General features: G+C 34.2%; 3 protein-coding genes and 1 non-coding gene across 5 annotated transcripts; 3 read left to right on the forward strand and 1 right to left on the reverse strand.

Annotated features, from left to right (window-relative positions):
* Window positions 1–13389: 13389 nt before the first annotated feature.
* Window positions 13390–23288, forward strand: LOC122314041 (polyadenylate-binding protein-interacting protein 12-like). Its single transcript, XM_043129422.1, has 11 exons — window positions 13390–13708; window positions 13820–14405; window positions 14767–14877; window positions 15174–15218; window positions 15310–15382; window positions 15460–15572; window positions 15728–15787; window positions 15904–15951; window positions 16036–16104; window positions 22716–22777; window positions 22881–23288. Exons 2-11 carry the CDS (start codon window positions 13875–13877, stop codon window positions 22936–22938), a joined length of 1170 nt encoding a protein of 389 aa, XP_042985356.1. The 5' UTR covers window positions 13390–13708; window positions 13820–13874; the 3' UTR covers window positions 22939–23288.
* On the forward strand, window positions 21617–21744 carry LOC122314599. Its single transcript, XR_006243814.1, has one exon. It is a non-coding gene; the product is annotated as a U6atac minor spliceosomal RNA (small nuclear RNA).
* An 8925-nt stretch (window positions 23289–32213) lies between the features above and the next one.
* Window positions 32214–33146, forward strand: LOC122312985. Its single transcript, XM_043127677.1, has one exon. It carries the CDS (start codon window positions 32431–32433, stop codon window positions 32920–32922), a length of 492 nt encoding a protein of 163 aa, XP_042983611.1. The 5' UTR covers window positions 32214–32430; the 3' UTR covers window positions 32923–33146.
* A 7578-nt stretch (window positions 33147–40724) lies between these two features.
* Window positions 40725–43851, reverse strand: LOC122313773 (growth-regulating factor 7-like). 2 transcript variants are annotated; one of them, XM_043128990.1, is made up of 4 exons: window positions 43314–43851; window positions 43000–43167; window positions 42135–42504; window positions 40725–41835 (listed from the first exon to the last, which is right to left on the reverse strand). In XM_043128990.1, exons 1-4 carry the CDS (start codon window positions 43720–43722, stop codon window positions 41037–41039), a joined length of 1746 nt encoding a protein of 581 aa, XP_042984924.1. In that variant the 5' UTR covers window positions 43723–43851; the 3' UTR covers window positions 40725–41036. The 2 variants fall into 2 exon arrangements, with proteins under 2 accessions (XP_042984924.1, XP_042984923.1); XM_043128989.1 differs by having other exon boundaries at window positions 43000–43170.
* Between the last annotated feature and the right edge of the window lie 25662 nt (window positions 43852–69513).

Consider the following 69513-nt stretch of genomic DNA (forward strand, 5'->3'; position numbering starts at 1 on the left):
TAAGATTTCTAACGCAATCCCAAATAGACCCATAGTGTATTTAACATATATTGTTAGAATATTATTAGGTGTAGCTTGGATAGTGAGATGAGATGTGATAGTTTTAGATAAAAGTTGAATAAAATATTTTTAAAATATTATTTTTTAATATTATTATTATTTTAAAATTTAAAAAAATTGAATTGTTTGTTATATTTTATGTAAAAATTTAAAAAAATCGTAATGATAAGATGAGATGGAATGAACCGATTTCTGTATCCTTAACTTATGGGTTTGCTTAGCGAGAAAATCATGTGAGAAAATATGTCTCGAGGGAACATCATATCTTGAAAACCCACTAAAATAAGAGTCCCATATTGGATACAAATATATTAGAAAATGACAATATAATTATATAATATTGAAGAGTCTTTTTTGTATTTATCCTATAATACGTGATAAAGATGAACGTTTACACGTAATACAATATATAAATCTTTATATTGCTGAAAGGGTGGAGTCAATATTGAGGTGTTATAAGCAACCTCCTCCTTTTAATTAATGCATATATATATATATATATATATAATTCATGTATCAAAAAATAAGTAAAAATAATATTTTATTATAATAAATGCTATATCCTAATTATTTATTATTTATTTATTTTAATGAATTATTTGATGTCACCTCAAATAATAATAATAATAAATGATGATAAATTAATTTTTAATTTTTAATAATTTAATCTCAATATCATTTAGATTTGTAAAAGAGATAAACACAAAGGAATAGTAATTTCATACTCAAAAGAAAGATAAAAAGAAAATATATTGTCTAACACATGACGTTTAGCTTTCGATTTCTGTTGCACGATTTCATTTCATGGGAGGAAGAAGAGAGGTTTGACCAACGATTGCGTAATGTTTAACAATTTTGATTGGTTAATCCATCTATAAAAAAAAAAAATTGGCAATCATGTCTCACATTTAACACGCAATTCATGCCCCCCAATTCAACCACTAAAATAATCCCACGTAACACCTGGCATTCAATATCACAGTACTATTAATAAAATAATTTAATTATATATATATATATATATTTTATATATAATTTTTAAGAAAATAATTTAATTAAATAATACGAAGTTAATATACGAACGTCGATGGATTAGCCCCTTTAATATATTAAAAAAAGAGTCAAGTATATCAACCTTCATTTGTAGTTAATTGCTCTATCAAGATTGAAGACTCTTGAGAAACCCACAAAACTTCCACCACAATTTCCTCCTTGATTAGGGTAATGATTGGAGAGTCACTTTAGCATCTATTAAAGAGTAATAAATAAGTAGTAATAGAGTAGTAAGCTTATCATTTTCCTATGCCTAATGGTACAGAGTAAGAAGTCCATGCAATGGGCCCAATGGGTTAGAAAGTTGCAGGTGCACCATGCGCTCATTACTATGGGATCATACCGCCTCCAACTGGATTAATATGGCAACTATTACTTCTTGAAAATATTTACCTTTAAGGAAACGGTGAGATGTTGGAGATATTTATTCTCAATATCTTGATCATTTCCTTCTAAAATCATATCCTGAGAATTTGGCAATAAAAATCCCGACATTTGAGAAGGATTCACCTATCCTTATCAGCAACAATTCGCCTCTATATAAAGGATCAATGCTAACAGTCCCAAGTAATAGGATTAGACCCTGTTACCTAGCAATATGCACATATTTTTCACTTGAGCATTCAAGGTGTACCAAGCACACCAGGCCATCAATGGGTCAATCCACTCTCTTATTAGAGTCTCTCTACATTGAATAGTGTCGTCGGGAGTCTCCAAACTTTCCATCTCAACAAATCTGCACTTTGAGCCTTTTCAACAACTTTGGTTTTTTTCTTATGAACCCATAGCCACACTTCTAAATCAATCGTGGATGTGGAAAATCTGATACAACAAAAAGAGGCCCTTTCTTAAGAAGACCTTAATCTTATTCCAGAAACAAACATTTCAAATGAAAATTCCGAACTGTCTCTTATTGGAAGGATAATAGCATCTCGTTCTCTCAATCGAATATCCATACATTCAACCTTCAAAACAGTTTGTAGCTTTATCAAAAATTTCCACATTGAAGATTTGGACGTCAATCTCTTCTTATTCACCTTCCAATCAACAGGTGATAAACAAAGAGTTTGGAATCAGGCTCCTTGAAATATTAGAGGTCACCTTCTCATACTAAAGCCATGGCCAACAAACTCTACTTGGCAAGAGATAAGCCTTAACACTTTAATCTTTTATGTTCGAGTACATGGATTAACAAGGAATCATATGACTGAAATTTTTTTTGAGAAAATAGGTAATGCATTGGGGATTTTTCTAGATGTGGAGGTAGACCTTAGTTTGGTATTGCATGCAAAAAGTCACTCAAAATCAAGATTGAGATAGACATCACAAAGCCTCCAAAAATAGGCTTTTAGCTCCTTATAGCATTGATACTTGGGTATCTTTAAAATTTGAACGCCTATTAGACTTTTGCCATGCTTGTGGCTGTATATGTCATTCCCAAGTTTTCTACACTTTCTTGAAAAATATTCCTAACCCGCTTCCATACGAAACGTGGCTTATAGTTGAGTTCCAAAACTCATCCCTGTATATTCCACCCCATCAAAACTAAGCTATAATAACCAGTTTTCTACTGTTGGAAAATTTAATAGAGAGTGGAAATCCCCTACATCAATCAAGTCTGAGTGAAAACATGGTATTAGACATTTCAAATCCTATCATGCCAAACCCACTCCTCACGGACCAGAATTGCTCTACGGGCGAAAACATTGAGGAATTTAGCTTAAAACTATGGATAGCTTTGTCATCATCTCAGCCAACAATTACAAGGAAGGAAATGAAGGGGTGAAATCCAACAAAGGAAAAAGGCTGATGGTTGAAGAACAAAGGAAAAACTAAGCCTACACCAAGGGCACAATGCCAAACCATAGTGAACAACTAGAAGGAGAAGCACGCAGTGCTAACGAAACAAACGTCGAGGACACAAAACAAAGAATAAGATGCATGATGAATTGAGCAGTATTGCTAACAAATATGAGGAGATGACCAAGAAAATGGGAGGATCATCCTTAGTCGATAGTTGCTTAATTGCCCAGACTTACCTTATAGCTAGGAGGTGATGGCTATGCCACTCTCATCAAAGTTCAAGGTCCCATAAATAGAGTTGTATGATGGATCATGAGATCCAGTAGACCACTTGAAAAATTTTAAAGCACACATGACCCTTTTTGGGTTCTTCGAAGAAGTGGCTTGTCAAACTTTCCCAGTGACTTTGAAAAGTGTGGTGAGAAGTTGGTTTGGGGCGCTACGATTGGGATCAATCGATAGGTTTAAGGAATTGGCCAAACAAGTCCTAACACAATTCATAGCCAGCAAGAGGCGAAGATGACCCACAATGTACATCCTGACCATCAAACAAAAAGAGGAGAAAGCTTGAAGGCATACCTCACCGGGTTTAATAAAGAGCGATTAACTACCGACAACCAAAATGAGAGAATTGCACTGGCATCCCTTATTTTTTTGGGGAGGGGGGGGGGGGGGGGGAAGGGTGGTCCTGAAGCCTATTCATGCCTTATGGAGGAACTTGCATGAAGGACTCCTTCATCCCTAAGAGAATTCATGGATAGGGTTTACGACTTCGTCTACTCTGAAGAATAGGATAGGGTTGACAACTTCGTCTACTCTGAAGAATATGTGCATATCAGCAAGGCTTATAAGGATGAGGCTCAAGCGCCCCCTCCACCTAATTGCGGGGCCGTTTCCCTTATGGCTCTAGCGGGGTCGTGGCGGGTCTCTTCTTGTAGTAGAAAGCCTTAGGCTCATTCGACAAGCGATAACGTTGATGCGAAACGGTCAGGCATCACCAAGAAATTTTCAATGTGGGTCTTGGTCAACAAGGCCTCCATCCAAATAGATTCCTGGTTGTGCTTGACCGAGGAAGTAACTCTCTCCACATGGGCTTACTCCTATTGAGAGAGAGTAACAGCTATGGTTTTGTCATCGAGGACTTTTTCCTGAGTAGTGCAAAACAGGAACTCAACCTTATTGGCCTCCCTACTAGGAAATTCCCATCCTTGGCTAGAAACAAAGAAGTTTTTTTTTCTTTTGCCATTGTTTGGCATTCGAGTGGAGGCCTTTGACTTGAGCAAGGCGATATCAAGGACAAGAGTGAAAATTGCAAATGTTGCCCTCTAATGCCTTGACCATGTGGATAACCAATAACTCATGGGTAGTCAAGTAGGGATACCCCTCTCCTATGGGTTCAAGAACCATCCTCTACTCAGAATAGTACATGAGGATGCTCCAGCGTTGGAATGAAGTTGGGTCGGCGCTAGTTTCAAATAGTCGAGAATGTTGCATACTGTGAGAGCCATCTTTTCTGCAAAACCCTTAGCATCGACTACCCCTGAGGAAGAGCCTCAAGAATTACGAAGTTTGGGATTCCATATGAATCTCTCAACTTCCTAATGCCAGCCTTAGTAAGACTTGACGACTAGTTGTCGCCTTCATAATAGGGTACATCACGAGTAGAAGAGGACTCTGGAGGAGGAGATCCATGAGAAGAAGGGCGAGGAGTATTCTGATAAGCCATGAAGACAAACAGGGGATTCTGGAGAAAAGAAACTAAGGTTTGATAAAAAGCACAAGCAATTAAGAAGAGGAATAAGAGAGAGTGAAAAAGGTAGCAAGGAAAAGGAGGGGGCTACTTATAACAAGGAACATGTTGGTTGAAATGCCCCAAGAAGAATGCAAGCAGTCCGATAGCACAGTCGCTGGGTGCAAACCTCACAATCTTGTGAAGTGACTAGGTGCAGACGTAGTCGTTGCAACCCCCTTGGGCATGAAAGCACGAACAGTCAATCACAATTAATGATGCGATGGGCAAGATCCGCTCGTAATATTTAAATTCCCATCACGCCAACGTGGTTGAGTAACTGGAGAGTCACTTTAGTCTCTATTAGATGGGCCTCATGGTATAGATTAAGAAGCCCATGCAATGGGCCCAACGGGTTAGAAAGCTGTAGGTGCACCATGTGCTTGTTACTATGGGATCATACTGCCTCTAACTGGATTAATATGGTTACTACCACTTACTGAAGATATTTTCTCCTAAGGAAATAGTGAGATGTTCAGGATATTTATTCTTAATATGTTGATTATTTCCTTCTAAAATTATATTCCCAGAATATGGCGATTAAGACCTCGAGATTTGGGGAAGAGTTGAACTATCCTTATTAACAACAATTTTCCTCTGTATAAAGGATCAATGATAGCAGCCCTAGGTGATAGGCTCAGACTCTTTATTACTTAGTGATACACACATATTTCTAACTTAGATATCGGAGGTGCACCTGGCCATACTGAGCCACCCTTTTTCTCTGTTGTAGGTTTACAGTCAAGATCAGTTGGCGGTCAAACATGTCCGAAATAATAACCATTAAGTCTAATTTAATAGTATGTTAAAGTTTGTATAACTGATTTACATATTATCACTGTCGATAATTTGGCTTAAATCTGACTCCACTTACTTACACTTTAATAGATGTGATCTGTAAAAGTGGAGCTATAGGACGCTCTCTATTTCAATTCAGAATAATGACTATCCATTTAGGATAAAAACAATCGGTATTTTGATGGTCTCACATTATGTTGACGAGTGAAATGATTAAAATATCATTAAATAAATACAATCTATTTCATTGAAAATGGAGAGAATCATTGTCTAATTTGAGTACATTTTTTACTCCTGAACTCTTCACTCATCCAAAATCTTTGACAGACCGAATTCTCACTTTTCAAAACAGCAACATTACTTATCTGAGAGAGTTTCAATTTTCAAGGGAGGTAAAAAATAAAAAATTAAAAAAATTAATGGTTACAGCAGTGAGTTTGTAAGTACTGTGTAATTATTTAAAAATAAATAAATAAATATAATATTCACATTAAAAAAATTAATTTTTTAATAATAAACTTTACATCTTTTTAAAATAATTATACAATATTTACGTATTCTATAATTATAAGTAACGTTATTAAAAAAAAAAAAAATAGTCTGAAATCTTTGGTGTTTAAGTTTGAAACCTGCCCATAAAAAGTTTTTTTAGTGCATCGATATTGAGTACAAAGGGTGAGTTTTTGAGTTGCCCAAAACATGCAGGGGACTGTTAGGGCCAGCGAGAGGTCATTTCGAGAGTTTCTACCGAAAAGTATCAAATATATATATATATATATATTTTGTGTGTTTTTTGAACATTTTTTTAAATCACTTTAAAAACTTTTAAAGAAAGAAAAAATTCATAAAATTATTTAAAAACAATTCTTTAAACAAAATAAAAAAAAGAAATCGATAGATTTTATCGAAATGCATCCTCAATGTATGCATCATTTCCCAAACCTATATACAAGTGCTTGATTTACTTTTGAGAAAGACTCATTTGGATAGTGAAATTATCTCATTTTATCATTATAAATTTTTTAAATTTTTTTATAAAATATAATAAATAATTTAATATTTTTAAATTTTAAAATAATAATATTAAAAAATAATATTTTATTTAACTTTTATCTAAAATCATCTCATTCAATAAATTGCATCTAAATATCCATCTACTGCTTTCTTTTCCTCTTTCGGGTCTTTAATTTAAGAGCGGTAAGATTGGTGAGGTCTACCAGTACGGAATGAGAAGTCCAGATTTTGTAGAATCAGGTTCCCTGCGAAAGCCCCCACTAATTATTGCATTGTCCTAAGCTTTGCAATTTCCGGCCACTTATTCTAATTCGGATTCTACACTAACAACAAAACAATATATAAAAACATGACAAAATATCAAGCAATGCTTAGATGCATGTTTCAGCATATGAAAAAGTTATATATATATGTGTTGTCTCTCGATTGGTGTCAATGGGGGGTCATCAACAGCCACGTTAGTATTTTCTATTAAGATTCTATCTTAGTGCTGACAAAATGATTAATTTAAAAGAATAAATTAATAATGTTAGATATTTATATAATGTTATGTTATGTAAATCTCGAAAATATGCGAGATTTTTTTATATAAATTTTATATTTATTTATTTTTTAAAAATAATTATGTAAGATTTATACATCTTAAAAATATAAATATTATTTTTAAATTTAAAAGTTGATAGTAATTCTAAATTTTTTAAGATTTAAAAAAAAAAAAGTGAAATCATAAGATTTATCAACGAGTCTTCTCAATATTGGCCATTAGAGCATTCACATTGGTCTATGCATATACATATGCAAAGTTATATTTGCATAATATGAGCTTAAATTCATCTACATTGGATTATGCATCTTCAAATATTTACATAACTATGAACAGTACCTTTACATGTTTAAAGATCTACTATTCACTCTCCAAAACATATTTTATTCATTCTTTTTCTCTCCTCCCACTCTCTTTCTACATATTTTACCTTTAAATATTTTACTACATATTTTACTCATTCACTCCCCAAAAAATATTTTACTTAAATATTTTACATATTTGAATATCAAATCCTATTAAAAAAAAAGCAAAAAAAAAAAATAAATAAAATGATAATATTTTATTATTATTTTGTCTCAAATTTACATAAGCCAATGTGAAAATTTTGCTTGTGTGACAAATTGGATCTCTAAAAGATGTGATTTTGCATATGCATATGCCTAAACCAATGTGAATGCTCTTATGAATTAATATGACCATAATCTACTCACAAATGATTAATAAATCTTGTAACTTGTGCCAAAAAAATCATAATTTTATGTATGCTTTAAGAAATGCCATGATGATCCTAACGACAAAGATATCCTTGTCGTAAGACTTTTTTAATGGGAAGTTGCTTATTTTGTTTAACAAAGCAACAACAAAATGTTTGAGTACGACAGATACTCATGAGTAGTCACTCATGACCTTGATTACTTAGACTGTCGAGATTGGAGGATTTTAAGTTGGAGAAATAATGTATAAAAAGTAATGATATACATTATATTATTATTTTATTTTTATTTTATTATATAAAATATGATATATTTATTATCATCTGATTCTTTATCATTTATGATATAAATATGTCACATCTTATTTAGTAAAATAAAAATAATATGGTGGTATGGTTTATAGAATTTTCCATATATAAAAGTCTCAAATAGATAAGTTTTATCTAAGTATTTTTATAAAAATATATGTCACACTTATAAAAAATAATTTTTTTTACACTTTTTTTATATGGGGTCTATTTTTTTACAAATGCTTGTGTAAGATCTGTATAAATAATTTCTCTTTAATCTATTGTATGACAGCAATTAGAAAATTATATTAATATAGTATATTTAAAGAATAATGATAGATACAATTTTAAGATTTACAAATCTCACTTACTCTCTTTAAAAAAGGTGAAATTTATTATTAAAAAATAATTTTTTTATGTGGATTATATTTTTTCTTACTTTTTTTAAAAAGAGTACGTAGGGTTTATATACTCTAAAATTATAAATATCATTAGCTATTATGACTGTAAATTATAAAAAATATATATTATATTATTTTTAAAAGTCATTGCAGAAGATAACATAATTTCATATTGTTGATATAAAAAAACTTAATTTATATTGAAGATACCAACTTACAATTAAAATAATATATAATAAAATTTAAAATAAAAAATATAATTTCTCTTCGTATTTTATTTTTTAGAATGAATACAATTGTTGAAGATACGTATACGTACGTGAAAGTTGGGGGTTGGTAGTTGGGGACAATTAGCTTTGCCAACCAATTGCACACGCACTTGTATAATCAAACTACCCTATCCAACAAACTCAGCATTGACTTTGCTTGCTTGCATTCGTGTAACCCCAGAGATCCCTATCTCCACCCTACTCCCAAACCAAAATGTTCGGTTTCCCATGCAACACTTTCTCTTGTTTACGATAATTAAGGAAAATGTTGGTTTGGTTTGTACTCTCATTTTCTTTCTTGATTACGATGGTTTATGTACTTTATTTTTTTTTATCTACTAATATATTTTTAATTTTGTAAATATTTAAAAGAAAAATAAATAAATAAATAAAATTACTCTAGGGGCACGCTCAACAACAAATAGACAGAGTAGCAACATCCATTCAAGAAATACTTAATTAAAAAATAATTTTATGAAGAATTAGACTTATAAATTAATATATTTTGAAATGATACGTCAGATTATAAAGTTAAATATATAGTCAAATAGATATAAAATTTTACATCATATTACATCAGTTTATAAATTTATTTGTATAAGATCTCATTATAAATATAACATCTCTCTTTATTTTTAGTTCAAAATTATCAGGGATGAAATAAAATGGATAATGATTTTGATCTCCCAACATTTTATTCATGTTCGTCTTTTCATAATCCCGTTGTTGTCGTTCACTTGGATATATACAACATGATAAACATATATTGGAGCGATAAATCTCTTAAAAATTTTAATTATCTGAATTGATAAAAATTTGACGCCTTCAACAATCTTAACAGTAGATAATGATCAATGATACAAATTCTCACTCGGTGACTGTAATTTGATATGTAAATTAAAAAATGATGGAAATTCTCCTAAAAAAAATTATATTGTAACTAACTCGTGAATGAGTAATTATATATATTATATACAATCTTAGAGTATACAAGTCCTGCTTATTTCATTTAAAAAAAATATAATCTATTATTAAAAAATAAGTTTTTACATAAATTCCAAATAAAGAAGTGTACAGGATTTGTACACGTTAAAACTGCAAATGTCATATTTTATAAATGAGTAGTGCTACTATGCCCCCTCAATTTGTCTACTTGTTGTGCCCCTTAGTGTAAATTACATTTTTCTTTTTATTTCAAAATTTTTTTTTAACATGTTTAAAAAATAAAAAAATAAAACATAAATATACTAAAATTCACTTCCTTAATCAATAAGAAAAAAAAATTAAATATATGAGTAATCAAAATGAGTGAACAAAATGATAGGATATACTAGCATTATTTTTTTATAAATTAAAAATTTTATATACAGTCACTTTTACGTGTTCTTTATATATTTTTATTAATGTGATTGGTTGTATTACTTTTTTAATATAAAATAATTATTTTGACCAATCACATCAAGAGAATTTATAAAAAATACGTAAAAATGACTTTATGATATTGAAATCTGAATAAATATGGACCAAATATTATCTCTAGGATGAAGTAATTATAGCTGAGAATTACAAATCCAAATTGATAATGTGCTCTTACTTTTGAAGTCTATCCAATTTCGTTGTTTATACAAAGATGTCAAGGTGTTGGCAAATATGTTTGTTTGAATGGTCTTATAATAATAATACGACAGCGTTTTTGAGACGGAATCTCGGAACGTTTCAAGATTGTCCACTGCTCCACCAAATCAAAAGGACACGTGGAGGTCAACCTGGGCAAGTTGCACTGAACAATGATGCCCTTCTCAAGGAAAAGAATGGGGACGCAGATGTCTGTTACTGCAGTGGATAATGCCAGCCGTTGTGACTCTATCAGTTTGCACACGCAGCTCTACAGACTACAGACGTGGTAGATTAGGAAAATATTGGATATGAGCGGTGCAGCATCCAGATGTGTAGCCCGAATTTTCACCTAATGCAATTTTTTTTTTTTGTTTATTTTTTTATATTCTTAAATAAACTCACAACATCACTTAAAAAAATTTACTTATTCATTAAATAAATAAAAAATTACTAATTCTGATTGGATATTATTAAGTTTCATGAGTAATATTCTTTATTTTAAATCTAATTATCTCTAATCATATAAATTAATGTGACCTATTCAATTTCATTTATAGAATATTGCACATGATTGTTTGAATTTATTGTTATAAAAAAAATAATAATTAGTTTAATTTAAAGTCTTACGAAAAGTTATAAAAGTAAAATGGGAAAAGTTCTCATCTCAAATTTTTATCTGAACTTAAAGACCTAACTTGAGAGAAAGATAAACGTATAAAATAACTCATATAATTTTATTATCTAGTAATGATAAATGTGTCACATCTTACATAGTAAGATAAAAATCGGATGATAATATGATGTATAAAATTTTTTTAATTTTCGAAATTCATTTAATGCTGTCTAAATATGTATACGACATTAAATACTATAAGACCCACCTTTACATTAATCTCTCTAGTTTAATAGCTCGATGCTAATCTTGTAAAATGATATAGATATATATTTATATATATATATATATATTACATCGCATAGTTGGGAAAATTAATCATGCTATGAATGCTACTTAATTCTACCTCCATGCATAATTATACATCCATGCCCTCTATGATACGCATGTCGGCATGTGTATTCATACTATATATTGTAAAGAAATTGTCGGATTAGTCCCCATGAAATTTCATGAAGCTTACCCATCTCAACAAAGGTGCTATGATTAGTTATATTTAGAAAAAATTAGTAGATACCAAATTCTTTCCCTAATATCTCTAATTATTGAAATGGATTTTCCCAATCTTTGATGTTCATTGTTACCCAATAATTTATCAAACCTTGAGAGCTAAACATGAGAGGATAATGAATTACATTACTATTAGAGTTTTTTTTTTTTTTGGATAAAGAGGTTGGGGAGTTTCGAATCCAGATTTTCCATTTGGAGAACCAGGTCATATGTCATTAGCTTATCAGGTTCTTGGCACCATTAGAGTTTCTTACTTTTGGCCTCCTTTGTAATTTGGATAGAACTGATTTAGTCAATCTAATTTTATGCTGAGTTTAATATCCATCAACTCTCAAATTACTAAACTTATCTCAACTCAAAACCTCTTTACACGTGAGATACACAATCTTTTTTAACTCAATATTTCTTTACACGTGAGACTCACAATTCTTTGCAATTCAACACTTTTTTACACGTAAAACTCACATATTTTAATTTTCTATAAATACATCTAAACTCAACTTGGGTGGGCCTTACAAAACTTACTCCATCATCTCAATTCACTATTATTCATAAAGAATTCAACTCAGCTTAACATCAGTAATATTTCAATAAAATTTAAGAATTATAAATAAATGTTCTTTAATGGGTTTCTTCATACCATTAGTTAAATACATGTATTAAGCTTTTTATTAAATAATAACAAAATAAAAAATCATTATTCATTATATCGGGACTTTAAGAAAATAAGTATTTATAAGTATTTTATACATAGAAATTCAATTCCATGATCATCAATTCTAATGAGTGATAGAATTGAGGATTTACACGGAATATTTATCTTAAATGAGTGTGCACGTCTTATTTTTTATCGCCATTATAGACCATCTTTATTTTAGTCTATAATCTTTGTTCGTGTGAAAGCAACTTTATAATATGAAAGGGCAAAGCCTGCAGGTGGAATATGCCTCTAAGGATGCAATAACTCTTAAAGTATTGAAAGAAAAATGAAATTTACATTTATGAGTATATAAGTATCGTGTAATTATTTTAAAAAAATTAATATAATATTTATATAAAAAATTAATTTTTTAATAATAAATTTTATTTATTTTTAATAGTAGCATTACTCATTGAATAATCTCCAATTATTATCTAATATTTAATCAAAGAAAATTGATTTATGCTCTGAAAAAAAAAACTAAAAAAAAAATGGTGAAAACAAAAAATGATTTGCGTTGCCACGTACCACTACGCAAGAGCAATGCTCCACTGTCTATGTATTATGCATTACGTTATGTATGGCATGAGGCCTATTGGCCAGATTCCCGTATCCGGCGTTCAGGTGATTGTACAGATTTGATATTGAATTGAAAATACAACCAATAACAGATAAGACGGTTTGGATAATGAAAGCTGAAATTCATCTTATTATTATAATTTTTTTTAAATTTTTATATAAAATATAATAAATAATTTAAATTTTTTAAATTTTAAAATAATAATTATGATATTAAAAAATAATATTTTATTTAATTTTTATTTTAATTCACTATCCAAACAGTATCTAAGTGACGAGCACGTTGCGGCAGATGATGGGATACTAACTGCCTGCATTGGACCGGTAGCACTGTAGTAGGCCTAGACTAATACTAGACTAATATGAAAGATATATATTATATATAAGGACTTTACATATAATATGAAAGAATCAATATTGATATATATATTAGTATACAATTTTGTTTATATACAACAAAACTCTACATGTAATGTCATGGAATATACATTGATGGGCATTTTCGGAAATACAAATTTAGCTTGATTTTATGGGTCGGCCTCGGCTATTGCCTATTTGCATCAGCGTTTTGGGACGTTGTGAAAGAGAAGGTCCAAAAAGGCACTGCAGCTTGAACGGACGATCCGGAGAATAAAACACCCATTTCCTCTCTCTCTCTCTCTCTCCTATGCGATTGAGCCCGTAAACACAATACTCCGTATATATTATTTAACAAAGGATAAAAAAAAAAGAAAAAGTTGTGTTCTATTTCGCTTCAACCACTTTCTTATAATTCTGCAGATTAGTTTATTTCATTTTTTTCTTGTTGGTTTTGGGTTTCTGAATCGCTTGAACTAAACGATCTTGAGGTGGGTTCCGTCTTATTTCAATGCATATGCTTTAGATAAGCCAGGTACGTGTTCTTTAAGGACTATATTCTTCTCGGTCTAAAATTTTTTAATTTTTTTTTTGTTTGTTTATTTCCAAGATTATGGACCTGATCAGCTATACCGAATTATTACAGACAAATCTGAAAACAATTGAAAGGACAATTGTTGATACAAGCGGCCTGCGTGATCATGGCGGTTGCCGAGAATGCTAGTCAAAATTTTGAGAATACTACCACTGTAGTATCATCATCGGACTTGAATGCCCAGAATGATCTCGAAATATCAAAACCCAGAAATGATTCGATGGATATTAAGAATGATCAGAAAGAAAGATCAGCAGCAACGACGTTCACAGTGGCGTCGGACAATTACAAGCCTCAGATGGGTCAGATGGTAAATGGGTTCGACTCTAATGGGGTCAAGAGCCAGCAGCTGAGGGCGGTGAAATCTGGTGGTGGGTATGGGAGTAATAATCAGAGGGCTAATGGGGTGATGGTAAGAAATGGAGGGGATGGGGGCGAGAGTTTCAACAGGGATATGAGGGATTTGGAAGAATTGTTGTCCAAGTTGAATCCCATGGCTGAGGAATTTGTGCCTCCTTCACTAGCCAAGAATCATGCTTTCTTTGATGGTGGTGCTGGTGGGTTTGGGTATGCTAACAGTTTTATACTGCAATCTAATTTCGGCAATGCTAATGCCAACGGATATATTGGTAGAAGGGTATGTATGTTTTTACTGTCTTTTTTATGCTGTTTGGTTGCTTGTAAAATGGAGGATAGTGGTGATAATAACGATTTGAATATTATTTTACTATAGGAGAAAAGAGATTTTTAGGCTTTTGTTTTCATTTTATTTGTTTTCTGAAAAATGAAGGGCTCACTGAGGGTGCTGTATGGTGAAATACATAGAAGTGCTGAAAATTTTATGTCCTCTCTCTTACACATTTTGTCGTAAGAAAGTTGAGCTTGCAGTTATTTGCAGTTTATCTTATGGTTCTTGGTTCTTTTATTTTGATAGTTTGGTTATTTTTCACTTTGCTTTTTAGTTGATTCTTTTTATTTGTTCTATTGAAATTTTGTAGAGGAGGAACGGCTATAGTCAGGGGAAGCGTAAGATGAACGGTAGAATGACTCCGGCACAGAGAGAGGCTATGATTAGGAGAACTGTTTATGTGTCTGACATAGATCAACAGGTAAATAGTTATGTCTGGTTTGTGAAGGTGCGGAACTATAAAATTTAGTTTGGTGGGCAAAGCTATAACTCTCTCTCTCGTTGTTTTTTGGGGGGGACATAAATAATTTATGTAAAATTTACCTTATAAGAAAATCTAAAAATATTAGTTTTTGATAACTTTTCGAAATTTTCGGGCCCCCTGGCAAAAGAGTAGTTCCGCCCTGCTTGTGATTGTGTAAACTCGATATCATTTGTATATAATCATGTTTTGTTTACTTCATTTTCTGGGATTGATTCTCTTTGATTTTTTCACAGGTTACCGAAGAGCAGCTTGCAGCTCTGTTTCTTACTTGTGGACAGGTAATGAGTATTTTATTTTGCTCATATGTATCATTTTCGAATTTATAACAATGCATTATACTTAGTCTTCTGTTTTCTTTTTTGGCCAAAGGTGGTTGATTGCCGTGTTTGTGGTGATCCTAACTCTATTCTCCATTTTGCCTTTATCGAGTTTACGGATGAAGGTACTGCCATATATTTACCTACTTCACATTCATGTTAAATGTCTTGTCATATTGGGCTGATATTGATATGCTTGCAGAGGGAGCAAGGGCTGCTTTGAATCTGTCAGGGACTATGCTTGGATATTATCCTGTCAGAGTGCTGCCTTCCAAAACAGCCATTTCACCAGTGAATCCAACATTTTTGCCAAGGGTGAGGATTATATATGATAGCTCTTGTTCCTCTTTTCTTTGGATGATGATCTTTCTTATTGTCGGTTCTAGAATAATCATCAGTAGAGTGTTCTTATTATTATTTTTAAATTTCTTTACTGTTTTGTGGCTTCCCGATGTTTTCACAATGGTTAGTCTGAAGATGAACGTGAGATGTGCTCGAGGACTATTTACTGTACAAACATTGACAAGAAGGTAATTTTGGACATATCTATCATGATTCTTATGGAATTAAGGGCCAAAATGGCCCATTATCTTGGCTTTAAATAATTGGCTTAGTTTGTCATCATTTCTTTCTTCATTTGGTGCAGATTACCCAAGCAGATGTCAAATTTTTCTTTGAATCAATTTGTGGAGAGGTATGTAATATTCCCTGTGTGGAAACCCAAACTGTTTCTTGTTCTTGAATTCTTATCCACATATTGAATTACTTCCTTGCATAGGTGCAACGCCTGAGGCTACTTGGAGACTATCATCATTCAACTCGTATTGCTTTTGTCGAGTTCACAATTGTAATGACCTCTGAGCTCTTGATTTTTATATGCTGCATATTTTGATCCTTGTGTGTGTTCTAACTGTTTGAGACTAGATACAGACATAACTGTCTCATATTATCTGAAGTTATTTTAGCAGTTTTGGCTCAACAGTTTGGTCCTATTTGTGTGTATTCTTGTTTTGAGTCACATCTCTTTGTTAGAGTGTTCAGCTTTTTACTTTACATACTTGGAGAGTTCATAAATATGCTGTGCATACCTATCTAGCATAATTAAGCTTTTAGTACTGCAAACCAATTGGCAGTTTCATGAATAGAAAATTATCTTGTAAAGGAAGATAGATAAGCCTTGTGTGCAAGCATGTGACTTTGCAAAGAATGGCACCCTTGCTATGCATACTTGAAGATGTTATTAGAAGTATTTGAGACATAACGTGTGATTAAATTAGTGAACTTGGAAACATATTCCTTAGTTTGTCAAGAGTATAGGCTGTTATCAGTTCTCATTGCTCAACGTTTTGAGGTGTCAATAGAGATGGTAACAAAATCTTGATTTTCGCTGGTAAGAGAATTTTATGGATTTTGGTATTAACTTACTTTTAAAACAAAGGAGTTTTGGTAATAAATTAGAAAATCTTAAGCTATTTAATTTTAGTTACACTGTGTGTGTGTGTGTATTTTCGTTTTCGAGGGGTTTTATGTCATGCAGTTGTCAAATGAGGCCATATGTTGATGGGTTATGTAAAATGCAGTGGTCAAATGAATCCATGTGTGGATGGGTTATGGAAAACGTAGTATCTTCATAGAGATGAACAATTTGTATCTCTACTTTTTAATGCCATACAGATGGGCAATTTTTTTCTTCAATTCTTTAAGAACTTGGGGTTGGCTATGTTCCAACTGTCTCACCAAAAAAACTGTAGTAGACCAGAAATAAGATCTGTTATTGCATTATAAGAATTGTATTAAACATGTTAGTATTACTTAAAATGTGCTCACTATCATAATTTAAGTTAATTCCACAAAGCTTCCCTTAATAGACTGTGCATGGAAGGATGCGTAGGCTACACATAAGTGTGTTGTCAACTCTAATAAACACAGATAATGGCATTATTGGAGATCTTAACCGTAAGACCACTACTTCAATGTTATTATGTAATTCCACATAGGAAAGTACTTGATTCAAGAAAACATATCGTACTAGTTATTTTGGACAAGATGGTTGTATGCTTTATTGCTTTTCCTTTCACTTGTAGATGCTGTCTGCAATAATATATATGGGGGAATTAGAGTCGTTAGAGAAAACATCATTTCCGCTTCTACATTGCCAAATTGAGTGGCAAGTGGATTTCGGCAGGGAGCCAAATCTGTAGATGGTGGGATAAGATACAGCATTGGTTCTTTCTCATGATTTCAAATCTTGAATTATTCTTGATGGAAAATCTGCAAGTCCCTCTACTTTTGATTATATCAGTAAAAAGCACAGTGAGCTGTAATTGTGAAAAGGTCGGAAGATCTGACCAAATAAGGGCATTGGCTTTCATTTAAGTGGAGATAAGGCAAGTGCCATAATTTTCAACAATTGCATCTGTCTGAATGACGGAAGAGATCGGCTCTATGGCCTCCTCCTCTTAAACTTCAGCACTCTTGTATCTCTCTTCCAGGCATTTGCTTGGTCTGGTAACTACTCTCGGAAAGTTGTAGCAATCAGGCAATTTGTAAGAAAAGACATCATATCGACTTTCTTTCATACTGCTTGGGAATTAGTTCCCATAACTTTAAATTCTGAGGGTTTCACTACTTAGTTGATGATGCATAAGTTTTTTGAGAAGTTTGGGATGGTGATTTGGCTTCACCAGTTGGGATGGTGCCAAATTGTTTTGTCCTATTAATTGCAGCAATGGATTAACTACTGCTTTTTTAGATGTTTTATTATCCATTTCTTCGATAGGTAATTGATAATTGTGCATTTTTCAATCAAGCCTCAATCTTATGGATTTTTGGCCATCTCTTCCATTATTCTTATTTGTATATAGTATGCATCTTTAACAGATAGGATGGAAACTAAAGCAGCTTGGGCTGCGTGTCCTAAACCACTTGAAATTTTTGGATAATTCCCTTTGCATTGTGAGTTCTTAAAAGTGTAGTTTAGGTGGGAGAATGAGAGAAATGGAGGTCAATCATAGGAAAGACGATTTAAGAGTCTGGGTAACCTCTTTTGACTTAGACTTCAGCTCTACTACAGATATGCTAATGCTATGCTACAAGTTTGCCTATACATTTACAAGCAAGGAGCTATGCTAATGCTAAAGTGCATTATGGTGTATCAAATATTTCAAGTTCAAGAATATATATTAAAGGCTGAAGGCTTGGTTGAGAAGGTTAGAAAATGGTCTTCTTAGAATTTTCATGGCATCCCAAGCTTCATTTTGGCCCACAAAATTAAGGCATAGAAGTGGATTTAAAAGATTGGAATGAACAGACTTTTGGCAATTTAGTTGAGCAGGTAAAATCCCTCATCGAAGAATTGCAAACTATTGAGAGAGCGTGGAAAAAGTGAGAGAATTGTTTGTTGAAGAGAAGATGAGAAAAAACTAAAGTGAGGAGTGATCTCGAGTGGGTTACACCATAGAGGAGACTAGGAATCATATTGTTGAGTCATTCTCTACCAATCAAGAAGAGACTAGGAGTCATATTGCACGGTTCTAATCTAAAGAGATTTGGAAGCTTAAGCTTGAGAGACTAGCTTTTGAATCCATTGGGGAGGAGGTCTTCTGGTTTGAAAGGCCTTTTGAGGATATGTAGGTTCTTAAAGTACTAAACTTTTTGAAGGATGAAAAGGCTTGGGGGCCCAAATTGCTTTTCTATGGATTTCTTTCAAGTCTTTTAGGATTTGATCAACGAGGATGATATTGTGCTAGTGTTTAACGATCTTCATGCCAATTGCAAATTTGAAAAGTATCATTGCCTCTTACACCATCCTCATACTGAAGAAAACAGGGGCTGTGGATGTCAAAGATTACATACCCATTAGCTTAGTGAGTGGGGCTTAGAAGTTCATCTTAAAATTTCTTGTTAATAGATTGCATATGGTGATAGATGTAGACAAATACTAGACTCCATTCTTATTGCTAATGAGAGCTTGGATAGTAGGCTGAGATCTGGAGAGCTTGGACTGCTTTATATGGTAGACATTGAGAAAGCCTATGATCATATCAAATGGAAGTTCCTTCCATACATTATTTGCAGATGTGGTTTTGGGAGAATATGGCGACCTTGTATTGTGCATTGTATTGCTACGGTGCGCTTTTATATTTTGGTGAGCAGAACTCCTTGCAGTTTCTTCAGTAGCTCTTGTGGTTTACAGCAGAGAGATCCTTTGTCTCCTTTGCTTTTTATCATTGTCATGAGGCTCTTATCAAAATGATATTTGCTTTTGCTGACAAGTTTTCTATCTGGTTTTTCTAGGGGGTGTAGGAATTCTGTAGTGCTTAACCTATCACGTCTTCTGTACTCAAATGATATATTATCGTTCTCTGGGGCAAACCCAAGCCAACTTATGGAAAATTCTCCACTGCTACCTCCATAGGAGTCTTGACTATTTCTCAATCCCAACAATGTTACATACTTTTGATTGCTTAATTGATTTTTTTAGTTGTTAGAAGGATTTAGGCTATGACTTTCTCAATTATTGATATTAAAACTATGGCACTTTCTGATTGGGCGTGCATAATTTCGAAGATTAAGTGATGTTTTCTTTGTTTTGTTGTTTATTATTTTTTGTGTGTTTTATGATGATAGCTAGATTCTCCTGTGGTTTTTTAAATTAAATTGGAAGCAAGGACCTCCATCTCCCATGGGAAGTAGGCCTGTAAATTGATCCTGTTGGTTTGTTTTGGGGGATTAAACCACAGACAGAACCGAGGAGGTCTGGATCTTGGTGTGTCAACTTGACTTAATCTAATGGGGCGATTCCCACCAGCCAGAATCGATCCTGACCTCCTTTAGTTGATACGGGATGCTTTGGTTGGTTTGGGCTTGATCCAATAAAACAAAAAGAACACATAATCGCAGAAGATTAGCTAATTATATTCTTTTCCCACATTTTCTCAGCCACCAAACAGAAATGCATCAAACTCAATATTTTCTAGCTACAAAACAATTCCTCATACACATACCCAAACATACACAAATACGTTGAACTGCGGAGTACTTGACCAAAGCAACGAAGACAGCAATACCCAGATAGAGATTGGTGGTCTGCTGAAGAATATGATACGAGTTAAGATTTCATAAGTTTTAGAGAGAGAGAGAGAGAGAGAGAGAGAGAGAGAGAGAGAGAGAAATTTGCAACGCCCTAATGGAAGGCCCATATGGATAATCAATGATACAATTGGAGCCCATTAAAATATTATAAAGAGCAAGAACTTCTCATTCACAAAGAATATGGGATCCTGTACACTATCTACCCTTATCATATGGGGGGTATCACAAGATGTGGGATGATGGAGAGAGAATGTGAGGTGAGGGAGGTAGAGTTGGGATGATTGATGGCAACAAAAAACAACAAAGAGAGGAAGGCAGACAATGTCATTTCAAATAATTGGGTTTGATCCATTGGGATTTTAAATGCCATATAAGGTAAATATTTTGGGCTGGGCTTACTCATCAAGGTGCTGCAACCTAGTGGTCAAAGAGGAGGCTTCGGAAGAGCTATAGATTTAGACATTCTGAGTTTGATTCTGCACTAGTTCCTTAGGATTGCTTGATACATAATTATGGTTAGTGGGGTTGTGCATTCAAGGTTTACTGTCCAGAAATGGGTTTGAATGACACTATTTGGGTAACTTCCCGCGTCATCAAACTCGGTTGATGGTAATGAGTAAAGAATTATGAGTAATGCTAGTATGCTCCCTAATTTATACCACTCACATGGCTTATTAAAAAAATTTAAAAAATATAGATTCAAAACAAAATGGCGCTTGAAAATACAAAAAGATGAATCCTAAAACTCCAGATTCCCTCTACCCTTTCATGTTTGTGTTTTCAAGTTTTTTAATTTTTTTTAATAAGCCACGTGTTACCACATTGTGGTGCCACGTCAAGGGGGCAAAGTGAGTGGTATAAATTAGGAGGCATAGTAGCATTTCTCAATAATTATTTATTTGTAAGTAATAAATATATAGGGGATGGTTTAGTTCGGTCTTGGTGAATAGACTCCTCCAAACAGTTTGATTTGGTCTTGGCGAACCAACCCCCTCAAACTGAAAACCGAATTGATGTATCAACTTACGAAAATCTATAGTAATAACCCAACCAGTCCTTTTAAAGACCAGCCAGAACCAACTGGTTTGGTCAGTGCTGTTCAGTTACTTGGTCATTTTGACCGGCCCTAAATTGGAAACTTGGTATCAAATAAGAAATTTCTTTAAAATTACCTATGTTCTCCGTTGTCTGAAGAGACCTTCTAGAAATATTCTGGACATTGATTCTCTCTTGAGACATTAGAAGATATAGCATTTCCCCTTCTAGTGTTTGTAGAAAGGAGAGATGGTTGGCATCTCTCCTGACAGGGACTGGAACAGCCTTCAGGCTTACCTGTTAACACACATACGGTTAAGGCTTCCCACCTTCTATGGTGCCTAAACCCATTTTTACTTGTAAAAAAAAAACATTTCACCTTCTATATTATGAATCTCTAGATTTGTCTTGGTAGTTAGATCATTCTGCCAACCTCCTAATAACCACTCCAGTGATTCAAAGTACCAAATCAAGTGGCCCAACGCCAATGTCCATAGTCCATCAATGCTCTTCATTGCCATCTTTAACTTGGCAATCAATGTGAAGCAAGTCCTTAGAGGAGTCATCTGAATTAGAATCATGAGGAGAGATTCTCATGTGTTTATTTTCATTGTTCTCCTTAATGGTTATAGAATCTTGCTTGATCCTCCTTACCCCATTACAATGCCACGTAAGTCTATCTTGACTCTAATGCAATATAGATAACTTATACATGTGTTTGCTGTGTTATGGATATTACACTGGGTTATCTATATTATTTTAGATAACATATATAATTTTTGAAGCGGAAGCTTTGCAACATCATCCATTTTTATGTTAAATGTTCATAGCTTTGGTAATTTGGGTTTTAGGTTATTTGAAAGATCATGTTAATAAATGTTATGCAAATTGGAATTTTAAAGATTCGAGACACTTCCACTTCTTTTCTATTTAACTGTCTTCGTACCTCTATAATTAATCTGGTACAATTAGTTACCACAAAAAGTCATTCAAATTACTCCACAATCAGTTGCATGACTGGTTATTAGAATAATCATGTTTTGTAAAAAGGAAATTATGATTAATGACTCGAGAGTTCTTGGACCACTTAAATCTCTATCATTGTGCCCGGGTTCAGTTGTTGGCCTCCTGATGAATCTGCTGATATAAAATGATGCTAGTGAACATGCTTTTGTCTTCATAATTTATTTATGGTGAAACTTTGCTACTATGAATAGTGGATTGTGGAGGTGATGACTTTGGATGTTCATGTTACAACTTGAATAGTAGAATTCTTCATCAGTTCTATGCATAAGAGTGATTGTTGTGTTGGACTTAAAACTCGTGCAGGCAGAAAGCGCAATTGCAGCTCTAAACTGTAGTGGTGTGGTTTTAGGAGCATTGCCAATAAGGTTGGTGAGGCGGACTGTATTTGTAATAGCTGATTTTGTCTTTTACTATTTCAGTTTCTTTTTCCAAGGTTTCTGAAACTATTTTTATGGCATTTGTATGCAGGGTAAGCCCTTCGAAGACGCCTGTTCGACCCCGTTCTCCTCGCCTGCAGTTGCACTGAATCATCCTTTAATGTTTCCCAGACTGATGTACTGCTGATAGTTTTATTTTTACGTATATGCATAGTGGCAGAAATGTTTTAAGGTACTTGCGGGTTTATATCCATCCTTTTGTTCTCTGCATTGCAGTCGGGATCTTTGTTACCTAGATTGGGTAATTTCTGGGTTATTTGTTTAGCCTTTTAGAGTTGGATGGGACTTCGAGGCTCTCAATGATTTATTATCTTTCACAATGTGATGAATTCTGTAAGGGTGGTCCTGAGGAAAGCTAATACCCGTCAGTTGTGTCCAACAATCTGAAATTCTCTCTTCCATCTCTGTTCATGATCATTTAATGTTTCTTTTTGTTGTCCTTGTTGGTTTTGTGGAAGTTTATTTGGGTGCCCTGCTTGCTCCAATTTCAATTTGCAATATTTGCTACCTGACTCTCCGTCTATGTTGTAACAAGATGTGCGGCTGGAGAGTTGAGTTTGACTGAATTTTCCCTGCAACAAACATAACCGCAGTCCCAACCATAATAACCACCCGGACTGCTCCTCTGCCACTTACCACCCCGCTGAATTGCCATCAAATCCTGCTACTGCACCCAACTTGAACACTTAAAACTTCTGAACCCCCCTCCTCTCTCACTCTCACTGCTCTTTTGATTGAAGGCAATTGTCCAATTTCATTTGTTATCTATTAAATTTGCTTTGTTTCAAGTGTGGTATTTCGTTCATTCAGTCATATCTTCAAATGTTTGCATCCATGAACACGCTGAATCTTTTAGTGTTGATTGGGGGTTGTATTGGCTCAATAAATATTGATCTCGGGGTGGCACTCCAGATTAAAGTCGCCAGTCGGGGTTGCTGTAGGTAACAGAGCTTTTCATTGTAGAGTTTTTAATTGTAGAGCTTTGTTAAAAGGAAAGAGAAGCCAAAGTTTCTTATATATATATATATATATATAACAAGAAGCCCCCTGGCCCCCCTGGCCTTCCTGGCCTGGTGGGGATTGATGAATTTCCAATTTCTCACTCAGCAATGGAACTCTACTAATATATTTCCTTTTGGGGATTTGCAAATCAAATGATCATATCTTTGTTCCAATTCTTCCTCTGACTCACACTTTTTCTTGCCATAATGATTCAGTTTTCCCCTCTACATTGAAAGAAATGATATTCTCTAGGATATTACACATAAAAATACATATTTAAATGGTATTTCGTGAATAATCAACTGAGCCATATCCTAAATATAAGAAGTCAAATGGGAGTGTGATGGGATTGCATTGAATAAGAAATTAGAGGATAATGAATTAATGTATGGCTAGAATGTCAGTGATTAGTCTTCAAGTCGAAATCAACCTGCCCCACTACGCAATGCCTGGTTACCTTTTTCCAAGTTCCCAGAACACGACCCGATGTGGTATTTATTTATGGGAAAATGATGGTGGTACTGCTCCCCCTCCCAGCGGCCCTCGCAATTTTTTTTTGTTTTTTATTTTTTTATTTAATGCATGTAGTGAATTATTTTTTTAAAAAAAATATATATTTAAAACAGTTAAAAAAATACATATAAAAAACTAAAAAAAATAATTATAATTAACTAACGGTAACTATCAGCGATGGACATAACACCGTCCTTATTTATGTAGATAACTGAAATGACCTGACGAATGCATGACTTGTGTTCAAGACTTCAGAGGCTGCTCCTGATTCTCTCCAGCAATAGGTGTTGTGTAGGGTAATCCGTCCGGTTCATCCGGTTTTTAGATATATTTTAAAATTAAATTGATATATACATGATTTGAGATTTAAAGAATCATATCGCAACTGTTACATCTCTAAATCGGTATTTTTGATTTTACCGGTTATGATCTAATTTTTATTATAATATATATTATAATTGTATTATAGATTATAGTGATATATTATAATATATAGTGATATTGTATTAATATAACTATTAATATAAGGGATTATAGTGATATAAGATTTTAAAATTTAATATTATATTAATTAATAATTTACATATAATATAAAATTATATTATATGTAATTATATATAAAAATTATATAAAAGATAATTTATACAATATAAAAAATTAACACCAAATTGCTGAGTTGAATAAGAAGGAGACTGTAGGTACAATTATTCATTCCATTGCAGCCATTTCAAAAATAAAATCCATGTAGAGATTCTCTTCGCATATTTCCGCCCTTTCGACCCTTCCTATACAGTCGTGTCGTGAGTACCGACCGAACCAACTAACTTTTTTTTTTGTCTTCTAGTACGTAATACAAAGCAAATAATAATCGAGAGATGATTTGAACAAATCTTATATTTTGTGCAAATTTTTTATAAAAAAATTTAGTAAAATCTTCTATTTTTTTTTATTAAAAAATAATAATCGAGAGTGTTAAAAAACCTTTTATTTTAATAAAATTTACCTTTATATATATATATATATATATATATATATGAAGGGTCTACACAGAATTTACCAATTTAAGTATCATATTTAACCTTATTAATAATAAATATACAAAACTTTCTCAAACTATTATGCAATCGCCAATGTACCCTCAACCACCTAACAATTACAATTTACTCATTTTCTGCTTAAAAATATTACATTATCCTTCAAAATTATCAAAAAATAAGGTGTTCTATATATATATATATATATATATATTTTTATTATATATGAGAATACAAAAAAAGAAAAAAAAATGGTGACTCCAAAAATTTTTGAAGATGGTATCAAATTAAGAATGTAATTTGGTTATCATCCTATTTGATTTCATAATTACCAAATAAACTGATTTGATTTTTGTAATTACCAAATCAATATATTTGATTTTCATTATAATGGAGATATATACCTTCTTTCATCTTTATGTAATTTTCCTTAAAATAAGAATCAATCCTTAGTATTCAATTACAATTTAGAATGGTAAAGATGTAGCCCTCAAAATCTATTTCTCCCTCAATCTCATTTTATTTTCTTCATCTTAATTTCAATTATATTTTATATTTCTATCATCGTGTATCAAATTCATTGGCTATTGCCAGGCTTAATCTTATGGACTAATTTAGTAATTCTTTTAAAGTTCTTCAACTAGCTTTACCTTAGACGACTTTTTTTTTTTTTAATTACCGTTCAACTATGTTTCGTCTCAAATTCATGCATTTAGAGTATCTTTATTACTTGTGAGCCATTTTTATTGAGTTTTGGTCTATTTTGAGCATTATTTGAAGTCTAAGATCCATTTTTTGCCTTTCATTTTGGTCCTATAATTGACCAAGTTCTATTGTTAACTCAATCTTTTGGCGTATTGCTAGTCCCCTTTGGCTTTGGCTTATTATAAATCAATTGTTGGCCACAACTTTAGATTTAGTGACCCAATTGTTATCCAAATTTGATTTTCTAGCTGTCATTACTTCATCACCAACACCACTTTCATCATTCATTGGCGATCAATCAACGAATTAACTTAATTTATTTTCATAATTATCACGTCAAGAGATTTGATTTTCATTAGGACGAAATATTTACTTAATTTTATCTTCGTATAATTTTCCATAGAAATGGGAATCAATGCGTTCGATTCAATCACAATTTAGAAGAGTAAAGATGTAACTCTTATAATCTCTCGCTCTCAATCTCATTATATCTTCTTCATCTCAATTTCAATTATATTTTACTATTTTTATATAAAATCAAATCAGGAAAATTATTGAATCTAATTATTGATTTGATATTATTTTTAACAAAAATTAAAAAAATAATAAAAGATAAAGAAAGGAGAAATCGAATTTTAGAGTCATTCCGAATCATTAGTTTATGACTTTGAGGTTGGCTACATTGCCGAGAAAAAGACTGATTTTTGTAGGTTTGAGGTGTAATGGACAAGAAGGACCATCGAGTTGGTTTAGGAACAAGGTAATTTTGATGTGGTTGCAAGGGTACGTTTTTCTTGATTGATGTCAACATCCAATATTTTCGTCCCAATTTTAATGGACAAAATTATATTCGGAAATTGTTAGGTTGTCTCATTCGCTTATCTTTTTTGATCTATTTTCAAATTTTGTATAAAAAAAATCAATTATACAATATTTTATTAATTAAAAAAAATTAGAAAACTAAAAAAAATAGAAAAAAGACATTCAGTCAAATTGGAGGGCTCCGCATTCGAGCAAAAAGAGTTTTACAATATGATGAATTATATTAAATTAATGAGTTGTTTGGATAGTAAAATGAGATGAGTTGAAATGATTTGTGAATAGTAATGAGATTGTTAAGTTGAGATGAGATGTGATAATTTTTAAAAATTTTGTGTGTTTGGATTAGGAAGTAATATGAGCTGATTTTAACTTTTTTGAGATATGATAGATGTGGATTCCACCAATTATTAAACAGTGTTTGTAAAGATTTTGTTTTATTTATAAACATAAGTAATGGTAATTTATAAATTACCTACCCCAATTTAATTTTTTATAATATATTTCATAATAATATTATAAGATGAAAATATTTTTATTAAATTAAATTATTTTTATAAAATATCAGATAAAAATATTTTTTTGCCAAGAAAATAATTAAATAATTAAGAAGATATTTATAAAATATTTTTTTTATAAAAATATTGTGCTTAAAATATATATATTTTTCTATATTTGATTGAGAAAATTGTGAGATTAGTCAGGGGGCTTGAGGTAAACAAACTGTAGGAGACCGCTCAGGAAGCTTCTTATAAAAAATACATTGGATGTATCGAGGAGTTGTTTGTCGTTACATAAAAATAATTTCAAACCAACTTTCAGATCTCATATTAACCGTTTGGATATGAGATGGTTTTCCTGTAAGGCATCTCACCTCTGTATCCAAACGACGCTTTAAGTTAGTGTATAAACTTCTTGCGTAAGATTTGTAAGTAGACCAAATATTTCTCTTTTATTAATGAACCGCTAGAAATAGACAAGATGGTCTAAATTTATAATGATATAAACCAACTGATGCAGAATTTATTGTATGAAAGCATCTTAAATCAGACTAATGGTAGAAAAAGAAGTGTATAAATGGGACAAAGAGGTGCAAGTGGGGTATAAATTAAATGTTAAGAAAATGATCGTAGGTGGGAAAAGAGGAAAAACAAGAAAAAATTCCCCCATCTATCTTGTAGAGGAGGTGAATAGGAGGAGGAGGGTGGTCCTTCCTAGAGAAACTTGAGTTTCTTCACATAGAAAGAGAGAGTGGAGAATGAAGATTTATTGGTGCTAAAACATTATAGAGTGAGAGTCATTTCGAAAATACTTTTGTTGTTTGTTAGATATTTCAAGTATCCAAAGTTAAATAAGAAATCGAGGGATCACCTATCATGCTTAGTTTTAGGGTTTTAATTAAGGTTCAAATTTGAATTTGCAATCGAAAAATGGCTACTTCAATAAATTGGGTGAATCATGAAAATTTTGAATATATTATTTAAATGTTAATAAAAATATAAAAATCATATATAATAAACCATTCAAGCATTTATAATGAAGTATGAATGACTTTAAAAGAGGGATTCATCATCAATATATAATAAACCATTCAAGCATTTATACAAGGTGAGGTGAAATTTATTACATATATAATTTTTAATCATCTTCTTTGATTTCTATTAAGTCACCTCACCATTCCTCTTATTAATTTTATCATTTAACATTATCTTAAAACTGTTATATATATATATATATATATATTTTAATTGCAAGCATTTTATTACATTTTGCTCTTCTCCTCCCTTCTGTGCATCTCATTTTTATCACTCAATTTAGAAAAATATTTTAGTCATAAAATGATTTCATAAAAATGAACCTATAAATTGACGTGACTTGATGTGGTATGTTAAGACATTATAAAAATATTTTTATTATAAAATAGATCTAATCTATTATATGAATTCATATTAATTTGTGAGTTATTTTTATAGAATCTCTTTAGGGGATGTTTTGAAAAAGTTTCTATTTCACTCGTCACATTTCATCACATCTCATTTTCTTTCTAAATATCATTTAAATACAAATATTTTCAAACAAAAAATAAAAAATAATTCTATTTTTTCAAATCTCAAAACATAAATAATATTAATAAATTATATTCTAATAATATTTTAATTTTATAATATTTTTTATTCAATTGTTTTTCTATTATTTTCTAAAACATAATAAATACTTAACTCAAACTATCTCACTATTATTCATACTACTATTCACAAAATTATTATCTCATCTCATCTCTTTGCTTGGTCCTGTTGAGGTAGTAAAAATGTTTCATCTCATTTCGTTATTATATTTTTTACAAATTTTCATATAAAATATAATAAAAAATTCAACTTTTTTAATTTCTAAAATAATTATAATATAAAAATTAATATTTTATTCAATTTTAAATTTTTATTTTAACTCATCATCTCATGTGAACTCGCTATCTAATCGCAACAGCACTTCTAAATTCTTATTTTTTTTCCTTCCCTCGTAATGAATTCAAGGACTTTTCATACATAACCCAGGCGTGCGAGCAATTTTCTTTAACCAACCCATTAAATTCAATATGGGCACCCTCCCCTATACAATAGGATAATAGGATTCCTCAACAACCCATAAGAAATCAACTCCAAAAGCTTACTAGCTAGGGAGGGCCCAAAGAAGCCGCAAAGGGTAAAGAAAAACAGGACGAAACGTGTAGGGTTGTTCCTCTTTAAGGAAGGAAATATAATAATACTTGAATAAAGACTCATTGACCCAAAAAGAAAGGGGGGAATAAAGGAACACCCAACAACCAAAAGTTTAAAGTTTTGGGTTTCTGTAGAGGAAGGTAGCTAAAAAAAAAAAAAGACAGTTTCAAGCTGAGACTACGAACCCTGAAGATTCATTGCACTTATAATTGTGATTCATGAGCTAGTGGATTGAAAATGTAGAGGTAGATGCCTCTAGATGGAGGCTCTCACCACAATGGCGGCTGGTTGCACCACCATCAGGCCTTTCTACAGGCAGTAAGGTCCCCACATTATGTTCTTTTGCACTTGTGAATTCTAAACTGATGTTAACATATTAGATATTATAGTCTTTGTGAAAAATCTATTTGCAAACTTGTTTATTGTTACACCAAACACATCACTTATATGAAACTTTGTGACATCAATTTGAATTTTGCAACAAAAAATATGTTTTGATTTTTTATTTTACAAGTGTAATTAATTTTATAATACACACCAACCTTTAAGATGTAGAATTATGAAGTTTTATGAATATTTAGGAGTTGAACCCTTTTTGTAAAGAGAAATGATGTTTACAGTTATGGAGTGTACAAATACTACGCAATCCCTTTTGAAAAAGTAAATAAATACAAAACACACATGAAAAAAAGTTAACTTTTTAATAGTGAATCTCATTCTTTTTCAAAATAATTGTGCAGTAGTTATACATTTTACGACTGCATATAACATTACTTATTTGTAAATAAACCATTTGAGAAGTAAGAGGTGCTTTTTTTTTCATTTTTTAAAAAAAGAAAATGAAAGAAAGAAAAAATGCCCCCCCCCCCCCCACCCAAAAAAAAAAAAAACACCCAATTTAGGGCTAGAACGATGGTTAGGTTCGTTAGATTTGGATGTGTTCTACTAGGTTTAGTTTAGATTGAAAAACATTCTCAATTTATCTCATCTCATCATTATAACTTTTACAAATTTTTATATCAAATACAATAAACAATTTGATTTTTTCAAATTTTAAAACAATAATAATATTAAAAAATATTATTATAATAATATTTTATTTAACTTTTAAATTTTTATTTCATTTCAACTTATCTCGTATATCTGAACTCACCATCTAAACCTAACCTAAAACGTAATAGGCAAGTCAACAGTTCCAATAAACTTTTTTTTTAGATGGATAAAATTCCAATAAAGCGCCAATAAACTTAAACATAGAGGTTTACTTTTGTCGAGTTGGGAAATCTTTGTGTTACGATTTGACCGTTCTTTTCCCTACATGTGATAAAGACATCCTCTTAGTGGAGGACCCAACAATGCTTACGCACTTCAACAAGTTGATTCCTTCTTTATGGAGTGAAGATTTAGTGGGTTGGCAATGAACTCAATATAATAATTAAATCCTGGCCTGCATAATGGTTTTGTACATGCAAAATCTCGAAAAGGCTAGTCACGATCTTCTTTTATATATGTACTACATGACCCACCATTGGTTTATCAGATTGTTTATGCCAACTTGATTAATCTTCTCTAATCAATTTGAAATTGTTTTTATCTGATTGTTTATGCAGCATGCCAATTTGAATCTGTTTAGTTGTTTCCCTCGCCAAACTGGTTTTGTTTTGGTGAAGAAATAGATCCACTTGTGTCTCCAGTTTACAACTTGTTTGGAATTTTGCTTCATCAGAACCTGCCAAGCTCTTTCCCCCACAATTCCAATTTAAAAATCATATTATAATTTATACTGTTAAAAGCAATTTAAGAGGCACTGTTCAACCACCAAGCTCTGATGAAAACCTAAACCATCTCCAAATATGACCTAAACCACTTTTGTGTCAACTGCACCTCATCTGCATAATGAATGAAATGCAAAGACCTTATCCTACAACCCAAAACCAATCAGCACTTGAGGAATGTTCTGCTAAGACAATTATTAGAATTGTGGAAAGAGTTAAACAACAGGGTTTACCCACAGTGTATTAAGGCCACCCCCACTATAAACATATTGTCATATTTTTCTACCTCTTCATTTTAGGACTGAGTCAAAAACAAAGTTCAGTAATGCTTCCTTGACATCAAGGATATGATGATCCAAGTACAGAGATCGTATTAGACAGGCCCGTACAAAGATATATATATATATATATTATATCCCTACTTTCTGTTCATGGAGATAAACTTTAGTTTAGTCTAAAGAAGCGCCTAACCTGTAATGCTGTGCCACATGTACAGTCACCGAGTTAATGTACAGCAGATTGGCTGTTTCTGTATGTGAGCTTGAGACAGACAAAAAGGGCATCTTTTTTTTTTTTTTTTTTCGATGGAAGACAAAAAGGGCTTCTGCATGTTTGTAAATAGAGCTAAAGGCACAGTCTATATGGGCGATGCCAGTGCGCCACCTTCCACTAACCGACCTCTGTTGCACGCGTGTTGACAATTTTAACTTTTCTTTTCATTCTTCGACAGAATTTACTCAAAATTCCCTCCGGCTCCAAGTTCACAATACTTTTTATATGTCACAGAAAGAAAGTTTTCTACCGCTCCGCTCCACACGATAGAAAACTCATCATTTCTTTGGCACCACTTCAATATATATACCCTTTTAGCTTTGCTTCCAACTCATAAAGCCTCAACAAATCTCCCTTCCTCTCTCTCTCTCGCTCTCTCTCACATATACAATTGCAGCCTAATTTTATTACACTTCTTTCAATCACTTCAGTTTCCAATTCTTTTCTTGTCTCTTTGAAGTAAAATGGGCAATTGCTATGCTCTTTGCAAACCCAGTATGGGCTTGCATGTCAAACTTGTTGCAGCAAAGCATGGGAGAGTATTACAAGTCGTGAAGATGGATGGAAAGGTTTTAGAATTCAGCACGCCAATTCTTGTTAAAGATATCATGGTGAACTTTCCCGGCTCAGGTATTGGTTTATCCAAGGAAGCCTCAGAGAATCTCCCACCAAATTATGAATTGAAGATAGGCAAAATTTACTATATGCTCCCTTCTTTGAGTTCTGGGAGTTCCGCTAGTACTGCAGAAATTTCCTCAATAGCAGACAAGGACAAAGCCAATGGTGTAAAGAGGATTAAGATTGTTATAACAAAGCAACAGCTCCAGGAGTTATTGACAAAGCAAATATCATTGGAAGACTTCATGTCAGGGCTCGAGAAACCAACGTCTGTTTCTGTTGATTCTTCAACAAATTGGAAGCCGAAGCTTGAATCTATCCCTGAAGGGAGCGAGTAGCATTAATTGCAGCAGTGATTAGATAGATGTTCTAGTTTTTGTTTAACCATGAAAGAGAAACTTAAAAATAGAGAGGCCTGCACACATAATGAATGGGGTTACTGTTATAGGACACAAGGAAATCTTAGAATTATTCTCGTCCTCTTTGGCTCAACATGTTTCCCTTCTCAGTTAAATCTTGTATATATATAAAAAAAAAGGGAGTGGTTTATTGTGATCTTCAATTTTGGAGCTGTTAGTTTCATGATTAGTGTTCGTGGCCAGTGTCATATTCTAGAATCCTGTAACTGTAGCACATCCCTTGCTGTCCCTCTGCCTTTCTGGCAAGTTCAAGTACCTTAAGAACCTATCATTCATGAAGTCGATCAGTCGATCAAGATCCTCTTAGGTCTTAAGTGGAGAGAGATAGACACGTAGAATGGCAATACAGCATGCGTTAAATGCTTAATAAATGATGTAGAACCCATTTCACATGTTTATCTATCTCGCACTTGAGACTCTCAATCAGGTTCGGGTAAGAACTTAAAAGAAATTTTTTCCCATGAAGTCTACCATTTTTTGCATGATTTTTGGGGTGCTAGACCATGTAGTTCCACCTCCAAAACGCTTGTAACTGTATTGCATGCAGCAACGTGATGAAGAAAAAGAATGCTAAAGCCACCAGTCAGTTTTGTCAAAGTACTGTTCCTTAAAGATTTGAAAGGGCTTTGATTTACCTTTCTAAACGTTACTACACTTTGGGCATCTTATCCTTCAAACGCGCTAATTGAACCAAATTATCCCATAGCAGATCAAGCGAAACGCTAGGCTGAAACAGTGAACATCGCTTGGAATAATATTGTTTGGATAGTGAGATGAGATGGTTTTAGACGAAAGTTAAATAAAATATTGTTAGAATATTATTTTTTAATATAATTATTATTTTAAAATTTGAAAAAGTTGAATTGTTTAATATATTTTGTGTGAAAATTTGAAAAAGTTATAATGATAAGATAAGATGAGATGAGAAGAGTGTTTCTCAATCCAAATGGCCTCTTAAGTCTGTACAACTAATCCTGCAATAAATAATAATTTGTTAGGGACTAAAAGGCAGAAGGTGACCACTTCCAAACTTTCAGCAACCCCTAGATCTCAAATTGTGTCTCTACCCACCCACCAACTTGCTTCTCAATGCATCTAGGACTTTGTTTCCGAGCAAATAAACACTAAGCTCCGTCTAGATGTTGAGTTGAGTTGAGTTTTTTATGAATAGTAGTGAGATGGTGGAGTGAGTTTTGTGGGGTCTATATAAAATGAGTTTGTTTGGATATTAAGATGAGTTTATATATATTTATGGAAAGTTGAAAAAGGTTATGAATCTCGCATGTAAAGAGGTATTAAGTTGAAAAAGGTTATAGGTCTCGCATGTAAAGAGGTTTTGAGTTGAGATGAGTTTAGTAATTTGAAAGTTGAGAGTTTAGATATTAGACTCAACTTAAAATTAAATTGAAAAGAGTTGATCTTAGTTTAGTCCAAGCTCTAAACGATAAAAAGATACATTGAGTTGTTTTGGTAACCTCATAATCACTTTAAGTTACAAGCAGTTGTTGTGCCAAACTACTGTTTTATGTAAATATTTTGAATGCAAAAAACCTCACTTTGAGCCTTCGAGGGTGAGACACATCTAGAAGAAGACAAGGAAGAAAAATGAGAATGTTCTATTATGAAAATTCTGCAGAGCAATACTGCTCAGTACATATAGTTGGCAGTAAGTACCAGATTTTGCCTAACTTGGGCTTAAACAGTCTACCAAGTAGACCTAACAAAACATAACATAAAGACCAATTGACATCAAAGCAAACCTAGTCTATGGGCTCCAACACGTGAATTCAATCCAACTAATTACAATAACATAAAAAGGAAATAAAATTGAAAGCCCATGAGCCCAAGGCCCATGAGAACTGACAGTACTACAGTTTCCTTGTACTTCCTCAGCTCCTCTTCAGATCTTGAACTCTCATTCATCTACTCCCTATGATCTTCACATGCTGAACTGTTACAGATCTCAACCCTGGGTTGATTTTGGTGCTCTGTGAGTCGAATGTTTAAGATCTCTCTGAGTTTAGGCTTTAGAACGCCCTGAAAGTCTACCAAAGGGAGCATCGGCACCAAGGGTGTAATCGGTCCGGTCCGTCCAATTCTGTCCATGAACATTTTTTTCTTCTTTTTCTTTTTTCTTTTTTTTTTTAAATAGAAAAATTAATACAAAAAATTAATTAAACTAGTAAAATTAAAATTAAGTGATCTCTTTAACATTTTTTATATGGTTAATAAATATTAAATAATTTTACTGTATATATGGTCAATGGTGATCCCTTAGATGAAAATTATATAATTAACTTATACAACTACTATATAAAATAATATATTTTATATTTAAAAAATATTATATAAAATATATTTTAAAAAACTATATATGTACATTCGATCGGTCTTGGTTCGGTCTAGTAAAAAAAAAAACCACATGCCAAGATCGACCAATAAGACTATCAGTCTGGTCCAGTCCAAGACAGAACCATTTGGTTTGGTTGGTTTTTCTGATCTAGACCAATAGTCTTACAGCCTTAATCGGCACAATTGTTACCCTCTTTCCCATTTTCTTCTTGAGTTGGGAAACGTAGAATATGGAGTGGATTCGGGCCGTGGTTGGAAGATTAAGTTGATATGCCATTGGATTGATTCTCTGGACAACCTTAAAGGGGTCGGAATACCTGGGGGCTAGCTTGAGATCTCGCCATTGGGACATCGAGATATGACATTCTTTCTTGTACCCTATGCAGGTTATGGCATAAGATTTGTAAGATCTAATCCTCATTTATGAGACTGACCTCGATAGCCTCTAGATGAGCCATCCTTGGCATATAGCTAGTGAGACATGGAGGAGGGTACTCGTAGAGGGCTTCAAATGGGGCGAGATTTTTTGAATGATGTAGAGTAGAATTATACCACCACTCAGCTAGGGAAACCCATAAAGACCTGTCCTTAGGCCAATCTCGAGTGAAATATCTTAGATAGTTTTCAAAAGCTTTGTTAACTGCCTCTATTTGCTCATTAGTTTGGAGGTGATAGGTAGTGCTCATGTCCATCTGCACCCCCTAAAAAGTAAAAAAATCTTGTCTAAACTTGATAGTGAAAGTAGTGTCTCTATGTGTTACTATGGAGTTAGGTAGGCTATGGTATTTGAAGAAATTCTTTAAGAATAGCTCAGCTACTGTCTTGGTTGTGTAGGGATACCTTAGAGGTGTGGAATGACTATACTTAGTAAGCATGTCAACCACCATCCATAAACAATTACAGCCTTGTGAATGTGGAAGCCTTTCAATGAAGTTCATAAAGATGTGAGTCCAGGGCTGGTGAGACACAGGTAGAGGTTGCAATAATCCACTAGGCAAAGTGTTTTCTACCTTCACTCTTTGGCACATTTCACAACTCCTAATGAGTTGTTTCACATATTTCTTGAGGCTTAGCTAGTAACACTCCCTTCTCGCTCTATGTATAGTCTTTTCATAACCCGAGTGTCCCCCTACTATGCATTAATTCTAGTAGTTTGGCCTGCAATATTTTTGTTAAGCATTTCTACCAAAGGAGTTGCAATGCCCACATACCCTTTTATAAACCTTATATAATAGCCAATCAACCCTAAAAATCCTCTCAAAGCCTTCAAGGTATTGGGTAGGGGTCACTTTCTCATATCCAACAGCTTCATTAGGTCAACCCTCACTTCTTGAGTTGAAATTAGATATAGCCAAGATACGCCACCTCAATGCACCTAATTTTTCACTTTGTTTGTTTTGCTAAAGTTGGTGTTGTTTCAGTGTCTCCAAGTTCACTCTTAGTTGCTCCATGTGTTTTTGCTCGCTTTTACTGTAAATCAAGATATCATTTAAAAAAAAAAAAAACACAACGATAAACTTTATTAGATATGGTTTAAACACCTCATTCATGAGGTTTTGGAATTTGGAAGGGGCATTGATTACTCCAAAGAGCATTACCATAAATTCATAAGGCCCTTCATGTGTCCTAAAGGTTGTCTTTGGGACTTCTTCTAGTTTTACTTGGATCTGGTGGTAATAAGACCATAAATCTAATTTGGAAAACATCACAACACTATTTAATTCATCCATCAACTCTTCAACAATTGGTATAGGAAACTTGTTTTTGATTGTGACTTGGTTGAGACCCTTATAATCAATACAAAGTCTCCATATATCATCAACCTTTCTCACTAGGAGTACATGAGAAGAATAGGGGCTTTGGCTAGGCTGGATAACCCTTAGTTTTAGGAGTTCTTTTACTATTCTTTCATATCTCATTTTTTTGGAAGGTAACAATAGGGTCTAATGGAGATAGGTTTAGTTCCAAGAATGAAGTTGACTGTATGATCCTTAGATTTGGAAGGTTGCAAGCCTTTAGGCTCCTAAAACACATCATTTTAGGATGCCAATAAAAACTGTACTGCTATTGATTGCCCCTTGTTATGTTAACTCATTGCCCCCTTCCCTTTCTAGCACTTGAAGAATCACCCTTTTATTTCAAACTCATTGCACTAGTTTAAAGACCCTTCCTCAATCATTTGGGCTACTGTAAACTCCTTTAGTTCCACTGGTTTCCTTAGATAGGAAAATTTCCTAATTAACTCTTTAAAGTTTCAAAGTACAGATCCTAGCTCCTTGAGCCACTGTATTCTCATAACCATGTCACAACCAACTAACACTAGGACACGAACATCTAGTGAAAAAAGGTTGTTTTGTATTTTCACCTTTACTCCTTCAATCTTCCCTTCACTGGGCAATAGTTCCCCACTGGCTACCTTCTTAACCATTTCCTCCAAGTTTACAGGTAGTCCATTTTTCTTGACCATTGTTGGATCTAGGAATTTGTATGGATCGTGTGTCAATAAGGACTATAATCCAAGTAGAGCCTATGATTCCCTTAACCTTCATAGTTTTAGGATTATGTGACCTTGTTAGAGCATGTAAAGAAATTTTTAGGGGTTTCATAACAATGCTCAACTTAGCTAACTCTCATTCTCTTTCCCATTTAGGTGGTGCTAACTCTTGCACAGGTTCAATTTCTATTTTAGACATTACTTCCTCCAACATGTATAACTTGGAATTTGGACACTTGTGGCCTGGATTCTATTTAGTATCACAATGGTAACATCACCCCATTTCCCTCATCTTTTTCATTTGATTTTGGTTGATTTTTCGAATAGTAAATGGGGATTTTTGTTGGTTGGGACTTTTGAGTATCTCAAGTTCCAATGAATAGGGTAGGGTCGGTTTGTGGTGCCTTTTGGACATGTTTAGGTTTTCTTCATAGATCTTGGCTAAGCTATAGGCAATGGTCAGATTGGAGGGATTGAACATCCATACAGGGAGTCTTATCTCATCTTTTAGATGTAGTTTGAATAATGAGATGAGATGAAATAGTTTTAGATGAAAGTTAAATAAAATATTATTGGAATATTATTTTTTAATATTATTATTGTTTTGATATTTGAAAAAGTTGAATTGTTTCTTATATTTTGTGTGAAAATTTAAAAAAGTTGTAATGATAAGATGAGATAAAATGAAACCATTTATGTACCAAACTATGCCTAAGTCCACTGAAGAAAAAACAACTTAGTTTATAGGAATTCGAGAGACCCCTTAGTTTATTGGACAAAGCCTCAAACCTATCTTTGTAGTCTTCCACTAAACCAACTTGTCTCAATTTGGTTAGGGATTCCATGGGTTCATCATAGGCATTTGGGCCAAATTTGACAAAAGTGCCTTAACAAATGCATCCCAATCAGTGAGTTGTCCAAACTCTTCCAAATCTTGGAACCAAACAAGTGCTTCTCCTTCCATATGAAAGGATGATAGTCTAATACAATGCTGGTGTAAAGTGTTGTGAAAGGCAAAGAAATAGTGTACCTTATATAGCCACGCTTTGGGGTCCTTCCCTTGAAACACATGAAAGTCTAATCTAATAGATCTGGTATGAACCTCACCTCCTTGGGAGTTGCTTTCTTCTTCATGATTCTGAATCCTTGAAAAAGACTCTGCATGGCTATGATTCTAATTTTTCTTTTGCACCTCTAAAGTTAAAGCTGACAGTTGCTACATCACTGTTTTATTTTGCCTCTTAGGTGCAAGATCTTGGTTTCTAAATTTTGATATTGAGCATTTGTTTTTTTTTTTTCTTCAAGGCATTCAAGCCACCTTGTAGCTAATTCAAATGAGTACCTTCTGCCATGGTGATGGTATTGAGTGTACAGAGACCGATGTTCCTTTAATACTAATGTAACAAACCACTATACCATGTAAATATTTTGAATATAACAACCTTACTTCAAAGGTGAGAGAACTCCAGAAGAAGACAAGGAAGAAAAATGAAAATGTTCTATTACTTTCTGGATAAAAATTCTACAAAACACTACTCGTCAGTACACATAGTTGGCAATGAGTAATGGATTCTTCCTAATTTGGGCTTGGCTTCATTGCCAAACAAACCTAAATAGGGGTGTAAATCGGTCTGGTCTGGCACGGGAGGTGATGAATTGAAATTTTTGATCCATCATTTTCTCCTGATCGGATCGAACTAAACATCCATAGGGATCAGACCAGACTGGTAGCTATCGGTCTGGTTCGATCCGGTCCAATTATTATTTTATTTTTTTCTTCTATTTTTGCAAAGAAATTAATAAAATTTTTTATTTAAATTAATAAATTAACATTAAGTGAATTATTAATATAGATTATGTAACTGACTTATTAAAAAAATATTTTTTATGACTAGATAAAAATTATATCATTAACTTATATAATTATTATATAAAAATTATATATTAAATTATTAAAAATATATATAGAAGTTCAGACCAGTACAGTCTAAAATTTATAGATCTTGAAATCGAGATTGACCAGTTTAGAATTTGGTCTGATCTAAATGGATCGGTTCAGTCAGCTTTTCCCGTCCAGACTACCGGCTTACACCACTCGACCTAACAAAACATAACATAAAGTCGGCCGAATGACATCAAAGCAAACCTAGTCTATGGGCTCCAGCTAGTTAATTCAGTCCAAGTAATTACAATAACATATAACATAAAGTCGGCCGAATGACATCAAAGCAAACCTAGTCTATGGGCTCCAGCTAGTTAATTCAGTCCAAGTAATTACAATAACATAAAAAGGAAATAATAGTGGAAGCCCAATAGCCCAAGGCCCATGAGAACCGACAATACTTCATCTTCCTTGTACTTCCTCTTCAGGTCTCAAACTCGCCTTCATCTGCTGCCTATGATCACTGCCGAACTGTTACAGTTGTATTCTATGGCCCTAGCTCCAAGAACAACACATTGATGCTGGGGGTTCGCCCCTTAGCCAAGCAATTAAATGAGCAACCCTTTAAAAATAACACGCACATCCAACTCCAAGCAGCATAGATGGAGATTGCTAGTAGCATCATAACACTAACATGAAGATAGCTTTATCGGTTAAAAAGACTAGTCGTCCATCTTAAGCCCCCTGGTAATGGCAGAACCATAAGCTGTTTGAAGGCTCATGGTTGAAGAGGCCAAGGACATCTCTCCAGGAACCAAAGAACGAACGATATAGTGTCTTATTAAAAATGAGGAAATAACAGAACAATAGTTTAGGAAATAGAAAAGAAAACACAGTGGAATCCCTTCGTCTTGTGTATCACGTTGCTTTCTCAAACTAAGATCGAATGTATTAGAAAATAAAAAACAAATACAACGTGGAATACACGCCATGTAAATTGAGTTCGGCTTCCCCAAACATAATTCGCACATTATTAACTTGAAATAAACTATAAAAAGATAGGTGTGTTTAATCACGTCAGCGATATTTCACCGACTTTACACTTTGAACGTCGGCGACAAATACATGCCCTGTTCTATAGATCAACAGCTCAAAACAGATGTTCAGATCTTGCAGAAAACTTCTAATTTTACCAAAAAAAAAAACCAATTCAACAGGACTAAATTATCCAGAACAACATCGTAATTAAAGAAACCAATGAACCCATCATGTTTTGATTCAATACGATCACGGTGCTAAATCGCTCTAATTCAACCAGGGCATAGCGATCTCAGGAGTGGCCCTCGAGCTCCCAAGGTTTGGGCTGCTATTACCACTACTATCAGACAATGAAGCAAATGTTTTCGGAAGAACCCCAGATGGTGATGACAACATAGTAGCATGAGACCTACTCGAATCACCCCTTGAATCACCATTTCCAGGGGTTGGAGATGACACATTCGATGCAGCTTCGGTAGCAATAGCAACCATGCTCGGCCTTAGAACCTCAGCTAAAGGCCCACCCGGTGTGGGAGCAGCTATCGACGATGCAGGGGTATACCAGCTTGAGATATCAGATTTGCTACCACTTTCATTGTTTCGGTTCCTTCCAATCAAGCCCGATCCCATTTGGAGTTGACCCATTTCTTCATCAATGGAGTTACTGCCACCCATAGATAGAGTGAGTAAAGAGGGTGAGAGCCCATTTGATGAAACAGAGCACAAGGTGCTTGAGTTGGCTATGTTCTCCTCTGTTACTGCATTAGACCACGCATCAATGAAACCCCTTGTGGTTCCCGTGTGAGGCTCTTGTGTAGAAATCATATCTGAACTGAGGAACAAAGGACAGTCTTTGCTCTGTGTATCTTCACAGGTGCTGAAATACACATACGAGTTCAGATTCAAGGGCTCCTCGGGATAATTTTGTTTGAAGATAGAGGCATTGGGGTGACAGTGAGAGAACGGCTCAGAGGCGAATTCCATTTTATTTTGCATCAGAGGGTGCCATTGTTGGTCAGTTGTAGCCATGGGTACGGGTTCTCCTTTTACAACCCACTCCAAGCTCCTTCAAAATGTGAACACAACCACATCAGGCACCCAAGAATACCCACTAATTTACAATAATATTTTTCTTGAATTCTTAATTGGCCCGAGAATGCAGTTAGAAATTACAGGACAACCCAGACCACCCGTTTGTTTAAATTTCTTGGCTCCCATAAACTAAGATCAAGCAAACTCCTTTCACAATAAATAATCACCAAAAGCTTAAAAATTTCCCCTTTCCTTCCCAAAAATTACCGATCAACCAACCGGAGTCGAAAAATGGCAGAAACTATGACACCGAAAGAGAAATATAATACCAACCTCGGATCCTTGTGTGAAGGAAGCGAGACCTCAGTCGGCCGGTGGAATGGGGAACCAGCAGTAGGTCCAAGAAACTGAGATGAAACACCATTGTTGTTGATTGTGGGTCTAGGGATAGGAATGTTGACGGAAGTAGGAAGAGCAGAATAATCTTCACGGCGGGTCCTCTTGCTGCTGCTGCTATTGTTTGCTTGAATTTCCACAGGCTTTCTTGAACGGGGACGGCCTCTATGCAAGTGGCGCTCACAGTATTTGTGGTTGGGGGCCACATCTCTAGAGCACCTCCATTTCTTCCCATCTGTCCTCTTGCACCTCCCCGGCTCTGGATCCGAACTGTTTGACAATCTGAGGTTCAAACCACTACTTCCCACTGCCCACCAGAACATAAAAACACAAACCAGAGATCGTTAAATTCGGAAGAATTGGTCAAGAAACAACACAAGGTGTAACCCAGCCACAAGAACTAGTGGGCAAAGATACTATCCCATCATGAAAAGTACGTCGGTGAATCACAAAAGACACAAAAATTAACACGATCAATTATGTAAGACAACTGCACTCTTGAAGGAAGGTGGGCATAAACTTTGTGCTTGTATGGGTTTGTTGGAGAAAGAAAGAGATGGACAAAATCAAAACGCGCACACATCAAATACAAAATAACCCACCACGGTAAATCTAAGACTGAACAAGGGACAGAAAAAGGGTAAAGTCTATTTTGTCTGTGTGTCTTGGGAGAGAGAGACAGGGACAGTGTCAAAAACCATATCAGATCAGTTAAAAGGAGAAGAATGAGCTGCATATCATGAAAGTAACCAGAGATTGAAGGGGGTAAAAAAAAAAAAGTCAAAAAGAGAAGGACCGTTACAGTGAACGTGGGAAGCAGCTGGGTCTGGGGGAGTTCTGCTAACAGAAATAAGGAGCTCAGGAGGAACAGGAACGGAGGCCATCATATACTTGTAGATCATAGCTTGTCTTTCAAGCTCCTTCCACTGTGCATTTGTAAAAGGAAACCCCAGAGATGCTGCCATCCTGCCTGCTACACACACCACCAAAAACACGCGCACATCCTCAATGCTTTCAGACAAACCCACCTTTACTTTTTCTCTTTTCAATTTATATCAACAGCCAGGGAGGTATATGTTTCACTTTTGCAAACTTGAAACAAAAATAAACCCAAACCTGGGAATTTGGAGACGGTGTGAGGAGTAGAATAGGTAGAAATGTCAAAAGGCTGCACGGTTCTTACAACTGCACCACTACCTGGAACAGCAGCACCAGAAACAACAGCAGCAGCAGCAGCAGCAGCATCGTATGCACCACTAGTTATAGTGCTGTTGCTACATCTGGGACCATCGCCATCACCAACCTGAGTCTCGCATGATGGACATCGACGGTGGTGATTCTCATGATGAACCATAATCGCCTTGTCACTAACCGGTTCAATGCTTTCCAGCTTCACACCTAACTTTGGAACATCACCACCACTAATTTCTTTTGCTTCCTTGTCTGAAACGTCGAAGCTGTCCATACTCATAATAATGAAACCACTTTCCCCAAATAGAAAACCAAGTTTCCCATTCAAAAGCATCCACTCACCCTACCAGACTCCAGAGCCACCGAGACCAACCTTTTTATATATATAATCTTTTTTTATTTTCTACCCAGGCTTTAACTTCTAAGTTCTATGGCCCATGTCTTAAGAAATCTGCCTCCAGCTGGGTATGATTTTTTTTTATTTTTTTGAGTAGTGGTCTTGTGGGGTTGACGTGAGATTTATGACCGAGTAATGGGTTGCCGCCATTCTTGGCCTTGCTTCCATGCTTCCAACATTCGCACCACACTAGCTAGCAGACAAACTAGTAAAAAAGGGTCCCTATTCTCCCCCTCTTTATCTCTCTCATCATTATTGCGATATCCATCTATCGTTTTCTGAATGTAAAGCCAAATTCCACATTAATCCTCCATTGGGAAATGATCATAGCGTAGGGGCACCCCCGTAACGTTTCTGTTTCATAGCTATTTAAATTAAAAAAAATATTATAAAAAAATCTTGCATTACATATTTCTATTTAATAAAAATATAATTTATTATTTTTATTTTTTATTTAAATAGATATATTTAAATATTAAAATAAAATAACAAAAATAACATATTTGGAAAAATAAGTGCCTCCAAAACGGTGACACTTTACCTTTTTATTTTATTTTATTTTTTTTGTCGTTACGAGCACCGTTTATAACTTTAGTGCCTCGGGAGAAGCGCTGAGACTGGGCCCACTTGGCCGCAGACGTGATGCGTTAACTAATCGTCTCGAGATAGCCCGCCCTTTTGTTATAGGAAAAGTATATCTATCACGTATGTATAAAAAATCTTGCATACAATCTGCACTCTTAAGCCACTCTCTATGTCAGCGCGTCGGATTCTACAGCACAATCTAAGGGTCCGTTCTGGAAACAACTTAGGTTGCCTCATCGGATCCGCGAGTATAAAGGTCAAGCGCCTCGATACAGAGGGTGAGAGAGAGAGGGTTTTGGATGCGTGGGAAATCAGGATGAGACGTGGACAGGACATGAGGTGGGTGCGACAAAGAGATGATAATGCTGGGTATCTTATAATATTTTTATAATAATATATGATGTTTTCTATATATCAGAGTATTGGAGTTGTTTGGGAGCAAAAAGCGAGACATGTTTGTAAGATACGGCTGATCGAATAAATTGGATGTGAAATTGTTATTATAATGGGTAGTGTTCATGTAGTGTTAAAATATATATATATATATATATTATATTATATAAGTTAATTTTAATCAGATCTATTAAATTTATTGCGTTAAAATTTTAAGTTTTCACATGACTCATTAATATAACGAATCGTATCGTATTAATCCATTTTGACCTATTAATTAATATTATAAAATAGATCAACACGATACAATACGACCCGTTTTAAAATATTTATATAAATAGATTGAATAAATTCAAAATTAACCCGTTTGACCTGATTAAATTTAATATAATTTTATATGAATATTAAGATTATAATATCTATAAAAATTATAAAACTAACTATAAGTCTAAAATAACAATCTAAATAATAAAAATATCGAAATTAAAATTCTAACAATTTTATTTTAAGTATAAGAATATAATTATAATTTTAACTTTCTTAACGTATCATAAAGGGTTAAAACGGGTTGATCTGTTATGAACTCGTTAAGCAATCGTGTCTTAACGGGTCAACCTATTAAGACTAAATCATGACCCGTTATTATCGTATTTGTGTTAAGTTAACAGGTCATATAACGTATTGCCACCTCTAATTTTGATATCATCGGGTGGGTTTGATTATTTAGTATAACTTTGGTACGGCACAATTGAAATGCAACTTTTTTAACAAATCTATGATCTGATCAGAATCGATACTTAGTAAAGAAGATCAAAATGTTGTTTCGTGAACTAAGTTGAAATTGATTGGGCGTGAAGTTCGTTAATCTCAAAGATCACACAATAGGTCCAAATTGTAGAAAAAGTCATTCTCAACCTACAGTTGTGACTCAGGTATAGTTCGGTTTCTTATAGAGCCCACAGTGGCGGTCCTAAGCAGTGGTATGGTACCGTACATATATTCATAACAATGACTAAAAAATAAATACGATAAATATAAATAAAAATAGAAACACACATATATACATAATTCGACATAAGACTTATGTTCATGAGTCATTTAAAGAGTAAATTTACTATAATATAAATATTTTATATTCTCTCATGGTCTTTCATTTCTCTATGTATAATGGAGATTTGAGATCTATTTTACTAGAGAAGATAATATCTCGACAACTCTCATCACGAAATTGAAAATGATTTAACTTCTTGTAATCGTTATTAAGAAGTCTGGAAGTCCCTTTTCCTTACATCTCAAATCTCATTTTATTGTGGCCCTATTAGTGGTAGATGAGGAAGTCAGCTTTATGTCACTCATTCCTTACGTGTCTGACTTTCTTTCCTTCATTTTCTAATTTTTCTCTCGTTTTCATCTTCCCATTTGACATTTAATTTATCCCCTCTTTGTCTCTTCCCAACTTGTCTCTCGATGGTGGCCTTTTGATGGGCTGATCTTGATATATTTGGACCTACTATTTTTACCTTGTTTAGTTACCCACGATTGCTAAGGTCTATTTGCTTAACAAGAAGATCTTGAGAATCTTCAAGTCAACCACAATAGAGATAATTTGTAAGAAACTATAGAAAAATAAATTCCAAGAGCAAGTCCCTGGATTTCTGTTTGTTTGTGTTAAGCAATGAAGATTTCTGAATGCGGAGCTCGGCTTGGAGAGTCAAGCGGTAGATTTACTTGACAACGTTAGGTGCGAGCACGCGGAGCTCGACTTAGGTGGGAGATGTACTCTTGCACTAGTTGCGAGTGCAGAGCTCGGTTTGGAAAGCTTGATAAGAGATATACTCGACCGCACTAGGTGTGAGCGTAAAGCTTGGTTTGGATAGCTAAGCGGGAGATGTACTTGATAGCACTATATCAGAGAGCGAACCTTGGTTTGGAGAGCTACGCAGGAAATATATTCAACCGCACAAGGTGTGAGGGCTGAAATCTAGGCGGGAGATGTATTCGGCCAAGCTAGTTACGAGCGTGGAGCTTAGCATGTAGTTTGTTTGTATAAACTTGGCTCTGAGCACAAAGGTCGGGTAGTCAAGGGACTGCCACTGCCCATTGTTCGCAACGAGCCAACGGACTTAAGTTTTTACATGAGGTTAGGCAGTTAAGGGACTGTCACCGCCCATAATTCGCAGCAAGTCAAGGGACCTGACTTAGTACACGAGGGTTGGGTAGTCAAGGGACTTTTACTGCCCATAGTTTGCGGCGAGTCAAGAGATTCAGTTTTGTTGAACATGTGGTTGAGGGTCGAAGCAGTCAAGGGACTATCATTGTCGTTGTTCACCGCGAGTTAAGAGATTTGGCTTTGAGGTTGTTTGTATGAACGTTTGCCTGATAGTTTGCATGAGATTGTTTATCGTTAACAAATAGTGTATATTCTTCTGATTGTTTTTTTTCCAATGGTGTTAGTGGATTTCCACCTCTTGATGTGAATTTTTGTTGATGTTTCCATTTTGATATTGATGTTAGAGTTTATTTGTAGTAGCTCGCACTAGGTGATTGGGAGCCCGTCAATTCCATGAATCCATCTTAGGCACTTGCTACGCCTGTCAACTCGTTCCTGAAGGTAACCTGAACGAGGTGGTTGTAGAGTTTGGAGGCTTGTTTCCATAAGTATCTTGCTGGTGGCAGTTGTGGCACGAGTGTAAACACTCAGCATTTACTAGATAAGATGATATGTTGGTGTTGTTGTCTAGGTGCAAGTGCAAGGGCACGCATCTTTTTTTTGTGTGAGGGTCGAGTAGTTAAGAAACTATCGTTGCTCGTTCCAAGGCAAGTCCAGCGACTCAAATTTCTGTGTGTGAGGGTTAGTCAAGGGATTGTCAGCACCCGTTGGTTCGTGGCAAGTCCAGTGACTCGATTTTTGTGTGCATGAGGGGCTCAAACAGTCAATAGACTATCACCGCCCATTGGTTCACGACAAGTCCAGTGACTCAATTTTTATATGCACAAGGATTGGGTAGTTAAGGGACTGTCACTACCTGTTGGTTTGAAGTGAGTTTAGTGACTTGACTTTTATGTGCATGAGAGTTGAGTAGTTAAGGAAGTGTCATCGTTCATTGGTTCACATCAAGTCTAGTTACTTGGCTTTTATGTGAATGAGGGACAAGCAATCAAGGAGGATTGTCACCGCCTGTTGGTTCCTAGTGAGTATAGTGACTTGGCTTTTGTTTGCACGTTATTCGCGATGAGTCTAATGACTCAGTTTTTGTTTGAAAGAGATGCTTGACCGAGCTAAAAGGTTAACTTGGGTAGCTTAAATAATCCAAATTTGTTAATAAAAATAAAATTCAAATAGTAAGTTTGAGAAAGACAAATCAGAGCAATTTAATTATTGTTTCCAATATTTGCTCATCTAAGATCCTTCATTGTGGGGTTTTTTTTTTTGGTTTCTTTCTTTTCTTTTATTGCATGACTCGAAACGCCTGATGATTAATGAATTTTATGAGAGTGCAAATCTTTTTTGGAAATCCTAGGAGCACCAAACAACTGGATTAGAAAATATTTTGTAGTTTTGACACATGCGCGATGCGACTCAGTCCATCGTATGTTCTCATAGGAAGTTTCAATCTTGTACTCCACACAATTAAGAGTCAATTTCAATTGTTCACAATCCAAAAACATTCATTGCTTTTCATAAGGTCAAAGAATTTCCATTCATGATCTGGATGCCACTCCAAATTGTTGGTGACCTTACTTGGACGAGAGAGAAAGAGAGAGTACCAGTTTCATTGCGATGGGCTGAGACCCAATCTGAATGAACAATTTTTAAGAATCACGCACATACCTTGCACGAGCTATTCTCATTAGTACCATATTATAAGCGTAATATCATTGAAATTCAAAACTAGAACCATTAGAGGTTAAAAAAGGGATTTTAATTTTTTTTTTGGGGGGGGGAATTGGTTGAACCGATTGAAACGGTTCAGTTATGTTTGTAATTGATTTTCATATTTTAAAATTTGGTTTGAACTGAACCGGTATATTATATATATTTATATTTAGATTAAAGTGGTCATTTGGGATTACAAGTCAGATCTAAATCGGCAGAAAGTTTTGTGAGTATCTAAATTGATTGTAATCAATTACTTCTATGGTGGATTTGAAGGTGGTAGTTGAATAAGCGGAGTAGTTTCTTTTTCTAATAGTTCTTTAAAAAGTCTCCCATTTGTGACACAAATCTTGTGTTCATTCTTTTTAATCATTCTCTTAGATTTTAAATTGATATATGTGATTACCTATATATATATATATATATATATATATATATATATTTTCTCTCTTTTCTAATCAAGAAAATATTTCATTACCATAAGGAAATCAAAATACATGATGAGGGGTCGGGTTCCCCAACAAACATAATGCAAAAGTGAAAAATAATTTTTTTTTTTTTCACAATTTCCCGCAAAGAGGGCATCGTATTAAATGATTTTTTTAACAATTTGTATAGCTGTGCGAACTGTGTCGCCATTGCTGGAGGCGATGAATGTTGATAGTGCACTGCATTATGTTATCTTGAGATGTTTATAGAAGAGACTGGTATCCCTTGCCTCAAAGTTTTCAGTTAAAAAAAGCAAAAATATAGTAGAATGACCGGCATCTACTGGCCCAAATTGCCGCTAGATGAGTTTCTTCACTCCTGCATATGACTATGCATGGAGTCTATGCACCGGTGGTAGTGCGATGGGGTCAATCATATCTAAAAGATCTTATAGTGGTGAAACTACTGGTACGACACGTGTAACTGTTGGATGCATTTTAGTGTGGTGGCGCGTGGCGCCCACGTGTGGGACAAGCCGTATGTGTGGGTCATGCAACAATATTTTGGTTTCATCTCAATTTTGCTTCGTTCCAGTAGATTGATGGCTGGGGACTTGCGTGGTGGGGGCGTACAGACAATCAATCACTAAAATGCGATAGATTGGGTTTAAACGAAACCAATGGAAAGGAAAAGTTTAAAAAATAGAAGAAAAACCTATAAATAAATCAATATTCAATATGAAATAGAAAGGAGGATGGGATCTACTTCATCTTCTCTTCAATGGAGCAATAGAACGGAGAGGATAAGGAACTTTTTCTTCTAGAGAGAAGGGAACTTCTCTATTTTTGGAAAATACCATGTAATTCTCTATTGATCAAAATCTCTATAATAGAGACTGAATACAGTGAGGAGTTTTCCCTATGTCCACAATACAATCAATAATTCCTAATGCATTCTTTCTTAACGTGTGTGCATGTACATTGGCTTCTCTTGGAATGTGGCTAATTGGCTGTTTTCAAAACAGTGTAGCTTGATCCTGGTATCTGTTACTAGCATCCCAAAACAATTCATATCTTCCATATAACCTTGAACATCCTTCACTACTTTCTTCGAATCTCCCGCTAAAAATTATTTTCCTCAGTCCCAGCTCACTACCAAAAATTGCTGCTAATAAAAGATTGTCAAAGCTAACAAAATAATTGTTACCAGAATGTTGCTTGAACTATCAAGCGCAAGAATGACAATTTCTACCTTACAATGAGCTGTATCTACTATCTACCGGCAATTGAGCTCTGACAAGAGAAGTGGACTTTTTGCCTACATATTGGGTTTAATTTGTCAATGAATTTACCGAGGTGCATAAATTCTCGATGGTGTACTTACATGTAACAATTCTTTATAATTATAATAATCGCAATGCACAGAAAAAGGACAATAGATGAATGATTTGAGCCCATACGTCGTCTAACTAGGATGGGGACCGGCCAACAACATAGGTTGCAATTGATAAAATAGCGCACTGTGTTTTATTGTTTTGTATGGCTATCCCTACGTCCTCATCCACGTACAAAGAAAAGCAAAAATCTGGTCAGATGGCAAAGATCGAGCAGCACGCTGAAGGCACATGTCTTTGTACCCAATTATGGACTCAAGTACTCTTGGATTAATGGTAAGAGAAATGATTTGTGCAGTCGAGAAATACAATCGGCGTGCAGTCGGTTGTAAAAAAAAAATTAATACAGGACTTACATGAAAAAAAAATTATTTTTATAGTTTTTTATAATTCATGCAGGTCCCCCTGAATATAAAATAATTTTTTTATATTCATTCCGTACAGCCGACTGCACGCCGACTGCGTTTCCCGACTGCGTGTAGCAAAGCCCTAATGGTAAATATAGATCTAGAAGGCTTGAGGTTGATGAAGTCAATGGCGTCACATGGGGCACATGCACTAATTGTTTGATTGTGGGCAGTGGGGACCTACGTAATGTTTAAGGGGGCCATGAGTTTTTAAAAAAATTTAAAATATACATTATATTTTATTTATAATTTTATAAATATAGTAAATGGCCCCCTAAAAAAATTTACACTCTCTATATGTTTTTTAAAATTTTCTAAAATTTCAATATATTTAAAAATATTTTTCGTCAATTTTTTTCTTATAGTATCGAAATTTTGTATAATTTTTATATATTATTTATTATCAAGGATGTGGTCTTACCAAAATTAAATTAAAACTAAGTTTAGAAAAAGTAATAAACTTATTAGTATGAATTTTCAAGTTTTTTTTAATACAATATTAAACTTCTTAATACGAAATCTAAAGTCAAAAGATAAGAAAAATCATTTAAGGTTTATAATTTATATGAAAAATGGTTGAGATTTTATCCTTTAAACTTCATTGAGCAAAAAAAAAAAAAAAAGGAAGGTCTCAATTATAACATTATATGTTTAATGTGATATAAAAATATTTAGATTTTGCATGAAACTTGATAAACTAACTTACAAAGTAGAATTAAAAATGACATTTTAAAAGACCACTTGATAGTTTCTATGAAACAAATAAATTATAAATATTTCCTTATAAAAATAATAATAGATTAATATTATTCCATAAAATATTATCGTCAGAAATTTGAAACATATATTAAGTTGTGTTTTTAAAAATTTTATTTCTATTTATATGTTACAAATTATTGAGATCTAATTTTATATATAGTTATATTTTATAATTTTTTAGTTTCTTTTTATTTTATATAAGCATGTCATATAATAAAAAAGTTGGCTCCCCTCATAAAAGTTTTTGATTCTGCCACTGATTGTGGGTGACTAGAAAGCAATAGCAAACGACTCTAAAAAATTCGACTCGCTACACAGTCATTCCATTTAAATGAGGTGGTATTGCTCTATCAACTTTTACGTTTTTCTTTGAAAAATAATAATAGATGATCCAATAATAATAAAAAGTAATAGAATTATGTGATGAAAATAAGATAGAAATGTGATATATAACTTTTTGACTTTTCCTATCTAGAAAAGAATAAAAGATACAAAACCTAAGAGAAACGAAGAGAGAAAATAGGATAGAGAAAGAAGAAGAAGGAATGATCCACCCTCTAATCGTTTCTTAGAGAGAATGGATCAATATATGAAATGGTGAAAAAAAAAGACTCCCCTCTCTAAGAGGAAAGTGAAAGCATTGCATATTTTGAATTTTTAGAAGGAAAATTGGAGGCTTGTTTTTTTATTCAACTACTTGTTGAATAAAAAAACACATCCATCTCATATTGATAAAAAGATAAACAAAGAATAAAACAACACATCCATCTCATACACACGATGCCTAGTCCATCTTACTGATAACTTTTTTACCCTCTGTTGGCTAAATTGACCCCATCACTCGGTTTGGAAGGATGCATTTCTCTAAATTAGTTCTATAGTTTTCTCCTTCGTCCACCGTGAAGAGCTAACAAAATATCAAATATTCAAAATTTAAAAACCAAAGCAAAGTAAAATAAACAAAAGATAATTAAAAGAACAGATATGGAAGGGTGGCAAAAGTCAATGATTGGGTGGCCAATCTAACCCAATCTATTTTTTTTAGGTATGCTTTCTTCTTTTCATTTTTTCTGCTGATTTTTTTTTTTTAATATTTGTTTTCGATTTTACTTTTTTGTATGCTATGGCACACTCCAAGGATTTAATAGGGCGCATGCGTGTTGGGAATTTTAAGCTTTTAAGTAGAAGTTCAACTTGGAACGATCTATGATTGTATCGTAAGAAGCACAACTATTGATAACTAGGAAGTCCATTCTTAGGGGAGAAATGGACAACGCCAAGCGAGCTTAAGGCCCATGGGCCCAAACCGCAGGGCCAAGCAAACCCCACTATGGTAGACCCATGGGGTGTCGACGAGGAAACTTGCGGTAGTAGGAATGGCTACGGGTTCAATGTCCCCATCATAGCATGGGCAAGTGTCGGATCACCTAGGGGAAGGAAAGGCGGCCACTATGCTATGAACAATGTAGCTGGGTGGAGGTAAGTTGAAAAGTAGGATCACCAATCCAGATAGTCCATTTTCCTTTTTCTATATATCATCCAACAATGAATCTAACTTGGGCATTAGAGGCTACCCCCTAAAAACCAAAGGTTAGTCCATTTGTAGAAATCGAGCAAGGTAGTATGTGTGTCCAAATTGTCGTTAATAGTTGACACCATCTGTGGAATCAAGATAACTTTATCGCGCTATGCCTACTGCCACATGCTTCTAAGCACTCCTTGGCTGAAGAGCCATGATAAGGGGAGAGTCGTCCATCAATGATAAGGAATGAAGATTCAAAGAAATGGATGAGAAGCTAGGAAAGATGGATACATAAATGAAGGTCCTATAGAAGGAGAATGAGGCCTTGTAAGGGAGAAGTGAAGAGCTCGTGAGAGAGACGGACCAAGACCAACTCACGCACATTGATGAGGAGTCACTAAGGGAGGCTGATGTTGCCCCCAACTATAAGGAATAGAGGTAAAGGATGCACGATGGCTTACATAACCTTATAGACAAATATGAGGAAATGACAAAATGCGTGGGGACATTGTCATTCGTAGATAATCTACTCAGAACGACCAACCTGCCATATAGCACGGAAATCATGGCAGTGCCACTCCCTCCAAAGTTCAAGGTCCCGCACATCAAGTGGTAAGACGGGTCAAAAGACCTCGTCGAACACTTGGAACTTTTAAAGTCCACATGACCCTTCAAGAATTTCCTATGGAAATTGAGTGTCACACCTTCCTGTTGACTATCAGAGGAATAGTGAGAGGCTAGTTTGGGAATTTGAAGTCGAGTTAATCACCAACTTTGAAGAATTAGGTAGATATTTCTTGACCCAGTTCAACCCTAGTTAATAGCATCGGTAGCCCGTTGTGTTCTTGCTCACAGCAAGACAATAAGGAGATGAGAGTTTGAAGATGTGCCTAGCACGATTCAACAAGGAGTGCTTGACAGAAGATGATTAAGACCAAAAAATAATATTGGTTGTACTCTTTGGGGTTTATGGCCAAGGAGCCTGTTCATGGTCGAGTTAGTACGAAAGACGCCAATGACACTAAGGGAGTTTATGGACAGGGTTGACGACTTCATCAATGTAGAGGACATGCTAAAACTGCTTATCGACCCGAATAAGGGTGTAGCCAGTTTGATTTGGTTAGATTTTGTATATTTTTTAGAATCGAACTGGTATACACCAGTTTTGAGAATTTAAGAACTGATATCGGATTGATCTACTATCAAAACTGAAACTTTCAGTTTTCAAATTTCAGTCTAGTCCAATCCACTTTTACGAATTATCTAAGTTAGTAATAATATGATGTTTACCTATACTAAACTATTAGTTTATTTAAATTATAGCATACATACATTATTTTGTAAGAAAAATGCTAGTAAGACTCCCAAATATGTCAACTAAATGTGACCACTCATATATTTTTATTTTATTTTTATTTTTTTCTTAGTGATTAAGGAAGTAAAAATTAGTGAATTTATATATATATATATATATATATATATTAATGGTTAAGGATATTTAAAAAATACTATAAGAAAAAGAAGGAAATAAAAAAACTCATTTGCACCAAATGCGCATACTTGGGATGCACATTTGGTGTCCACCCTAGCATTGTCCATTTTATAATAATTATCACATACTGGTACAGTATTAAATTTAACTATAGTCTATATAAGTTCTAGACTTTTACATATGAAAAGTAAGTTTATATTAATAACTTAGTATTAATGTTTATGTGAAGCCCAACATGACTACTTGTGAACAAGTGGAGAGAAAGAAGGATAAGGGATTTCAGCCTCACAATTGAGGCTTTAAAGAAGTTCATATGACTACGCCAATGAAGGAGGACTATAAGGCTCCAACACGACGAGAATATGATAGTAGGTTAGACAACCGAAGTGCCAAACCCCCTATGCACCAATCATGGCAAAGCAGGATGCTTGGTCAAACACAATTGCCTTGATCAAAGGCAAATTGAGCCACCATGGTGAAATGAAAGGATAGGATGCACCGTAGATAGGAATCGACCCCAAACCCATTGGCCAACTAAAGAGCTACCCTGAAGACAACTGAGGAACCATGGCAGCAAAAGCCCAAACAGGAAGAAATCATAAAAGAAGGGTCCATCATCTCAATACAATCTTGGCAGTTCAGATCCCCTACTTAGGGAGATTATGATCATAGTTGGGGGATTCATTGGAGGCAGCACGACAGCATTGACCAGAAAGGGTTATGCTAGGAGGGCACGGTATGAAGAAGTGTTGGCAGTCGATAAGGTAACCGAGGGTTGAGTTGGAATCCCTAATAACCTTTATATAGGAAGACCGTGTAGGGTTGGCATCGGGCCTCTAAGATCAGTTAATATCACTCCTGCTCGAGCACAGGGATGTGTTCACATTGAGCCATGAAGATTTTCTTAGAATTGACCTGAAGGTTATAGAGCACAGCCTTAACATCGACCTAGAGGCCAAGAAGATATAGCAAAGAAGTGGGCAGCACTGCAAATTATGCTCCCATGGGCCCATAGTTGAAGAATTGGAGCTCTTCTTAAAGGCCGACTCATACACGAGATTCACTACCTGGACTGGGTATGAAACGTGGTGCTCATAAAAAAGGCAAACAATATATGGTGAATGTAACCTAAATAAGATGTGTTCGAAGGACAACTTTCTCCTACCATGGGTTGACCAGATATTTGACTCAATTGCCGACCACCACACGCTCAGCTTTATGGACACCTACTCATGGTACAACCAAATTCAAATGAGTTTGGAGGATTAAGAGAAGACTTCCTTCATAATTGACCAAGGCATGTATTTCTATCAGATGATGACATTGGGTCTCTTTATATACAATGAATACCAAGTAACTGAAATATTCAAATGGTACAAGAGTAAAATAACCAACTAACTAATTGTACACTTGGGCATAATTCTAATACTCTCCCTTAAAATGGAGTGTGTATGTTGAGCACACCCATCTTGAATAAAAGCAAATGAAATGTTGTAGATCCAAGGGCTTTGGTCAAAAAATCAATCATTTGATTAGTTGAAGAAACCTACAAAATTTTAAGCAAATAGGTTGAATTTTCTCTTAGACCAAATGATAGTCAATCTCTGTATGTTTGGTCCTTTCATGAAAAAAGGATTAGTTGTAATATGGAGAGCAGCTTGACTATCACGAAACAAAAGGGTAGGTTTCTTTTGTTGGATGCCAAAGTCATGAAGAAGAGAAAAAAGCCAAGTTAATTCACGAGAGGCAGATGCTAAAGTACGATACTCAGCCTCAACAAATGATCTAGGAATGGTGACTTGTTTTTTAGATTTCTAGAAAATTAAAGAGTTGCCTAAGAAAACACAATAACTAGTGACAAATCTTCTAGTATCAATACACAATGCCCAGTCAAAATCACTGAATTCTTTAAGTTGACAAGTAGATGCAGTAGGAAAGAAAATACCCTAGCCTGGTGTAGCTTTCAAATACTTAAGAACTCGGTGGTTGCATCCATATGAGAATGAGCAGGTATATCCATAAACTAACTCAACACTTGCATAAAATATGACAAATGAGGCCTAGTAATTGTAAGTTATGGCAACTGACCAACCAATCTTCTATAAGATGAAGGGTTAGACAAAAATTGTCATATGATTTAGTAAGCTTGAGATGTGGTTCCATTGTAAAGTTAATAGCTTTAGAACCAGGCAAGCCTGAATCATTCAGTATTTCAAAAGCATAATGTCTTTGACTAAGAAACTTTTTTTAGAGGATCGAACTACTTTAAGGTCAAGAAAATACTTTAGAACCCCCATATCTTTGATTTTAAACTTGTTATTGAGAAAGAGTTTAAAATCAGTGACAACTTGCAAATCATTATTGTTCACTATAATATCATCGACATGTACCAAAATGACCACAAAACAAGTACCAACAAATTTAGTAAACAAAGAGTATTCAGACTTCGATTGGATAAAACCTTTATCAATTAGAGAACTGGAGAGCTTAGAGTACCATTGATGTGAGGCTTGTTTAAGCCTATAGAATGACTTAACCAGGTGACATACGTTGTTCTCCCCCAAACCAAGCCTTAGGGTAGGTTTGGGGATAGAGACGAGAATTTTGAGTTTGAGATGTTTAAAATATTATTTTTTAGTATTATAATTGTTTTGAGATTTGAAAAAGTTGAATTGTCTATTATATTTAGTGTTGAAATTTAGGAAAGTTGTAATGATAAGATGAGAATTTTGAGTTTGAGATGAGATACTCTACCCCCAAACTTGCCCTAAATCTCCATGCAAAAATGCATTATTCATATCAAATTAGTATAGATGCAATTACGAATAGAAGCAAGAGCAAGTAATAACCTGACAATAGTCAATTTAGCTACAAGCAAAAAAGTATCAAGAAAATCCAACCCTTCACATTAAGTAGGATTAGCCTCCGACTCTGACCAAAATCAAAAGCCAAGTTGAGTTTCGACTCCGATTAGAGCTCTAGAGTCAGAGTCGGAGGTCAAAAATCTTGTTGGAGTTAGGCTTTCTTAGAGTGGTTGACTCATCGTGTTGTGTAGTAGAGGAGATGCACTGTTCTGGTAATGGCATATTGCGGTCTCATTTTCTTTTTGCAATCCTCTCACTCTGACTCTTTGTGGAAAAATAAAATAAACTACTAGTGAAAAATAGGAAAATATAAATAAAAGAAAAATCGAAAAAAGTAAAAGAAGAATAAAATAAAACCTAGTAAGAGAAGGAGGTCAATGAGTCCAAAGATAGAGTGAGAAAGCGAGAAATGAAAAAAAAAACATAAGAGAGAAAAAGTACAAAAGGAAATAGTGAAGAATGGGAAAGAAGACAGAGAGACAAGGGGTGAGAGTAGAAACACTATAGTTAGGCAATTTATGAGGAAGAAATGTATTTTTTTGTTTATTGATGAAGATCAATGAAAGTAGAAAACCATGTGATATACGTTTCCTATAGTTAAAAATATTCTTGCGTATGGTGTACATAGAAGTTTGAGCTCTGAACTACAAAAATACAAAATCAACCTACAGTACTACTACTTCTAATACATTATTGACTGTTGACTTCTCTACTGACTTGTCAATGTCAAAATAAATTACTCCACTTTAACTTGGGTATGAGGGATGCTTTTCCCCATTGCATGCACAGAGCACAAAATTTGATTGATCAAGTGTGTAGGGTTCAAAAGGCCTATTGCCAAAAAACCTACCACTTGCCTTACTAATTTACCCTACTATCCACTACTATGATGAAAGGATCGATGAAAGGACTTTTGATGGTACCAAACGAGGAACAAAACAGCTAGCCTATAAAAAAATAAAATATATATATATATAGCCTGCAACCTGAGTTTAGAATGCTGAAATAATATTTGTTAACCGCCGCACACCTAAGTTCAGAATGCAAAAAGACAAAAATGACGAAGTCAAAGTCGGAGTCGGAGCCAGAGTGGATGTTAGCCAAATTCGAAGCTGCCAGAAGTTTTGCCTACCCCTAACATTAAGTATACCCTTTGCCATGAGCTTGGTCTTATAATAGTAGAACCATCTGAGTTATATTTCTTCTTATATATATCCATTTATAGCTAATGGGTGACTTGTCAGGAAGTCAATCAGTGAGAACCCACATGATTAGATTCAAGAGCAAGAATTTCAACTAACATGGCATCACCCCCAACAAGCACATTTAACAACCTCATGGTAGAATTTAGGTTCAAAATTAGAAGAAATAGCTAAGGAAAAAGTTCTATGAACCAAGGAAAAATCTCGTGTGTCAAACTTATGTTTCATCAAGTATACACTAACAGAGGACATATGTCCAAGTCAATAATGCCACATGTCAAAGGAAGTAGGAGATGTAAGTATATAAGAAGAATTCCAAAAATCAGAATAAAAAAGATTCATAACAACATATGAAGAAACATAAGAAGAATTAGATTTATTTGACTTTTGCAGCAAGTAATATAATCCAAGCTTCTGTTTACCCAATCTAATCATCCTCCATGAGCCCAAGTACAACAAAAAACAAACAACAAGATTCATCTTTGGTAAGCTAAGATATAGATTTTATATTAAAAGAAAAAGATGGAACAAACAAGACGTTAGCAAGGATGAGGGAATCAGAAATCTTAACAGTCCCTAAAAATGAGTAGCGAGTACTTGATAATTTCCATTTGGGAATTTAACAAAAGTAGTAACTATTGAGGTTATGGAAGTCAAGAAGGATGCCGAGTTGACCATATGGTTAGTAGCTCCAATATCAATGATCCAAGGGGTTAAAGAATTAAAGCAAGAGGGATTATGAGAGAGTAAAAACAAATGATTTGAATTGTGTAAATTAGGAACAAAATGAGCAAGATTCATGGTAAAACAAGCACTTGAAAAAGTGGAAACTGAAGGTTGAAACTTATTCTCAGAGTGAGATTCACTTTGAGTGTCTAAAGTAGTATGTTCATTTGCATTGCTCTTGTATTTGGAGAACTCATGAGGGAACCCGGTATTGGGGGATCTCATGAAATGCCTCTAGTAAGACCTCAAATTGTGAAACCTGATTTGCAACAACTGGAATCCCAGTGTTTAGAGATAAACTTTCTCTGGACTTGACCTTAAAACCTGGTGCATACCCATGCAGTTTATAATACCTATCAATTATGTGACCAAGAAAGTCACAATGTGTACAATTGTCGTTTCGACTATAGGAAGCTTTATTCTTGAAAAATGCTCAATTAGAGGAGTTAGGACCAAATCGAGCAAGTAGTGCAACATTATCAATTCTGTGTAGAAAAAGGCTCGATCTTCCTATGTTTTTCTTCTTGTAAAATTAATGAAAACACTTTATTGTTGGGAGGTAATGACTCTATGAGCAAGATTTGACCGTGTACACTTGCAAAAGGTTCATTAAGACCCATCAAGAGCTTCAATACATATTCTTGCTGATGATCATAATTCAAAGCTTGCATGAAACCACAAGTACAATTACACAAACAACTTGGTAAAGCCTTGTGATTTTCTAACTCATCCCACAAACTCTTGAGGGAGTATACTAATCACTCACCAAATATTGCCCTTGAAAAAGAGAAGCAATTTCATTACAAAGTTCATAGATTCGAGGACCATTACCTTAAACTTTTCTTTTAACATCCAACCACACTGCTCTCACTACGTTAATGTAGAGCATACTGGATGCAATTTGCTTTGAAATAGAGTTTAGCAACCATGAAGCAACCATATCATTACAACGCTTCCAAGAAGGGAACACAAGATCTAAAGAATAAAAAACAGTGGCAATGGACCCATCCACAAATCCTAATTTGTTATTGGGACTTCATGCCACTAACATAGAACGACTCCAAGCATAATAGTTATCCCCAGTTAGAGATTGTGTAACAAGATTAGCACTTGGATTGTCACCATTCTAGCAATGATACGGATTGGACGGACCGTCTAAGCGATTAGTAGAAGAAGTTGATAAAGTTGATGTCATTTTCAAAACAATATTTTCTCTGGTAATCAGAGAAATAAAGCAATAGATTTATGTTGATCAAAGTATCACACAACCATAAGGAAAGAACTATAAGGAACTTGTATATTATCTTCAGTAAATAAGTTATGTACAAGGGATCTATTTCTATTAAGGGTGAGCACCAACTTAGTCAGAGTTGGATTCAACTAAATCTGACTCCGACAAAGTACTCCGACTCATGTTGGGCACCATGCAACAACTTGCTACGAGAACCAGACCTTCACCACCACTATCTTAATGGATTTTTCTCATGGTAAATAGTGCCTCATACAACTATTACTATTATTGAGTGACAGGTGTTGAACAATATGAGGGCGATAACTTTGATGTACAACCTCAAATCAAAATTTCTGATAAAGTCAGAAATATCAGAGTACAAGGCAAGTAGATAGTGTGAGCGAATGTTTTATGCATGAAATGACATAGGGTGGTGAGAAGTTACGGCATTAGATCCTTGAAAGCAAGTCAATTGGAGTTGCCACCCTCACCACAAGTCATTGACGGGACAAGATAGACTAACGATGAGAGAGTTCTTAAAGCAGGGAAAAAGCCGCAAAGCCCAAAGAGTTTGTAACTTTATCTGCAAAACGTCCAAAGGTGATTGTGAGGATTGAAACCCATATACTTTCAGGTTGCATGAGCAGTGAATTCAGTTGTTGATCTAACATAATGATGTCTTCACATGGAGACTCGAAGACGTGTCGGGCATAGATGTGGCAATAATAGAATACGGTCTTTATGTCGACACTCCGACTAAGAAGATGAGATAGATAAGAAGTTTTTGCACCGTGAAGTATGAGGTGATATTAGAGGAGGTGGATTAGCTACTTGAAGCGAGATTTACAAGAGAGTCTCACTATCTTGAGTGGCTGTTGAATGTGGTATCAAGAAAAAAAAAATGAAGAAAAAATTTGAACAAGGTCTATCCAAATGATAGTTTTCCCTTCAAGTAGACTCGATAGCATGGTATAAGATGCTTCGCTTCATGGATGCCTATTCTGCGTACATCTAGATCCAGCTCTACGAGAACAATAAGAAGGAAACTTCATTCATCACAAACAATGGATTATTCTACTATCAGGTAATGCCCTTTGAATTGAAAAATGCAGAGCGACCTACCAACGACTTGTGAATAAGCTATTTACCAAGCAAATTGGATATAATATGGAATTATGTGGATGTAAGTAAGGAGAGCAACCACAACCTTGGAGCCTTGAGGGAAGCCTTTGTAGTTTAAGTATCACATGAAGCTGAATCCTGCAAAAGGCACCTTCGGCATTGAATCTGGAAAGTTACTCAGTTTTATTGTTTCAAAAGGGCGATTGAGGCCTAGTTAAAAATAAATAAATAAATAAATAAGTCAGGCCATAATAGATATGAAATCACCTAAGAAGTTACATGAAGTTTAGAAGTCAACTGGGAGAGTAAAGATGCTAAATTGGTTTGTGTTGATATCAACTGGAAAGTGTTTCCCTTTCCTTCACATGTTGCTGAAAACTCAAAAGTGGGAAAAGAAGTGTGAAGGGGCCTTTGAGCAGCTGAAGGCCTATCTCTTGAACTCATTAGTCTTGAACCAAACTAAACCAAGTGAGATTTTTCATTTGTTAGCCACACTAGACACTTTCAATATGGCACTAGTAAGGAGAGAATGAAAGATCTAAAAGCCTGTTTATTACAGAGTATGGCAATAAATGAGATTGGGACCCAGTATCCTTGAGTTAGGTTACTAGCAATTGCCTTAGTAGTAGCCTCTTGAAGACTGAAACCTTATTTCCAATTGCATACGGCGAGAGTTTTGACAGAGACCCTGTTAAAGATGATTTGTACCAACCATACTAGTTAACTAGTCCATTGAGTTTAGTAAGTTTAACATGACTATCAACCAAGGAGTGCAGTAAAGAGGCAAGTTCTTGTTGACTTCATCGTTGAATTCAATAACTTTTCAAGGGAATATCTAAGACCCCTAAAAAGAGAACTATGGCATGTATTTGTCATGGTTCATTTTTTCAAAATGACAACAAGGCTAGACACCTGATGATGTTGCAATGGAGAGAAGTTAATTATGACATAAAGATGGTGTTTAAAGCAAACGGTAATGAGCCAAAATATGAGGCATTGCTACTAGGACCGTCATCGCACAAAACTTGGGCCAAAATGTGTTCAAGCCTATAGTGACTTCTAGCTAATTGTGAACAAAATAGTAGAAAATCTCATTGCAAAAAGGTAAAAATTTGAAGCAATACTTATAACAAGTGTAGGAATGAGAATGGTGAGATAAGTTTCAATAACAACAAGTGACATGAGAAGAGAATTGGTTGGAAAATAAAGTAGCGCTTGTGTAGCATCAAGAGCTATAGAATCCTTCCTCCATAGAAGGTAATGACTCAAGTCATGTTCACTGGAATTGAGATCTCAAAGGCAAGGGTGGCAACCCCTAAATGGGAACAACCAATGTTGAAGTACTTGACAATGAGGGGCTCATGGACAAAGTAGAAGTAGGTGAGGAAGGTCAAATCTAAAGCGACACAATTTACTAGTACAAATGGTGTGGTGTACAAAAAAGAGGGTTTGCACTCTCACTATAAGGTGTGTGGAGGGAAGAAATACAGTACATAATGTTATAGATTCATGAAGGAAAATCTGGGAACCATTCAAAAGGGAAGGTCATTAGCATGGTACTATTAACCTAACGCTTGAAAGGACACTGAAATACTAATGAGAAAATCCAGGGAATGTAAGTGCTTACCAGTATACCTACTAGCCTATTAGAAGAACTAACAATGATCTTCACTTTTCCGCATAAGGGGGGAATATTGTTGGACTAATGTCTCAAGGAAAAGAAGAAGTCAAATTCATAGTTGTTGTTGTGGACTAGTTTTTGAGTGGACAAAGGTATAAGCTGTAACAGCCCGCTAGAAATTTAATAATGAAATTTCTGTTAGCTTTAGGAATCTTGTGAAGTCTCCATAAATTTTCACGAATCTATTAATCGTATAGGTTTTTGACTAACTACATAGTTAGTGTTATTACTCACTATGGTATCAAAAGTGTGTTTTTGATTATTGGAGATAGTTAGAAAAGTTTTAATTAGACACATGGAAAGATCTTAGTCACCTCAATCTTCCAAGTTTACTATCCACTTTTAGAAAATAGCCTAAGCTGATTTTCGTAGATATTATTAGGTAAGAGAGACCTACACTTAACTCTCACTTCGGGTAAGAGAGACCTACACTCAACTCTCACTTCAGCCTCATCTCTTCCATATCTCGTCCATAAGTATCTCCAGCCACCCCCCACAAAATTATCTTCATTTACACTTTCCATTGAAAGAATACCAAATACTCTCTCTCAGACAACTTTTAGGTGTTCTTTTGCACATCCATTACGAAACTTTTTTAAGTGTTTTATCATAAAATCTCCTTCATATAAGTTGTTTCTTTTTTTAGTGTAGTTTACGTGGATAGCTTATTTGTTCCATTTGAAGATCATTTGGTCGGTCAAATATTGTTTAAACTCTAAAAATGTCATTCTGGGAGATAAACTGGAGAATATGTTATATTTTAGAGTTTTTGACCAAATTAATGGATAGATCTTGGTCCGAAATTTTTATGGAGTATTGTTAACATGTGTATATAATTATTGGTTGAGGATTTTTTGCATGATTAAAGGTTGTGATGAAATATTTTCTTAGATTTAGAAACTTAGAAACTGGAAGAGGAAAAACAATTTCTGTTTTGAGAAAGTTTAACTCTTTGGTGGTCTAAACCTATTCCAATGGCTTTGATAATTTTATTGGAGGATCCTAAACCTCTTATATACATGTTATAATATTATTTTGAAGATATTTGATGTTATTTTCAAATATATGAAATTTTATGCAAAGAGATATTCGGATAGGCTAAAGTGTGGATATTATTGGCTCAATTTATGTTTTGGTTAATGTTTAACTATGTGATCTTGAATTAGAAGCTTATATATGTTTTAGGACATCTTTTTAAACCATGTGATGATTTGGTTTGAAGATCACATCTTTATAAGTCATAAATCAAAAGGTTAATCAAAACAAGTTAGAAACAAAAATCAATGGAAATAACATATGGGAATTTCGGCCCTATGGAGTTTTAATAGTTGTGATTAGTTTTAAATTTTTCTAAATTGATATTTGAGTTGAGGAAAAATTTACACGGGGCATGTAAATTTTGGTGACTTTTGGAGTTAGTATGCAAAATCCTTAAGTTATGGGTAAAACGATCATTTTCTTACATGTAGAGAGTAAAATAAAAATTTTACTCTTTAAATTAGTATTTTTCATATTTCAAATTATTAGTGATTTAGTCATAACTTTTAGAATCACTAGTTACAGTTCCTCGGGATCGCGCTTGAGGTTTTATAAGAAACGCGGATATCGAGATAAGTTAGCTTTCAACTTACTAGCAGTCTACTGTGTATGTGTGCTAAGTAAAGAAACTATAGTATATGTATGTGTGTTATCATATATATCATGGCATGCCAAGTCATCACATAATTGTCTGTTACACAGAATTTAATCTGTCATCAGTTTTCATCTGTTATATAATATATTTTGTCATGTATTGCTATACATTACAAATACATCATATTAAGTATGTCATCTATTACATGTATGTCAAGTTATGTAATATTCACTGTTGCAAGTATGTCATGTTAAATATATTGTCTATTATATGCTATGTTACGAAATGTTCCTATCTCAAGTTGGTCATGTCTTTCAAGTTATGTTCAAGTCACGTTATGTTACGTCAGGATTTCAGTCCTTTCGTATTCCAGTCACGTTTGATCTTGAGTTACATTCAGTTTCGTGGGGTTTACAACAATTATGGCACACGAAATATGGGGTTACAACAATTGTGACACATACACTACGTAAGACACAGCAATTGTGACACGTAGAATACATGGAGCCACAACAACTGTGGAGTATGTATTTAACTGTATTGTGACACGTAGAATACATGGGGCCACAACAACTGTGGAGTATGTATTTAACTGCATTGTGATGTGTAGAATACATGGGGCCACAACAACTATAAAGTATGTATTTACACGTAGAATACATGGGGCCACAACAACTGTGGAGTATGTATTTTTCATGTTAAGTCAAGTTTCAGAACAAGTTCATGTTAAGTCAAGTTTCAGATCAAGTTCATGTCAAGTCAAGTTCAGTTCACGTTTCAATTTAAGTTATGTCAATTATGCTATGTTGTACGTCAACTTATGCTTTGATTACTTATGAATTTGATTATGCATTCATGCTTTTACTGTCATCCATGCATCATTAGCCTGTGTGGAAGTTTTTTGTTAACTTACTGAGATTTGTAATCAAATCTCACTGTGGTAGTCTCAACTACCATTCCTCCCGAATGGTAGATCTTGTTACAGGACCTGAAAGAGAATCAGGAGTTGACCAACTAGACACAGTTGACTGAGCGACGATGCGACGTCAATGTTAATATAGTAGTTAACGTAAATTACTACTTGTACTATGGAATTGTATCTCCAGTATTTTTTGGATCATAAGCATTTTGGATTAGTGTTGTGATCTTAGTTGTTCAATGGATCTTTATATATGAAGTATGTTTTAAACATTTGGAATATTTTCAGTTTGGTGCATAGTATTGTTAAAGAAAAAATTTATCCGCTGCAAATATTGCATAATGTTAGATGTATGTTAGGAACATTGCATCTTATATGTCATGAACGGGGGCAGATAACCTTGTGTTGCATGTCTCGACGTTTCAAATGTCCATCCGATCCCAAATGAAATTTGGGGGCGTCACATAAGTATTGGCCATAATCACAATGAATCACATCATCAAATGTGACCCTACTCTTTAGTTATAGAGAATTGGATGTTCAACTAGGGATCTACTATTCCTCCCCGAGACACCCTCAAGCAAACAAGCAAGTTAAGCCTTCGAGTTCTTACTTGGATGTTGTGCCTCATATAAAAATCACAAAGATGGGAGAGAATGTACAGTATGGTTGGCCTTGAGTTCCCACTTGAACGTCTCATCTCATAAATTCACAAATGATAGGGTTGTACAATAAGGTTTTACTCGAGTGCTTACTTGGGCGCCTTGACTCATATAAAATTCGGAAAGAATGAGAGTGGTTATTCTCTAGTTCTCACTCTGACACATTGCCTCATGCAAGGTTGGTCAAAGTAGACTTTTTCCCACACATTGTGTCCCAACAAAACAATACATACACAAAAGGAAAGTGAAAAATGAAATCACATACCACATGCACAACACACAACGCACAATGCACAAATACAAAAATGAGGTATAAACAACGAAATATTAATTATGATGACTCTATTTAAGACAATTATGAAATTCCATCTTGCCAAGAAAAATTTCCTTAGCATCCGAAGCCCCAAATTATAGGCAATATCCTAAACCCTATCACAAACCCTTGGGTTGTAGACAGCTTGGGGGCAAGCCAATTAACTTGCAAGCCTCACGAGCACGCTTCTCAACTCTCAAGTCTTCCTCAAACTAAATAGGCCAGACCTTTAAATCCTAATAAAATACATTTAAATAACAAATAACGTGAATATCAAGGTCACGAGCCATATAAGCAAGATCAGGATAATAAAATTCACTTCATTTCCAAAATCCAAGAATATCATGGTTTGCATTTCTGTCTGCCCTAGGTTCATTCAAATAGAACTCCAATTGAAATTTTGTATGTCGCAACGAGATCGCCATTTTGAAATGAATCAAATTTCGATACACAAAATGAAGTCAACATGATATAAAATAACAATATTCTATAAGTTGTTAAACAAAAAATGTTATTTTATTTTACCATCAGTACTTGTCTAATAGTCCTTCTACTAAAAGATTTAAAATGAACTTCCTTTACAACTCTACTAACATTTCTTTCATAAGTTGTCTTTGAATTTGTGGGAGAATCGGAACTATATTATATGAAAAGAGATGTCAATTTTGCATGACCATGCAAATTCTTTCGGGAACCATTTTCATAAAGCTTTTTATAAGAAAATTCAATAAATTGAAGCTTTTATCGAGGATCGAATATAACTGTTTTTTAGATAATACATTTTTCTATCAAATAAAAAATAAAAATTATTAGAAAATACAATAGTTGGTTCCAGAAAAATCACAAGTGGCATCATAAAAACCAAGTAAGACTAACACCCTTATCCACTTAGATGTAGATAAACAATGTTTAAAATTTGAATTACTCAAATCCAAGTGGCAAAAAGCACAATGATAGAAAAGAACGCTCTCAAACATAGGAAAAGTATAATTTCATTTAGTAGGAACATCCTGTCTCAACTCTTTCTTATTAATTGATTGAATATCAAAAACTTTGTTTTCTTGTTTGTAATATTTTGATATATTTGATACTTTCATGAACTTATTGGATGTCATAATCAATCTTTTTTAACCCATTACGTACTACCGAATTGAGGATATGAGCACATCAACAAAGATATAAGAACTCTCCATTAGAAACAAGGGTTTTTTTAAAGTTTAATTGAGAGTTTTTAACATCTTTACTAAAACATCATTAGTAGAAAGCATTGTCTAATGCTAAAGTAAAAATCTTGCTTTCAAATTACCCTTTCACATAACAAATTTTTTTAAAAAAAAAAAACAAAATTACCAATAACAAGATATGTCATTACGTTTGGCATAAAAGAAAAGTTCAATATTATTAAGATGGGCTTTGCTAGATACAGTCGGCGTGCAGTCGGCTGTACGGAATGAATAAAAAAAATTATAAAAAAATTATTTTATATTCAGGAGGACCTACATGAATAAAAAAAAGTTATAAAAATATTTCTTTTTTCATGTAGGTCCCGTATTAATTCACTTTTTTCTCCACGACTGCACGCCGACTGCATTTCCCGACTGCAAAAAGTATTTCTCTATTAAGATTCACTTATAATCAAGAAAATGTTTCATAATACACATATAACCAATTGTGATTATAGAAGTCCACAAGTTAGAAGTCAAACTAATTCTACCACATTCAACATACATTTAATCTCTTTCTTGGTGATACATCTTAACCAAATTAGTCTTAACAATATTTAGAGATACAAGTGAAACATTATAACGCAAATATTGTAAAGTAGATGTTATATCAAAGTATTCAACAAATCAAAAAGGCAATTCATGATTCAATTGCGCCTATCCACATCTTTCTATATTTTTTAGGGTCAAATTTAGAAGTGTTTACCCACACAGATCCACTATTTTGGCATGACATCAACTTACTAATATCTTGTGAGTTTCTTCTATGACACGTTACCATAATTGCTTGCTGCCAAGTATGTGTTCAACACATCACTTGGCTCATGGCATAAGATGTCAAAATTAGGAACCATATAAAAATATCTCCCATATATTTGATGTTTTCCTTCATTTTGCTTTAGTTTACATGGTTTGAAAACTTACTAAATTCAATTCAATCAAATAATCATTTTCACCTTCAATGTAGGTACACATGTTGCCTTAATCACCTCAATATAGTAGCAACAATTTTTTAATAATCATATCTAATTATATTATGAACAAATAAATCCGTGCAATGTTGCCAAATTGGCATCCTTCAAGCTGCATAATCACAAATAATCATCATAATTAATTTTTTTAAAAATCCAGTCTATAAGCTCCATAAAAAAATTAAAAAAAAAAAAACTAATTAGCATTTAACTTGAGAGTGATTCTAACAAATAAGTGGAAATGGAAATCATATCATCATGCAAATCATAAGCTTTGAGTGACTCTTCATCAATAAGTAAAGCTTAATTTTGATCAAATTTAAC

This window comes from Carya illinoinensis, chromosome 6 (assembly GCF_018687715.1).
Source record: "Carya illinoinensis cultivar Pawnee chromosome 6, C.illinoinensisPawnee_v1, whole genome shotgun sequence".
Classification (NCBI taxonomy): Eukaryota; Viridiplantae; Streptophyta; class Magnoliopsida; order Fagales; family Juglandaceae; genus Carya; species Carya illinoinensis.

Coding starts and splice junctions, on each gene's coding strand:
- LOC122314041 (XM_043129422.1), top strand. CDS start 13,875: ATGGCGGTTGCCGAGAATGCTAGTCAAAATTTTGAGAATACTACCACT. Junction 14,878..15,173: donor TGTCTGACATAGATCAACAG/GTAAATAGTTAT, acceptor ATTTTTTCACAG/GTTACCGAAGAGCAGCTTGC. Junction 15,219..15,309: donor TGTTTCTTACTTGTGGACAG/GTAATGAGTATT, acceptor TTTTGGCCAAAG/GTGGTTGATTGCCGTGTTTG.
- LOC122312985 (XM_043127677.1), top strand. CDS start 32,431: ATGGGCAATTGCTATGCTCTTTGCAAACCCAGTATGGGCTTGCATGTC.
- LOC122313773 (XM_043128989.1), bottom strand. CDS start 43,722: ATGCTTTTGAATGGGAAACTTGGTTTTCTATTTGGGGAAAGTGGTTTC. Junction 42,505..42,999: donor AGCTGCTTCCCACGTTCACT/GTAACGGTCCTT, acceptor TCTGGTGGGCAG/TGGGAAGTAGTGGTTTGAAC. Junction 41,836..42,134: donor CCTTCACACAAGGATCCGAG/GTTGGTATTATA, acceptor CACATTTTGAAG/GAGCTTGGAGTGGGTTGTAA.